Below are 61919 nucleotides of genomic sequence, written 5' to 3'. Positions count from 1 at the left end.
GCTATTCACTTTCACAGTGTTACTAAAGATAAATGCTACTTTGTACAATCTTCATATTACATTCCTGCAAAAACGACAAAAAATTACTCGCAATTGCTGTCCTACAGCAAAACACGAGGGCAGTTGCGTTTTAGTCAATATGTGTAATGGCAATTTAATGCGACCTGAACGCACTAGTAACTAATTAGCTTTTTCCAACGTTTCAGTGTGGACGAGAAACTTTTTGAAAATGCTTGTGCGGACCGTGAGCGTTTTGAAATGAAAATGTTTGGTAACACTTTATTTTACAACCCGCAAACAACTGCGTAAGTACACCGAAATTACAGTGTACGTTTCTGTAATTATAGCGTACTTCCGCGTAGGTATAAGGGAACAATATGTTAAGTTTTGGGTAATAAAGGGGTAACAAGCAGATATACAACCTGTAAATAACTTCGTAAGTAAATCAAAATTACGGTGTACGTTTCTGTAATTATAGTGTACCTCCGTGTAGGTATAAGGGAACAATATGTTAAGTTTTGGGTTGGCTAATAAAGGGGTAACAAGCATATATACAAGCAAATTATTTATAATGTAATTATTTTAAAACTAACAGGTACCTATTATGTTAATATATTCCAGGCAAAAATTGTACGTCTGTTGTATATAAAAGTTATCATCACATTTCTGGCAAAATATGTTCTTGTGCAATTTTACAGGGTAATTTTGACATCTGTGGGTTGAAAATGAAACGTGTATGGCTGTATGTAAGCACAGTATGATAAAAAATGAATTTATTGGCTTTTCTTACTAGATTAAATAATGTTAAATCAACCCACAGATGCCGAAATTAAATGTAAAATTGTACAAGAACATATTTTGCCAGAAATTTGATAACTTTTATACACAACAGACGTAAAAATTTTGCCTGGAATATATTAACATAATAGGTACCTGTTAAAATAATTACATTATAAATAATTTGCTTGCATAGCTTGTTACCCCTTTATTACCTTATACCTACACGGAGGTACACTATATTTACAGAAACGTACACCGTAATTTCAGTTTACTTACAAAGTTATTTGCAGGTTGTATACTATCTGCTTGTTACCCCTTTAATACCCCAAACTTAACATATTGTTGCCCTATACCTACACGGAAGTACCCTATAATTACAGAAACGTACACTGTATTTTCGGTTTACTTACGCTGGTGTTTGCGGGTCGTAAAATAAAGCGTTACCAAATGTTTTAATGTAGACATAGCCTAAGATGGTTCCAAAACATAGCAACCAGCTTAAGCTGGATTTTCCAGCAGGGCTTTGGTGCTTATTTAGTTTGGACAGTGACTGAGCTCTCTCTATTCATCCCCCTGATGTTCAGCAGTGCCTCAGTTCACTGGCAGGCTTGACCCTTTGCAGCGCTCCAGGCTCATGTTCCTTCTGTTAGTTCCACCACATACCTGCACCTCAGAGGTTCAGTGTTTGGTGTCGTGGACAATATGCCCAAACCGGGCAATGCTCCCCTCTGCTCATGGAGGATAATAACAAATGGCAGCCCTTCTGGCAGCTTGTTTCTTTATTATTTTTTTCTTAATTATTTTTTGTACGATCAAATCTACCTCTGGTTTGTGCAGGGAGCCGAGGGAGCCAGTTTAGACAGGATGAGGTCCAACATGTAAATGCTCCTTAGATAACGTTTATTTGGACTGATCTGGTTCAGAGGAGATTGACTCACCAGCTGTTCAGAATGAGCTGTGAGATTTTTCATTGCTCTTGTTGGTTTCATGTTAAGCATATTTGCTAGACTCTCAGACATAATTCATGCAAGAATGCATGTTCATTAATTCCCTTAAGATAGAGCATAATCTGCTATGATAGACTTCCCTTCAGTTTATGAGTTAGTTGAAGTAAAAAACTGTGCAGTAATTGTCCTGTATTAATTGTGCCAGGAAAGTAGAGTTTTTTCTGTAAGGCACAAGGGGCAAAGCAAAGTGGCATAACTGTTTAATGTATTTGTAATGTATACATAAAACACGTTTGAGCAGTTGAATTTGATCTTCCTTATCTTGTAGCATTCAGTAATGCTCTTTTTGGGCTGCAGGAAGTTTTGAGTTACTTTATCTCAAAATGTCAAGGTAAATTTGATTCCACATTTGAACTCCCTTTAACTGCCTGTTCATTATTTTATGACATTTGTTTCCTCTTTTTAATGAACTGCTCCCCACCTGGCCACAGTTACTGTAACCCATCTTTGAGCTTCTCTTGGGTTTCTCCTCAGTTCATTTCTGACAGCCACTCATCTGATATGTATCGTAGCGTTCATAGATCTCCTGTGCTTGCTGCCTTCATGTTTCACTGCTGTGGAGATACCAACCCTGGCGCTGATCCACCAGGACCGACCACTTCTGTAAATTGTACATGACTTGCACTATTAATGCATGAGAGTCTTTGTCTATGTGGACTTCAAGTCATCAGTGAGTGAATGTCTGTAGGTTTTCTGCCATATGATATATTTTTGAGACCAGTTTACAGTGGGACCTTTGAGAATTGATTGGATTGTGAAAAATAGGCATTTCTACAATGGATCCGTTTTTTTTTTTTACAATTTTATTTGAAATTGCAAGAAGCAATGAATCGTGCACAATAACATCATGGTACATGAGTTAAGAAAGTGTATTTTCATTGTGATTTCATGTTGACTGTTTGTTGGGATGGAAAGGCATGTTTTTGACAAGTTGCTCAGGAAAGATTTTACAAGTAAATCTGCCAAACCTCTCCCACCCACGGCCTTTACGTTTTGACAAAGCTGACTGAAAATCAAAATTATTTCTTGGCAGGGTTTGACCGACTGATTTTGACTCTAATGATGGAGTCTGAGGGGCCTTTCAATATTTACAATATTTAGTCTGAAAGGGCCCTGGGCTGATCCATACAAATCAGTAAAACATGACATAAAAATTTAAGTTACATTAAAAAGACATATATTACCTTGTGTTTATATGGACAAGCCTGCTATTTTGGACAGGTTGTATATAATTCATATAAAGTGTCAGGCACTGTGTCTAGCGTCATGCCATGAGTTTTCCACAAAACTCACTTTTCATTTATATCAACAAATATTGGGTATGTCAGATGTAAAATCGAATTAATACACATCTGTTATAGGAAAAAAGAATCACATGTGTATTAAAAAGTACTTTGATATGGCAAAATGTAAATACTAATTTTGTATTGTATATTATATTGTTTTGAACCAATTGTATAGAAAAAACACTGGAGAATTATTTAACAAACAAAAAAAATCTAACATGTTCATGTCTTCCTAATGTTGAAGCATAACTTTCCATTACCTTAATACTTCTGTTGGGAATATTATAAAATATCTGGCTCATTGCTGCAACAGAGACAAATGTGTTTTATTATCTGTACTAATATACCTTGAAATGGAGAATATATAACAATGTAGCAGGTATTTCTTCTGCTGTTTGTTTAGTACTGTTATGTTGAACTCAATGTATCAAGAGAGAGTTTTATACCATTTATATATCAAATATATATTTATCCCCGAAATGTCTGGATGTGAGCAGGATTCTGCAAAGAGGTATTGTTTTCTTCTTCTACACAGAATGCCAACAGAAATAAAATGTTTTTTTGTTTCTCTGGAAACGGAGATCAGATGAGTTTTTTTCCCCCTGCAAATACATAGACAGTGCTAAAATAAAAACAGACTGTTTTCTGGGCATGTGAGCTAGGTTAACAAACATGGGTTCATAATTTTGGTAAATCTCAACAGGCAAATTCAAGGTCCAGCTCACACACTCTCCAGAAGTCATTCTCTCCCATAAGACATTAAGCAGCATTACTGGCTTGAGAAGAAGTCATATATTCTTATTTGAGAGGAAATGGTATTGCCCTTGATGTGACAGACGAGTGTTCTACGCCAGAGATGGAGGATTAGAGTTATGACTTTGGCAACCCAAGGCTGCTTTTGGTTCTTCAGTTTTATAGAGCATTTGCATTGGGTCTGTTCTTCCTCCAGGATATTAGTGCAGAAGAACAGATTCACCTGCTGATATGAAAGCCTTGTGATTTTCAAATGGGGTAACACTTATAATAAAGTTCAGTAATAAGTCACTTATAAGTTATTAGTTAATGAGCTAATCATTTACAAAACATGACTGTACAACCATAAATTATTAATAAGTGATGTTAAGATTTTATGCTTTATTGATTCAGTTTTAAGTCATTTACTGTATAAATGACTGAATTAGTTAATGATGAACTAATCATTTAAAAAAAAACATGACCATATGTTAATAAATTATTAATAAGTGGTGTGGTAACATTTTATGAATGTTTTGTTAAATCAGTTATGAGTCATTTATAAATTATTAGTTGATGAACATCATTTATGAAACATGACTATATGTTAATAAATGATTAATATGTGAAAATAATGCTTTGTGAAAAATAAAGCAAAGATGGTGAACAAATGACAAGAAAGAACAAAAGATGAACAGACGCAGACAGTACACAAGACTATCAAGCAAGAGTTTGTTGTTAGTCGCCAGCAGCACACCAGCTCCAAACAAACAATGAGTGGGATTATAATGGGAATTTGGCAATACTTTGATCAAACTAATGCAATTAAGCTCAAAATCATAGTAACCATTAAACTATGTGAAACATTACAACGACAGCATATATTGGTTCTGTAAAACATTAACACGGTAATAAAGCACTTCCCTGATCATAGCTCTTCTTTTTCCAGTGATATTGCTCTGATCTTTTCTCTTTTGTAATGTCTCTCAGCCATCTCTCTTTCTACAGTCTTTCTTCCAATTTCCCTCTTGCTCACTCTCTCTCCTCCACCATCATGATTGTATACTCCCCTTCCTGCTGATTGGCTACAAGTGTGTTGTGGTGCTCGGTCTAATCCACTTTCAACAGTGTTTTTTTTAAAAAATCGCCTACTGCACCTTTAAAAAAAGAAAAAAAAAAGAAAAAAACAGTAAAGTTAGTTCACTGCAAATTTTGTTATGGAGTGGCGGGAACGTTCTGTTTTGATGAGAAAATGTTCGGGCAACTAATAAAAAAAAAAGTAATTTTTGCAATTCTGTTTTGAGATGCTAGTAGTGCACAAATTACACACTTCACCTTTACGTTCACAGACATTCATACATTTTTGTTATTGCTGCAACATCTCTAAGGAAAAACCGATATCATGGTCATTTACAGAAAGGTTACTCAAAACCCTAGAGTCATATTGTTTTGGACAATGATAAAAGACAACAAACTAAGCAGCTACAGTATAATGAATTCAAGGCCAGTGTGAGTTTTTCCATGTACTTATATTCCTCACAGCAGTAAACACGCAGGTCAGGGTCAGCAGATGAGAGAGAGTTATTGAAATACAGTTGATTTCACATTTAAAGAGAAAACGTCATCCTCTTTGTCAACCAAGGAGAAAATTAAAATCATTCCAGCGTTAGAACACAGGCCAGCTTTGCGTTCTAGACTTTAAAAAACAAAAAGAGGAATGAAATAGAAGGACTAAAGCAGGCAGAGGCTGAAAGAGTTATTGTTGTCTGAGAAACAGATGTCATCATATATGCTAAATAGATCAGATGTTGTTATACAGTCTTGTAAGATTGCTTTAAATTAAGTGACAATCATTTTGAAACTATCGGGAAATGTTCTTTTAAAAATATTCCAGTTTCTGACAGGAACACAGATAGATGAGCCAATGGCCAATGAAGTGCACTGCAATTTTTCTTTTTCGTTCTCGTTGTTTTTCAGTATAAATGATCTGAAATCAAATTTTTGCCTGAATAAACAAAACCTTTATGACTGAATTTGTTAAGATCTCATTGAGGAGGAATAAATGATGACAATATTTCCATTTTTGGGTGAAATATCTCTTCAAAAATACACAGTGTTACAATACTGACCAATTGACTTTTTCATGATTTTGGGGTAACACTTTATTTCGATAGTCCAATTTAGACATTCTACTAACTATAAGTAACTTTGCAACTACATATCAACTAACTCTCAATAGAGTATTAGTAGACTGTCTGCTTAATAATTGCTAACACTTTATTGTGTTGGTCCCCTAACAGACATTCTACTGACTATAAGTAACTTGGCAACTACAAGTCAACTTATTCTCCTAACCCAAACCTTAACACCTAACCATAACCTACCAGTCTACTACAGTCTACTAATACTCTAATGAGAGTTAGTTGACATGTAGCTGCAAAGTTACTTATAGTTAGTAGAATATCTAAAGTGGACTATCGAAATAAAGTGTGTAACCAAAAAGAGTTTTTATTTTTTATATATATATATATTTCAATTTATTTTAGGAATATTCATTTTATATGTATACATTACATTTAAAAACAAATGAGGTGATTATTTGCTGCGCAACTCTACACACATTTGCATTTATGCTGTCTTCAAATCCAGTGATCTCACCTCAATATGTCATTTTCACATGGTTTTTAATGTGGCCAATTGCGATCCGATTACACTCAGTACACAGTGTGAATGAGATCCTAACAGAGGGAAAACTCCAATTCTTCACGCTTCTGATTGTTACATGGCAGTTTAATTGTGAACATGATCCTTTCAATCTCCATGGCACATTTAATGTATTATTTAAACACTCAGGCTGGAGAGCTTTAAGACAGGATGAACACAATACAGTCTTCATGACATTTCTCTTTCATTTCTGGCTGGATTTAGTGTCTGCAAATATTATTGTTTGACTGCATTTGGATCTCTCTTTTCAAGAGCCAACCTTGTTGGCTTTGGCTAATGGTTTTCAACCTTAAAGACTAGCACTGAATGTGTGGTGTCTGTTTTAGGATGTAATGTCTAGTGTACGCTGAATCTAAATGTGCTGTTGCAATAAGCTTTGTTGTCAGATATATTTAGCGACGGTCTATAGAGCTCCTAACGGGACATGGTGAAGGGAAAAAATATGAAATGGGAGGAAAAATATGTCCATGCTTTTGCATTCTCTAGCATATATTTTGCCTTCCCCCGAGAAACTTTGCTTTCGCTGGCAAAATGTTTGCGTTCCCCCCAGGAAAATCGCATTCGCTGGCAAAACTTTTAATCCTTTCCCCACTATTGACCGAATTGTTCCGAAAGTTTCCCGGGGGTAACGCAAAACTTTTGCGTGAGAAATTAAAAGTACTGAAATATATATTTTCCTCCCTTCTCCCATTTTTTTCCATCACCATGTCCCTTTAGGAGCGCTGTAAGGGTCTAATTTAAAGCTACAGCATGTTGTTTGGTGACCTAAGGAAGATGTTGCTCTGTTCAGTTTCAAAAATAACCTACTGAAAAACATTGCACAAGATGTTCATCTTAACTGGTGTAAAATGGTATAATAATATAACTATCGGCCAACATTTTTTTAAAATAAATAAAATATGAATTACTAATATCCAAAACCATCAGAGAATTACTTGAAAGCTGACCAAAACTATCCGTGTTCCGAACTTATTCAAGCCGATGTGTTTCATAAATGCCCAAACAAATCAACCGAGATCAAAGAGTAGAAGAAAAAGTCCAGAAGTTTTAATTATTTAATCCATCATAGCCAAGTGTCCTCAAGTGCTTCATTTATGAGAAGGAAACATTTTGGTTTGGCCTATTTGCTATGTGAGGAATGCCAATGGCAGCAAACAATGGCAGTCAGTGATGTTCAGACCTCCCAAACTGAGCAACAGAATTCCTACATAGAATACAAGGTATCAGCACCAATTTTCATCCCATTCCCTTCAACATCTAAGTTATCCACTCTTTTTCAACCCCATCAATAGTTTATCAGAGCAGCACAGTATTGAAGTAAGAGAGAACTGAAGAGCTGGGCAGGAGATTAATAATAGATTTGAATTTGAATAAGACTCCATTCTTGCTTTCACTAAACCCATCAAATATAGTATGGCCAAAAGTATGTGGACACCCAAACAGCACACATATGTGATTTTAAACATTTAATATCATAACATGGCTATATGAATATATAGAGTCAGTACTCCCTAACAGCTTGTTTTCACTGGAATTAAAGGGCCATATACCCATTCAGTTGAAGATGACTCACTTTCACTAAATCATAAATCACTTCTGGCTCAAAACCAGGTCTCCAAATGTGAAAAAAAGAGAGATGTATTCATGGTAAAGGTCATTCCTCAAAAAAAAAAACATGATGATATGGCTACTACATTTGTGCTGCCTGTCATACCCTTCACCCTTTTAAACCCAGATCCAGCCTTTGGAATCTAATGTTGCATTCAGAGACAACAAACACACAGCGATCTCGACAGACTACGACTGTTTGCTTTCCTCTCCCGAGATTTGATCTAGTTTTCAGTTTTTTTAATTCTATTTCTTTATCTACAGTATTTATCTCTTGGGCTAACTTGGGAGTCTGAAAATCTGAAATATGTCCTGAAAACCTGAGCGAGCCCCTACAAGAAAGAGAGCTGTAACAGCCTCGGGTAACCCAACGTACCCAGCGCTGTCTGAGACACAGACCTGCTCTCTTCAATGTGACCCCTCCATACACCTGCTGAAGTTAGTGTTTGCTTTGGAGATGATGAGCCACTAAATAAACATACAAACCACACGGTTCACGAATGTATTTGTTTTGTTTAAAATGGATGGTTTTGTGAGAATCATTACCAATAAAGCTTCAACCAGGCATCCCTGAAGGCACTTCATCATTAGGATTCATACCAACATCTAAAAGTTCGGAGTGTATATTTACACTAAGTGCAAATAGCCTGACTTGTTGGCTGAGGTTATTTACACTAACTCCACCCACCAATGTCTGGTTGGGCCAGAAAAAAGTACAAAAAACGCCTATAACCTATCAGCATCGATGGCATAGGGAATGAGGCATATTGCAGATAGTTTTGACGCGATCGACCTGAGTTCGAATCGGCCTTTTGACGAACTCGTTCTTCTCCCTTTTCCCATTGCATATCAGATTGGAAAGGCATTTATTTTCAATAAATATGAAGAAAATATGCGAAGAGTGGAATTAAAGTGCCGAACGGTTATTTAATAATAGGGTAGGTGTAGGGAAGGCTTTATTGTCCAAATAAGGCGGCATATATTTAATAAATATAATCATTTACACTCAATATGTTATTATTGCATACTGTTTTATAATGTACTAATATACTGAGGTGCAAATAGTATCTAACTACTATTCCTTATTGCAAAGAAAATACTGCTATTTCTATATAGTGTAAATATGATCTGTTGCTATTTGCACTTAGTGTAAATAGCATATCACAAAAAAAAAAAATACTGCTATTTTCACCTAGTCTAGGATCTATATCTATTTGCAATTAGCACTTAGTGCAACAAGGCTGCATTTATTTAAAGCTGCACTCCGTGGTTTTTCCTCTTTGTTGCCATCTCTGTTCGAAATCTGCAATTGCAAGCACAGCGCTAATGAATCCAATGTTTTGAGGAGAATGTGCAGCTGTCAGTCACCGCGCCGGTGTGGATACTGTCATTCGGATTCACAGATTCTGCTTTTTGGAAGTATGACCAACATAAGAATTCTCACTGGAAAATGTCATCTGAACAAGTAAGTAACATCCACTTTTGTTCTGAAGGGAAAAAAAGCATTACAGTAAATCGCCCTGATTAAATCTAACTATCGCTTATCATATCATGTAAAACCATGCATATTATACTTTGTTCTCAAATTGTTAATGGACTTTTACACGTAAAGCCCTGTTTTAAGATCGTTTCTGATGAAATAGAACAGTTAAGATTGAAATTTGGACACATGCTGCTAGCCCGAGAATTTTCGTTTTTTGCGGTTGCCGTAACTTTTTAATCAAATTAAATTGATTCATCCTTACTGAATAAAAAAAAACGAATTTCTCAACAACAAAAAAACATAGTTAGAGCTGTCAAATTAATTAATCTCATATTACATATACAGTATATATATATATATATATATATATATATATATGTATATATATATATGTGTGTGTGTGTGTGTGTGTGTATACACTCACGTATATTAAAGCTGCAGTCCGTAACTATTGTGGGTTAAAAATTATCCAAAATAAATTTTTGACCAAGTACATAACCAGCCAGTGATCAAAACTATCTGCTTGCCTTAGCTCAATTCAAAACGGTAAGCTTGTAATAATGGTTTTTAATTTCATTTGTACTGGTGGATTTCCGCAGGAAATTCGAGCTATCTTTGCGTCATTACGTCACATCATTAGATTTAATCAGTGCGATTTACTGCAATGCTTTTTTCCCCTTAGTTGGTCAGAACAAAAGTGGATGTTACTTAATTGTTCAGATGACATTTTCCGGTGAAAATTCTTATGTTGGTCATACTTCCAAAAAGCAGAATCTGTAAATCCGAATGACAGTATCCACACCGGCACGGTGACTGACAGCTGCACATTCTTCTCAAAACATTGAATCCATCCGCGCTGTGCCGTGCCGAGGCACAACCCACATAAAGTTGATAATCCCGCAAATAACTGCAATTGCAGATTTCGAACATAGATGGCGACAAAGAGGAAAAACTACGGACTGCAGATTTAAATAAACACAAACGTTTGTTAGATGCGATTAATCACGATTGACCAATTTGCCTATATAAAATGTTCGTTTAATTTTTAACTGAAAGTAATTTTGAACTTTCTAACTAATTAGCCGCTAAGTGTTTAATGTAATAATGTAATTTCTGCAACTCTGCAAATAATGTATTTTTTTACTTTAAGGTGGAAACAGGCTTCTAAAGTCAGTCTGGGAGGCTCATGGACATGGCTGCGACAAAAACCAAGACAAACACCAAGACAGAAAAAGATCTTGACTTTATTTTACACATGGATCCCAAATTATAGTGAATTCTGCAAAAGATTGGAGCCACTATGCATTGGATTCACTGGATCGAACCTGTTTTTAAGTAAACATTGCCATCTTTTCTTTGAAAGTAATAGACTTGTGTGCTATTTCCAAATAAACCATTTTCAGGTGCAGCTCTTCATATAATCTGATCAATCATTCAGTACTTTGCCAAACCTGTTGAAAATATATGTGTTTTGCATGCTGTTCTGCCCACCAGGCTTAACCAGTCTTTTTTTACAGGAAACCCATGCTGGTTAAACAGCTCTAACCAGTCTGGACTAGCATAGAAATTCATGCTGGTATTTTCAACAGAAATTGCTATGGCAGAAAATATGAAGACTGATCAGTTTCACATATCCCTTTAACATGCATTTCTTGAGATTCTACACTGTGCCATTCCTTGTAGCCATGACACTGAGGTGAGCCTGATTTAATCTGCTCTGTAACTACATATCATTATCATTTCAACAATAATTATAGGTGGCATCTGTCAGCTCATGTGAGATCTGACGTTCCGCGTGAGACTCGACATGGAACATTAGAACAGTGTAATAAAATAAAGAGAATCTATTCTCCTCCAGAGACTGAAGGGGATTTAGCCAATGCACACATTATGAGTCAGTTCAGAAGTTATTTAACACCTCCAGAACACAGTGGATTCATATCAAATGTTTCTGAGGCAGCTGAGTTATGACAGCACACAATGTTTAGAAAATGCAACGAATGTTGATTCTGAACTCTGTAACCACAGGGATGAACTGAAATCCTGTCTAAGCAGACTCATTTCAGTAAAGAACATTCTGTATGAAATAACATTTACATCCAAAGCTAACAACTATGCAAACGGAGCTCGCTCTTCATTTTAAAATGCCTTTTCATTGAACCACACACGGTTCATTAACCTTTGGTGAATCTTCTGCATAGCAAACGGTAATATTCCCAATAACTAGGGTTGAAAGGCAAAATTAAATCAATTTATAAAAAATTTATTAAAAAAGATTAATGTCTAGAGTACATAGTGGTGAATTTACTACTGAGCCTACTGGTTTATAATGGGGGGGTGTTCAAAACCATTACCAGTAAATAAAGATCTAAAGCATTAGTTCATCTAAAAATAGAATTCTGTCATATTTACTCAAAACAAAACACCATAAAGGTGGTCCATATGACTTGTGCTATCTTTGCAGACTTCTTAAGCCACTTACAAGCTCTGTGTGAGATACAGACACATTTTCATTGAATAATGACCTAAACTTTGATCTGTTCTTTAAATAAAACTATCACATGGCCTAGGAAGACTGTGGACTACAAGCAGACTATTTTATTGTGCTTTTATGGGTTTTGGGATCCTTTTTTGAGCAAATGAGGTGTGAAGATTCTTTACCCTGTACAGAAAAAAAGGTTTGAAACAAAATGAAGATAAGTAATGACAATTTTCATGCTTGAGTGAACTATTCCTTTAAATTTCCACCTATTTCCCACAGAAAACTACTATTTGGCTTGTAACATTGCACAGAAGTTCCAGGTGTTTTTACATGTTATATATTTTGGACATTGGCTATGGATACGTTTTACTTTAGTAGAAAAGATCTCTTTACAGAGCTTTAAAATATTATAACTTTAAAACATAAAAAAAAAAATGTTTGGTCATTGCAATGGCCATAAATAAATAAATAAAACAATTAAATATATATATAATAAAATAAATAAAATAAAACAACAACGAAGACTCAAATGAAACCTTGACATAGTCTTAAAAATAAAGGTTCTTTATTGGCATCGAAGTTTCCATGAAGAACCTTTAAAATCCATGGAATCTTTCCATTCCAAAAAAGGTTTTTTAACGTAGAAAAAGGTTATTTATATTATTAAAATGTTCTTCACACTTAGAAAATAAAATGATTATTTTAAGAACTGTTCACTGAAAGGTTCACTAAAAATGTTTCTTTTGTGGCAATTGCTAAAAAACAAAAAAACCTTTCGGAACCTTTATTTTTAAGAGTGAACTTGAACCTGACAACTTCTATAACAGTATGCTTAAATTAAAAATAATAAAACTTTTACCTCATGACAAGATCTGGGTCTATGTTTCTGCAGCTAGATTGCTGTGAAATCCCATGTGTGTAAATCTGAACAACATTTTGCTAAATGAAACAGAGTTTTGCGACACTCATCCATGCCAAACACATGCACCAATCCCGAGGGTTCTGGGGTCGTGAGTTCTGGTGAGGGTCAAAAAGTGTAAGGTACAAATCTCATGGGAATGTATTATTCAGAGAACAAGGAATGTAACCTTGCGTGAAACAGATGGCCGGGCATATGCTCTCCTGAAAAACCTGCAAACACGCTGCTGCCCATATGAGACTTAACGCACTAGAACTCATCGCCTGTTTATGTGCCTGTAACACGCTGGGACACGGCCTTTTATAAAGATCACTACAATTACAATCTTATCCCACATCATAGTTGACGGACATGAAGGTCATTGAGTTTCCCTCGATCTAGACGGAGTCAGAATGTTTGTTCTGTCCTAAAAACAGGGATTTTTTGTGGTTCCCAACTGGAAAGCGAAGCATTATTTATACAGGTCTGTTAGTGACAACATTGCAGGAGCGACAGATCCATGAAGAGTTCAGTTTACAGCTGACGTCCAAACACCTCAGTGCGAAAATGAAAGGAAAGCAGAGAATCAGAGACCAAGGAGGGTGGCAGAGATGTCAGGAGAGGGGAGGCACTGCCCTTTATGCCCCAAAGCAAGCAGTAAAGATAGCGAAGAGAGTTAGTAGAGGCCAAAGACGAGACTCGAAGAGTTTGGAGGCTGAGGACCTGTTTCCTCCGAAATAAGCCACCTGAGCTGCAGAGAAGAAGGAAGAGTATAAAGTTACACAAATAATTGTATAAATTACACAAACTACACTGTTTAAAATAATTTTTTTGAAGTACATTTTACAAGAAAATACTATCTCACTCTTTCTACTTCAAAATGTCACGTGTTACTCGCCATTTCTTTGTAATCGTTTGTAAAAATGTACTAGCACTTTCTAAGTGAAAACTGTTTCAAATACATCCTATACCTATTTTAGGTGCAAACTTAAAATTAATTGCAATGAAAATAGGAAAATATTAGACAACAGTAGATGTAAAGTAAGAATATATAGTTATAAAATTAATTTGCCTCATTTGGTCTTTGAAATGTTTTGAGGTCATATTGAAATAATGCAGATTTTGATATGTGCAAATCTGAGCACAGTTTTGAGACATTATTGAGATCTCGTGGTCATGGCAAGCAAACTAACTAAGTAACTAACGAAATAAACACAACCAACCAGAGCAACAACCAAAACCTTGACATATTTCAAGTACTTGTACTTAGGAAAGTCTATAATTCATTGTAATGCATTGTTACTTGCCGTTTCTTTGTAAATATTTGTGAAGTTTACTAGCAAAATGTCATCCGATTAAATGAGTGAAAATTGTTCAAAATAAACTAAAACAACACCAACTTTTAAATGTAAAATTAATTGGGAGGACTAGAAAGATATAGCTGATGTAAAGTAAGAATATAGAGATAGAGAATACATTTGCATCACTTGGTCTTGTAAGTGAAAAATACTTTATATTGAGTTTATATTGAAATCACTGACTTGCAGACTCTGGTATCTTTGCAAATCTGAGAGTTTTGAGAGAGTATTGAGATATTTTCTGACACTGTAGAGAACACACTTTAAATGATTACTTTTAGGGCCAGATTTACTAAACAGGGCAAATTAGAGTGAGAGCGCAATTGACCCTTCGCAGGGAGCTTGATTGACAGGTGATCTGACCAATCATACTTCGCCATCCGCCATTTTGTCCGAAAAAGCAGTCAGGGAGTTAGTAGATTAACATGGGAGGATTTGAACTTGAAAAACGGAATGTACTGATGCCTTTCTGCGGTTAAAACAACATTCCTTCTTATGTTCATTCATGTTTATTTGATGCTATAAATGAACTAGAAGGAAGAGATGATTGGATCACGAGCAGCTTTAACTGATGCTCTACACAGCGATCTGTCACGACACATTAAAGAGCCACAAAACGGTATTTATTGTTTAAATTTCTTTAAAAAAAATGACCAAATTTGAAAGGTGAGACTTTATTTAATATGTTTAATATCAAAAGTAACCGAAAAGTAACCTGGTCTGTCCTGTCTCTCAGCGTGTTGTCAGTCCGCGATGTATTTTTAAATCTATTTTCTCAACTACACCCCCAGTCCCAAAGCTGAAGTGAAAGTCTACCTATGTTAAATGTGAAAACAGATTTTCTCCAGGGCTTCTTATTGCATCAACCCACCCTGATCACCTGGCTTTAGTCTCAACTCACCTACACATGCTGTCCCTTCATCATTAGGCTCGTATCCCTGGTTACACCTCTTGTTTGCACGGCACTTGAAGCTCCCGTACGTGTTCGTGCAGACGGGGCGCTCAGAGGGACAGACAGACGGGAACTGTGTGCACTCGTCTCGGTCTAGGGAGTGAAGAGGAGTGGAATAAATATGAGGTCTGATACATTATGCTATGGTGACAGCCACATTTACTTGTGAAAGTGGATGCTTCAAGTTATCATTACTGTATATGTGTCAATAGTTATCAGTATTGGAGTCGCTTCTACAAATTTAGCTTCTACTATCAAACAAATGATGGCTGACATAGCTTCTGTGCCAACACCTGCTGAGCTGTCTTCCTGTATGTTGCCTACATAGGTAGCTTCCCATTAAGACAACATCCTAACTGAAATGGAAATTCATAACTCAAGTGATTGATTTGGACTACTCTGCACCACATTATGCAAATAGGGATTTCATTGTGAATCACATAGAAGAACTGACTCACAATTTCAATAACGTTTTCCATTTTGTAAGCTAAAGACCCAATAACTTTATTTTATGTTAGGGCTTTTTTTTTTTGCCTTAATTAAAAAAAAGAAAAACATTTAAAAAGAGCTAAATTATTCAACTTCAAATCAAAAGTCAAAGTTTGCAATAATTCTATAATTTTACTTTTTGTTCACCAAGGCTGCATTTATTTGATTAAAAATATAGAAATACAGTAACATTGTGAAATATCATTACAATTTAAAATAACTATTTGAATATATTTTAAATATCATGTATTCCTTTGATGGCAAATCTGAATATTCAGCAGCCTCCAGCCAGTTTCACATGATGCTCTATAAACCATTCTAACATGCTGATTTATATATTTTGTAATTTACATTACTCTTGCTTTGTCCACCATCTTTCATTTCGTCACATTGTTGCAATCCATTATGGGATTTAGGCTTTACGGAAGGACAGAGCTCAAATACTTACCAGTGCAACGGCTGTTTTCGTTGACCTCAAATCCTGGTCCACACTGTGAAAATAAAGAGCATTTGTTGAGTACAACAATTACACTTTTCAAAGAAAGAAAGAACACATAATTGTTTTCGCCACAGCTGCTTTATAGCTGAATTGAACTCATTCCATATTGATGAACTTTGCTGAACCAAACCGAATCAACACAGAATGAACTGATCTCAACTGAATAATGATTGTTTAGTGTTGTCTTTTTAGAGCCGCATTACAGTGAATTGAATTCTGTTAAACATCATTGAATTATTTTCCTGTTTATCACTGTAAAGCTGCTTTGAAACAATCTGTATTGTATAAAGCGCTATATAAATAGAGGTGACTTGACTTGACTTGAGTGTGACAGGTATGTACCTCGATCTCCAGCGCTGGGGTCGCCTCCTCCTCATGCTCAGGGTAATAGATCTCCATCACTTTGTTCATATCACTGGGCTCCAGAGGCCTAGCCACAGAACGTCCATCTGGCCAGAAGACTTCCACACTGGTGGCCACATCTTTCCCTGTCAGGGCGGCAAAGAAGCAATCCTTTTAATACTTTACGAACAGTCTGCCTTTATAACTTCCCCTCAGGCTTAGGAGACATAATGAATGATTTATTTTCTTAATGTACAGGTCTCCATGGAAAAATACCATTCTGGAGAAAGGGCCCTCCCAAGAAGTTCTCTCGGCAAAAGCCAGGTTGGAATCGGCTCTGGTTTGGCACATACCATGTAGACTCTTAAACAAATGCACAAGAATGTGTTCAGTCTCAGCTGCGGGCAGCATCGTGAGCAGCGAGGCCTGAATACGTCTCATTTGATGTCGGCAAAACCGGTTTCTCATGACTGCCGGTGTGTGGGGTTCACAGGCCAGAGAGTTTCTGGCATAGCAGACACTGAGGCATTACAGCAATGAGGCTCTCATATGCCAGACCGATGAAATCTGTCTGTTGTTCAGTGGATGAAATAAGGAGCCATATAAATGGCACGGTGGTTGGAAAGCACTTCATTTAAGAAGGTTTACAGCAGCATCCATTTACTGACTTCAATCTGATTGTCAAAGACACTTTCTCACAGACAGCGGGACAGCAATTAACATGGCAGTTAGAGCAGACAGTCATAGTGATCATGAATGGAGAGATCATCAATTAGAAATGAATGTGGTGGAGGAGGAAGGCAGAAGTTCAAAGGAGCAGAGATGATGAGGGACAGGGTGGGCTCTAGACTTTCCTTCCATTATAGCCTTTAGTCAAGCAGGAGAGAAGCTGACCGCCTTCCCAGTTCTTAATTAAAGTGACATTTCTTAGGTAAACAGATCCACTGGGCTCCTGGCATGGCCCGGACTGGCACAGGTGTCTCTTCAAGACAAAAAGCATGACATTTCACCAGAGCTTACTGAAAGACACAGTTTAGTTGGGGAAGAAACATTGGGCATCTGTTGGGTTTTATTTAATAAAGGGGTAACACTTTGCAATAAGATCTCATTTATTAACATTATTTAATGCATTAACTAACATGAACTAACAATGCGCAACACTCTTACAGCATGTATCACCTTTACTTAATGTTAAAGGTGCAGTAAGCGATTTCTCAAAACTGTTGTTGAACACATTTTTTAAATCAACCCAAACAAACACACCCCTTCCTTCATTGCTCCGCCCCCAAAATGCAATATCTTTGTTTTATTATAGCAGATGTGAAGCAAGATAATGCTATGTATAAATAAACCAAAGATGCAAATGAATGACAAGGAATATACAAGCAAGAGTTCGTTGATATCCGCCCGCACCACACAAGCTCCAGACATGACACTCAAAACCAATGTTACTCACGTGGAGCAGAAACAACGCAAAACTTAGCATGAAGGCCGTTTTTAGGCCTTCCCACTTAGGTCTTTCCAGCACTGGAAAACTTTTCTAATATTAACATGGGTCCTAATCATAGGCCTCCTTTTGGCTATGAAATTCCTCAGACTCTTTTGTAATGTCTCTCAGCCATCACTCTTTCTAAAGTCTTTCTTCAAATTTCTCTCTAGCTCACTCTCTCTCCTCCCCCATCATGAGTGGACACGCCCCCTACTGCTGATTGGCTACAAGTTTGTTGTGGTGCTCGGTCCGACCCACTTTCAACAGTTTTTTTTTCTCAAAAATCACTTACTGCACCTTTTAATAAAAAGGCTCATGTTCATGTTTGTTCACAGTGTATTAACTAAAGTTAACAGTTACAACTTTTGATCTAAAAAATTTATTAGTAAATGCTGGGATTAACATTAACTAAGATTAATTAATGCTGTAGAAATATTGTTAATTGTTAGTTCTATCATGACCCCTCTCTTTTTACGCATGGCAGTGTGAATTTGGTCTTGGCGGAGTAAAACTGCTACACTGCTGCTGCTGATATTGCTGCCGCTGTTGATTATTTCTGTTGTTGTAGATTATTGTTGCCGCTGCAGAGCAAGTACAGGGACTTGCTACTGCCAATACAAACACTGATACGCTGCTGTGGCATGTAAGACATGCAGCTGCCACACAAATAGCATATATACAATTACTTGTAGCAGATCTATACAGGTGGAGCTGGAGAAGTTGGAAGGTTTCAGAGGGATTCTGAAGGATGCTGCAAACTGCTTTAGCAAACTCTAACCAGCTATTTAAATGTTGAGCAAAAAGCTCATTGGCTTCAGATGTGACAGGAACTAGTTTGTGCCATGTAGTAAACAATGTAAATATCATCAGGTTGCATTAAAGACCCATTAGCCTGTGCCATCTACAGTTTCATGACAGAACGTCTCAGTTACGGATGTAACCCTCGTTCCCTGAGTAGAAAACAGAGACGTTACGTTGAATGACGACGAAATGGGGTTCGCATAGAAGCCTATCATCTTCGAAAGAAATAAAACGAGCCAATAGCAAGGAAATGCAATGGGTCTGCAGAATTTGCATGGCGTAACTCCGCCCCACCGCGTGGGTATAAAAGGAAGGACGCCGCAACATGCAGAAATGTTTCTTCGCTGAGGAGCCAAGACTGAACTCGACTGTTCCAGCGGTACAGCGGAAGTGGCAGGGAGACGTAACGTTACATCCGTAACCGAGACGTTCCCTTTTGTAGTCACTTCGAGTTACGTCGAATGACGACGAAATTGGGTTCCCAGTCCATTCACTCCACCTCAGTTGTCTTCCAGCACCCTGCGTAAGTCTGAGCTCCCTGTCGTGAGACTAGCACAGACGAAGGTCTCCTACTTAACACAGGAATACCAAGGTACACTGGGAAGCATATCTCAGAGGGGGGGGGGGGGGGGCTTAGAGAATACACATATGACCCAGAGGGGCTGCACATGGAGAAACACTGAGGTGTCCAGCCCGCAGGGTGGAACATTTCAACCCCAGGGGTGGCAGAGTGGCTTGCCAAGGGAAAGACACATACTCAGAGAGGCTTACAGTGGAAATACACATGTGGGGGTCACCCAGAGGGGGAACCAAGCACATGGCAGCACCTAGCCAACCGCGAAAGCTGCCGGAGGCATAACTATGGCGTTGACGTCAACAGCGCTGGAGGAACTCAGGGCTTGTGAGGCTCATGGGAGGACACTGGCTCCACTCGGAGATTGTAGAATCTGATGTCAGATGTCTGTTAGCGAGGTGCCATGCGCTAGAGCCCAAGAGGAAGCCACACTCCGGGTGGAGAGGGCTTTCGCACCAAGGGGGCACGGTCGACCTTGCTGCTGGTATGCCAAGCAATGGCGTCCACTATCCAGTGAGACAGCCTCTGCTTGGAGAGAGCCTTTCCCTTCAGCTTCCCACCATAACAGACAAAGAGCTGGTCTGAGGTCCTGAAACACTGCGTTCTGTCTACGTAAGCACGGGGGGCGCGTACTGGACAGAGCAGTGCCAAGGCTGGGTCTGCTTCCTCCAGGGGCAGCGCTTGCAGGTTCACCACCTGATCTCAAAAGGGAGTGGTGGGAACCTTGGGCACATATCCAGGCCGGGATCTCAGGATCACGTGAGAATAGGCCGTCCCGAATTCCAGGCACGCTTCGTCAATGGAAAATGCGTGCAGGTCCCCTACCCTCTTAATGGAGGCCAATGCAACCAGGAGCGCTGTCTTAACTGACAGGAACTTAAGCTCCACTGATTGTAGAGGCTCAAGGGAGCACTCTGCATGGCAGTTAGAACCACTGAGAGGTCCCAAGAGGGAAGGAGAGGAGGGGGAGGACGATTCAGTTTCCTCGCTCCTCTCAAGAACCTGATGATCAGGTCGTGCTTTCCTACGGACTTACCCTCAACTGTGTCGTGATGTGCGGCAATAGCAGCAACATAAACTTTCAGGGTGGAGGGAGACAGCCTTCGCTCCAACCCATCTTGCAGGAAGGAAAGCACGACACTGATCGGGCATTTTCTGGGGTCTTCTCGGTGAGAAGAGCACCAGTTGACGAAGAGGTTCCACTCCAACGCGTAGGCATGTCTCGTGGACGATGCTCTAGTGGAAGTGATGGTAGCCATCATCGCTGGTGGTAGGGTACTCAAACCTGCCTTGTCCTGTCTAGGAGCCACACATGGAGGTTTCAAAGATCGGGACGAGGGTGCCATTGGGTGCCCCGTCTCTTCGAAAGGGTCCTTCCTCAGAGGAATTGGCCGGGGAGGTGCTGTCGCGAGGAGTACAAGTTCTGAGAACCAAGTCCGGCTGAACCAATGAGGCGCAACCAATATGACCTGCTCCTCGTCCTCCCTGATGTCCCTGTGCAAGAAGGCTCACTGGGGGGGAAATGCATACTTGCGGAAGCCACGCGGCTAGCTGTGCGCCAGTGCGTCCGTGCCGAGCGTGCCCTCGGTTAGGGAGTAAAACAGGTCGCAATGGGACGAGACTTGGGAGGCAACATTCTACCTGTGCATCCCCGAACTGATCCCAAATCAGCTGAACCGACTGGGGATGGAGTCGCCATTCTCCAGGAAGAGGCTGAAACCGTGAGAGCTCGTCGGCTGCATAATTCAGAGTTCCCCGAATATAACGCCTTGAAGCGACCTCAGATGCTTCTGACTCCATAAGAGGAGGTGGCGGGCGAGTTGCGACATACGGCGGGAGCGTAGACCACCTTGTTGGTTGATGTACGCTACTGTCGTGGTATTGTCTGATTGGACTAGTACGTGTTGGTTCTTGAGCAACGCATGGAAGCGCTGCAGAGTGAGACGTACTGCCAGCAACTCGAGGCAATCAAAATGCCAAAGGGTCCTTTATAGGTGCCCGCGGCTGCATGTCCATTGCACATGGCACCCCAGCCCGTGGTGGAGGCATCTGTTTAGACAACAACATGCCTGGACACTCGTTCTTAGGGCACTGCGGCCCGTAGAAAGCTGAGGTTCGTCCACGGGGTGAAGGTCTGACGGCAGGTGGGAGTAACTGGTACTCGGAGCGTGCCTTGTTGCCATGCCCACCTCGGGACTCGATCGCGAAGCCAGAGCTGAAGCAGTCTCATATGAAGCAATCCCAGCGGCGTTGCTGCAGCTGCGGATGCCATATGCCCCAGGAGCCTCTGAAATAACTTCAGTGGAACCGCACTCTTGCCCTCGAACTGTCTAAGGCAAGTCAGCAGTAACTGCGCGCGCGCTTGCTCGTAGGCTGCACGCACAAGGCGACCGAGTCGATTTCCATACCGAGAACAGAGAACCTCTGCACGGGGCAAAGTTTGCTCTTTTCCCAGTTGACCCAAAGGCCCAGACGAGCTAGGTGCCGGAGCACTAGGTCCCTGTGTTTGCAAACTGGTCTCGAGAGTAAGCTAAGATCACCCAGTCGTAGAGTTAGTTCATAATACAAACCCTGTGTTGCCGTAGTGGCACAAGAGTAGCCTCGGCGACTTTCGTGGAGGCGCGAGGAGACAGGGCTAGCCTGAATAGGAGAACCGTGTACTTGTATGTCCGCCTCTCGAAGACAAACCGAGGGAACGGTCTGTGTTGAGGAAGAAAGGAGACATGGAAGTAGGCGTCCTTCAGGTCGATCGCTGCAAACCAATCCTGTGGCAGCACATATTCGAAAATATACGTTTGGCCGTGAGCATCTTGAGCGGAAGCAATTTTACGGTTCAAGACGCGTAGATCCAGGATTGGTCGAACCCACCAGTTTTCTTGGGTACAATGAGGTTGGGTTGAAGAAGCCGGACTTCATTTCAGCTGGAGGGGTGGTCTCGATCGTACCCTTCGCCCGTAGGGTGACGACCTCCGTACGCATGACAGGGGCATTGCCACCCACCACGGTATAGCGGATTCCCCGGAAGCGGGGAGGAGACCGTGCAAACTGAATCGTATAGCCAAGCCTGATGATTCTCGTGAGCCAGCGGGACAGATAGCAAAGCTCCAAAACTGAACCAGCGGGGTCATGTGAGCCACAGACGTACCCACGATGGGGCAGCGAGGCGGAATGACCGGCCCAGACGTGGGAGGCGGAGCGTCCCGATGTGGGGGCACGGTCATATGCCGCATCCTGACAGAGGAAGGCCAGGGGAAGGACCAGCCCGTAGGGTGCCTGCTCTGTCAGGGGTCTGGCGACAGAGGGGGATGAGAGTGGCGAGGCTTCTTAAGTAGCGCGCACGGCCATCCGCACCCTCTGGGGGCTCAGAGATGGGATGTCAGTTCTTTGGAGAAGAGGTTCTCCCCCGGCCCTCCGCCGGGGGAAGGAGTGGCCCTGCAACCACTTCCTGAAAGAACTGCAACCCACCTCTCAGCTGCCTGCTGGCGTTTGGCAGGCAGCGGGACTGGTACGGGCAGGGGCGCCTTCCTGCGACCACCTCCGCGGCGCGTTGTTGCTTGGGCCGGGCGGGACGGGGCGGAAGTCGCAGGAGGGTGCGTTCGGCGGAAAGTGTACTGAGGCGTCTGAGCCGGCGGCTGGGTGGCAATGTGAAAGACGGGGTGTGGACCGATGATAGTTCGTCGGTTTTGTTTCAGACCTGCCGTCTTAGGTCACCCAGGCCACCAGCCAAAGTATTCTCTCGCGTGGAGAAAATAGATCGGGGTGTGGATGAGGGGACTCTCGCTCTATTGAGCTCATCGAGTCTCGATCGCTACATTGCGATGGTCATATTCCCGCTGGGCGAACGTGATGCTTCTACGAACGCTGTCTGAGCGTGATCGATGCCCAAAAACGTCAAAACAGCGCTCGTGCCCATAAGCTGAATCTAAAAAAATGAATCCATGCAAATTCCGCAGACCCATGGCATTTCCTTGCCATTGGCTCGTTTTATTTCTATTTGTTATTTCTAATATAGTTAACTAATGAAAGCTTATTGTAAAGGTTCACTAACAAAAAGTACCATGGTATTTAATGAATGAATGTACATTTAAAATTTTAGGATTTCTTAGACATGCATTTGTGACATATTTGTGACACCATACTGTAAAGTATGACTAATCCAAAACATAACTGGGAACTTCATTAAGAACCAAAATCCCATTGTAAGATATGAAGTCTCAAATGTGACATACAGTCGCAATCGTGATAAATAAAAATGCAATTGTAAGATATAAAGTCATAATTTGAGACAAAGTCACCATTGCAAGAAATAAAGTAAAATACTCTAAGGCAGAAAAAAAATTCTATAATCTGATACCATAAACTGTATTATGGATTTACTTTATAGTGTAGACATTTAACATCAATTTACAAACACTCTTACTGATAGAAACATTGATGAGAGGCCTGAACACGTACACACTTATTTACGAGCCCTAAGGGTGATCCTGAGACCACTGATGGCTATCGTTTTGTTTTTCACAGCACATTCAGAACAATTCGAGCTTCCAGCTGGCAGCCTATTCCTGCCACAAATCCATCCGAGAGCTCCCAGATGAAGCCATGTGCCTCGAAGCATCTGTAACACGGCCGAGCCGTGGGGAAAAGGTCCCGGTCCGCTGCCACTGGCTGCTGCACCTGCAGGCTTCTCTCTGGGCCTCCAGTCTATGACGATATTTAAGGAGCCGGCCTCCACGCGGAGGATAATGTTACTGAGACCCGAAGCCCCCCACTGAACATGACCTGGAGTTACATCATAATTGTTTCTCTGTAATGAGTCAGCAGAGCGAATTTTTGTTTTCCCGCTGCTCGGCGACCCTGAACATTTCCGAGACGGTGTATGTACTTATGAAATAGATATATTACAGGTCTGGTCATTTTCATAGCTGTTTCTTTCTTAATGTAATTTTCCCGCAAGAGATTGTTTAGGCAGACTTTTGAGGGAACGAGAGTGGAAAAGAAATACATACCTAGTCCAAAGTGAGCCACTGGCTCCATCTCACACAAGTACCCTGATCCACCGTCTATAATGCGTGTGTGAGGGCCGTTTCTCTTGGTGTAGACGATCACCTTTGCCCCACGAGCAAAAGCCCCAAACTGTGTGCGTGGAATCACACGGAGCCATTTATTAGTTGAGCCCTGCAATGAGAAATCAACAAGTTATTTACTCTTTCAGATGTTAAAATTAAACAAAAATGCTAAACAACTTCAACTAAGGCTGCATTTACACTGCAGGTCTTGATGCCCAAATCCGATTTTCTGACTATATCCGATTTTTTTGATGACCCGCTTACATAATCTTTTAAAAGGGACCAGTATCCGATTTTTGCATTTACACTATACACTGCTGAAACTACCAAATGTAGACATTCTGACCTGGAAAATTAAGTAAAACAGTACGAAATGCAATGAATGCAAATGCGAATAAAATTATCCAGTGTTTTGCTTTCCACAATATTTTGAAAAGTCAGCAAAAAAGTCAGCAAAACATTGGTCTTGTACGGCGGAGAAAAAAAGAGGAGAGCCCTTTTTGGCACTGTAGCCACGACTGCTTAAAACCGTGCCTCCCATATCTCGTGAAATGTCTTCAAACACGGATTTAGATCTGTAACAACCCTGCATTTTTGCCTGCACTGTCTCTTCGCCCCAAAAACCTCAAAAAGACATGAAACCTCTGCATTGCTCCACTGTGTGTATCCTTCGTCCTCCATCGCGCCTATAATAAGTCATGTGATCTCAGTTGGCGGTGTCCACCTGAGTTGACGTCACTTTTTTAATGACGTACGACTCGCATTTACTGGGGAATATCCGATTTGTCTGCTTACATGGCACACGCAAATGCACGTATCCGATTCATATCCGATTTATTACCACATATGAGTGAGGCCTGAATCCGATCTGAGAAAATCGGAATGCATGCGTTTTTTTCCTGCTTACACGTTCACCGGTCATATCCGATCTGTGCCACATGAGAGGAAAAAATCGGATTTGGGTCACTTGAACCATGCAGTGTAAATGGGGCCTAACTAACAAGCTACTGTAACATGATGCATGCCTATTTGGAACAAATAGACCTGGGGAAAAAAGTACAAATTACATCTCTTAAAGTCACTATGAAATCAAAATTGACAATTCTCGTTTTATGGAGTATTGCAGTATTTATTATAAATGATGTATCTGAATAACAGATTTTTTTATAAAGTAACTTCCCCTCCCTCTTGTAACAACATCTCTTCTCTTCTCTGATGAAGTGTTTACTGGTGTGAGGGCGGGACAACCTGTCACTCACAGGAGATCAACTAACTATAAACAATCCAATCAATTCCCAATGGATAAAAAAATCAAGTCCTGCCCTACATTTTTCCTTATTTAAGAAGCCATATTACTCTGACATACAAACGTCATAATAAGGAAGACAAACGCAACTTTCGTTTCATGCCGACTTTAAATATCTCAATTGTCTCACCTCAAGATCAAAAGTTAGATATTTTGTCTGAGAAATAATTCCAAGATCATTTGCCAAAAGTCAACGATTTCAAAATGAACTCAAATAGTTCCATTACATTCTTTCTAGACCATATTATCTGATCTATGCTATCATCGTTCATGTTATATTGTATCTCTATACTCTTTTATACAGTTGTCTCATTTGCAGATACTGTACTTTCACTTCTCCTAAGGAATTTTAGAAGACAAAGTTGAGAAAAAGTTGAGAAAATGTAAGTGTAAATGATTTCACTGATTTTCCGAATTAGAAGTCGCCCCCCTACACCCTCAAATAGGGCACTATTTGAGGGGCAGCCATTTGTAGTGGTGTCCGAAACCATTGTGAATGTTATCGAGTGTACTCGTTCTATCCCACATTGCACCGCAATAATGAGTGTACAACCGATGTATGCTCAACAGCTGTCCGAATTCATTCGAATGTCTCGTTTTCATTCACTCCTTCAAGTGAACTGTATTAGTAGACAAACGTAGTGTATAGTGAATGAGGGTATAGGGGGCAATTTCGGATTCAGCCATGTTCTCACCTGAGTGACTCGATACAATGAAATGGGTTGAGCTGCACTTTCCCCGTGTGTCACCAGAAGATCCAGCTGTCCATCTCCATCAAAATCAGTCACAGCTGCTCCTGAAATGACAGATCATTCTGCTCAGACACAGCTGTAACAAATGTTGTTCCAACTTCTCGGTATTAACACTGTGGTTTTCTAATAATGATGATTCAGCTGTGAGTGGTGACTGCAAATGTCAGTAAATGACCAGGGTGCAACTCATGACTACAGTCATAGAAGCCTGGATTTATTATGCCATCTAGTGGCAGAGAGAGGATAACCAAGATTATGGTTTGAAGAGACACTGACTGAACCATTCCATAACTGCACATTTTAGGTGTTTTGTTCATCTAACACAAGTACAACTCATCATCTCTTCATTACCTGAACTGAATGTGCCTAATTAATACACACTACCAGTCAAAAGCTTGGGGTCGGCATTTATTTAATTAAAATGCAGTAAAACACTAATAATTTTTGTCAAATTTTTGTCTAAAAAATGCATTTTTGTCTTAACTAATTTTTGTCTTGTCGATGGACTAAACAATTAAGGTTAAACTACCTCAACTGAATAATAATAAACCTCAGCGTGAACGGTTTCTTCAGCTTGACATGGTGACTAAACTCACAATGTCCAAATGGATGATATGGGCAGTTTTATGGTCCATGATGAAAAATAAGAAGCGGCACACTGGTGACTTTCAAAGTATTGAACTAAAGGCTGAAGAGATTGTTTTAAGCTAATTTAAAAAAAATATATATATATTTTTTTTTTGGTATGATTGACAGGGGGATGATTCACAGTGGATGATTGACAAGCGGGTAGGTCGGTGGTCCTTTGATACTGTCCAAAATGCATCAGGATGGATTAGAGTTTACACAAGAAATATGATGTGGTGATATCCAGTAAAACAACAGAAATGTGAGTTGTCTTTTTAATACATTTTTGACAGACCACGCTCCTCAATTTTTTATTAAGAAGCGAGTGTTTTTAAACAAGCTTTGGGTAAATTACTAAGTTATTTTAAGGGGGAAATCTAAAATTTACGATTTGTAAAACTCATGGAATGGATTTACAAAATAAACAGTCTTCAATTTTGATGGAATGAAAGAGCCAAACCCTTCATACCGGTTCCCCGTCCCTCTGGTTCCGCAGCCTCCCCGATGTTCAGCTCCTCGATCTGTGGATCTCCGTGTTCTCTCCGAGAAACTCTGCCATGGTAGAGATTAATTACTTACTCACTTTGCTTTTTGGCTTGAGAGAGCTCCACACAATGGAACAGTCAAAGACAAATGTACCTTGTCAGCTGCATGTTATACAACATGTCTCAAAGGAGATATTCATTTACAGGCTCATGAAACCCCGGCAATATTGATTCAGTTAAAACATCTCTGGGGCTGGTAGTTCCTACTTTGTATTTTGATGACTAATAATGCTAACGAAGAGGGTTCTTTATACAAAAAGGTTAAGTCTTTGCTTTCTGAGAACTAAGGTTCAGATTGTTTGAGTTTGGGATTAGGAACAAATTTGAAACAATGTTCTGTTTAATGCTACATCCAGTCTTCTCATTAGAAAGCACTCGCATAAAGAGGTCGGATGTAGGGGGAATTTCCCATCAGGTAAAGTTGTGGTTGGACTGGGTTGTATTTGTGGTCTGGTGGTTGGACTTTCTGGCTTGCCCTGCCGCCTGGGCTTACCACCAAATCCCCAAAATAGAGGACGAGTTTCCATAATTATTTTCTACCTTACAATGTAAATGTTAACGAAATAACTCTGTTACATAATGAAAATAATGTTTTGTGAGGTCATGTTGATCTAGCAGGCAATTGTATAGATACATGAAGAAATAAATTATTCCAGAAACACAAATGATCCCTGGGAGGTTATACTTATTGTTTAATTGATTTTTTTTTTTTTTTTTAAATGAAATCTTACTGATATCTTTTATGAACAAAAAATAAATAAATACAAGAATGATAATAATATTTTATATTTTTTTGACCAACAGTATTGTTACTGTTAACTAAAACTCGTTTCTTATTCATTTAAATTAAAGCTGAAATTAAATAGAATATAAATTAAGAGAAAATAATCAATTTTGCCCTGACAACTATTTAAAATAAAATAAATAAGTAAAAATATAATAAGTAGTAAAATTAATAAAACTAGAACTGAAATAAAAATAGCTAAATAAAATAGAAAAAAAAATCAAGAACTATTTTTTTTTAAAGTACAAAACAAAATCTCAAATTAATTAATAAATACTATAATCATTTAGAATTAATGCTAAAATACCACTGGTGACGAGATGTAAATTTCCAAAAACAACAAAAACTTGTGCACTATATTTCTAAATTCCTTATTAGATTTCAGAACTATAAACGAGGGATGTTTGTAGTGAATAACGACCAAAACTTTCTGTCTGTCCCTCAGACAAAGCTATTGAAAGACTTCTGAAGACTTTAAATATAGCACAAGAAATGTATTTTTAAGGCACTTTATTGCCATTTTTGGAGCTTGACCGTACTTAATCACCATTCACTTACACTGTATAGAAACAATCTTTATGTATATTCTGCTAAACATCTCCTTATGTGTTCTGTCCTCTAAGATCTAGCCTATGCATGCCAGTATAGTATTTTTGTACATACCTAAACAGTCTGTTGGCTGATGGTCCTCTGTAGGCAATGTTGTTGAAAAAAACCTCCAGTTCATTGTCATTATCGAAGTCAGCTACGATTACGGTGCGAACAGGAGATGGCATGGAAAACTTCTGTGTGGCAATGTCCTGTTACAAAGATCAAAAGTTGAAAGCACACTGTTTATATTCTTTACACTTGGGATCAATCAACCAAATAATGTCTCACTTACAATGAGCGTATCTGTCTCTGCAGATTAAACTGGGACAAGAGTGTGTTTTTTTCCCCCTTCTCTGATAGGAGAATGTCAGCTTTAATATTTGGAGAGTCAGATGTATGACGATGACATAAAGATCTAAGCTGCAGGTAAATCACAGTCTAAAAACTTCCGGGAGTGGGAGCAGAAAAAAAGTAACTGCTATCGTCGCGCTTCAATAGTGCAGCAACGAGTCATGGAAGAGTTATTGAGCATGCCGGCACTCTCTCAAGTATTAACCCCAATTTTAATTATAGGGCTCATAAAACCTGCAGGTGAAAGCCCATGAAGTGACCTTCTGCTGTCTGGTTGAAGGAGAGGTGATGGCCATCTCTGGACAGGACCCAGAAGAGGAGGTAAGGTTGAGCATGAGACAATACTGATCATCCCATGGATGGATAGATGGGCGGGTGGATGGACGGACGGGTCATTTTTTTCATAGAGAGATAGAATGACAGACAGAACGACACAGACAGACAGACAGACAGACAGACAGATAGATAGATAGATAGATAGATAGATAGATAGATAGATAGATAGATAGATAGATAGATAGATAGATAGATAGATAGATAGATAGATAGATAGATAGATAGATAGATAGATAGATAGATAGATAGATAGATAGATAGATAGATTTGTTCACCCTTATTATAACTAAAACATGCACTTACACTAGCTGGTGGCCTTGTTCAGCCAAAGTTTAATTACCACATGGAATAACAGAGCATCTTAAATCACAATGCAATTATACATGGCAAAGGTCACAATACCCTATGCTGATGCATAATCCTTCTGTAAGCTCTCTCCTGAGACATTAACCCAACAATTGACCCCCATAAAACAGCTTCCTGCTGACATTTATCCCTGTGCTAAAGAAGCCAATCACTGGCGCTAACACTGGGATCAAACTAAATCCAAGGAAGGCTTACACACACACCAGTCCAGTCAAACACAATTATCTGACACACTCTGGTAAAACAGAGCTCCATGACTTACTATTGCTGGAAAATAGATACAATTTTATGTTCATTCCTTTTTGTGTGTTATTTTTTTAAGGAAAAGCTTGCTTACATAGCCTAATTAAACCATTAGTTCAAGATTAGCAGACTTCCAAATTGATTGGCCTCATAGGACAAATGTTTCTCTGAGACAAAAATAAGATTAAGGAGAGCAGATTGAAATTCTGTAAGACTTCTGCAGCTCAGTCAAAAGTCTTTTCTGCTCACCAAGGCTGCATTTATTTGAAAAATAAAATTGTGAAATATATTATTAAAACTTAAAATAACTGTTTTTTTTATTTTGATATCTTTAATTTTTATATATTTCAATGTCACTTACTGCTGAATTTTCAACATTCCCTGAGGGAGGGAACGGAGACGTTATGTCGACTGACAAATGGGAATCCCTAATCGCCTCTGAGTCTTAGAAAAAAAAAGGCCAAAGGAATTGGAGAGTGGAATTGACATGCTAAGCTCCCGTTGAGTCGTAACGTACCCAGCATCCCACGTAAGCCCAGAATGATAGTCCTCCATGCTAACGGGATGGAAGGGACAGGGCTTACCATGGAGACGGTCGTAGCTGCTGTTCCTTTACATTGTTATTTCACAGGAAGATAGCTTCGATTCACAATTCCATTTTTTCAGCCCTACTACAGTCAGAGACAGAAGCAGGGCAGAGCAAAATCTGCACAGGGAAAGACACAGATTTACCGACAGGGAAACCGTGCTGTGGAAGAATACACATATGGAATTACCCAGGGGGAATCACAACACATGGGGCATCTAGCCCAGTACAGGTACTCGAGTACTGGGCCTGGCGTCGGACTACTCCGCCGCATCTGACTGCCGAAGGATGCTCGGAGGAACTCAATTCAATATCTCCACCCATAGAGGGGAATGGGGCTGCAAGCGAAACACCAAGCCAGCGTTCCCACACATTAGCTGTGTGTACCCAACACACGGGAAGAAACCGGCTCCACATGGAGATTGTAGAATCTCGCAAAGTCATTAGGTGTCGCCAAGCCCGCAGCTCTAATGCTTAGGAGAAGGCAACACTCCGAGTGGAGTGAGCCCCAACTATGAGGGGGCACGGCATGCCTTGGGATTGGTACGCCAAGGCGATGGCATCCACTTTCCAGTGGGCCAACAGCAACTATGCTTGGCAACTATGCTTGCTTTCCCTTCTGCTGACCTCCAAAGCTGACCAGACAAAGAACTGCTCAGAGCTTCTGAAGCTCTGCATGTGTTCCATGTAAACGGGACACAGCAATTCCAGGACTCGGTCTGCCTCCTCCGGGGTCAGCGTTTGCAAGTTCACCTGGTCCCGGAAGGGAGTAGTGGGAACTTTGGGCACGTATCTGGGCCCGGGGTCTCAGGAAGGTGTGAGAAGAAGCTCACCCGAACTCAAGGCAGGATTCGCTGACTGAAAATGCCTCCTTGTCCCCCACCCTCTTAATGGAAGTGAGTGCGGTCAGGACCACTGTCTTTAGAGACAAGATTTTAAGCTCATCTGACTCAAGTGACTCAAGTGGCTCAAAGGGAGCTCTCTGCAGACCAGAAAGGACCACAGAGAGAATCCAGGAGGGTATAAGGCACGGCCTGGAATGATTTAACCTCCTGGTGCCTCTCAGGAACCTGACGACCAGGTAGTACTTCCCTTGCAACTTACCGTCAACTGCAACATGATGTGCTGCAATGGCAGCAACATACACCATCAAGTTGGAGGGGACAGCCTCTGTGCCAACCCTTCTTCCAGGAAGGAAAGCATAGAACCGATCGGGCATCTTTGGGGTCTTCCTGATGGGAATAGCACCACTCAGCGAACAAACTCCACTTCAAAACATAAGCTTGTCTGATAGAGAGAGCTCTGGCTTGAGTGTTTTCTACCACTCACTGCTGGTGGTAGGCCACTTAAGTCTTCCGTGTCCCGCCCAGAAGCCACATGTGGATGTAAATTCTTCGCCCGGAATGGCGTTGTGACCTGAGCCGCAGCTGACTCCAGAGGAGGAGATGGCGGGTAAGTTGGGACATGCGACGTGAGCGTACACCGCCATTTTAATCAATTTAATGCATCCTTTCTGAGTAAAAGTATTAATTTCTTTCAAAAATAATACTGACTCCAAACTTTTGAACAGTATAGTATTCAAAAAATGAATAAATGAACAGACATTTATCACAACATTCAGACTTGATTCAGTCAAGCTCTCAGCAGATTATAAAACTTCCTGTGTGAGTCTCAGGAAAAAAAGAGGGTCTTCGATCTTACTGTGACTAATTACAATCACTGCGCTTTACCAGCTGAAATGAAGGCCAGGTTGCTGCGCAAACAATAGAACAATGATTAGAGCATAATTGAATACTCTATTCAGACAGCAGATGTTATTATTTTATCCTCTGTATTCCGTCATAAGGATTTAATTATGCAGCTTAAAATGTAGGGATCATGTTTTGTTCTGCATTACAAAGATGAAGCCTACCATTCAGATATATTCACATCTAATAAAAACAAAACTAGATTTGCATTTCCTGAAGGAAATACCAGTGCTTGCAGAGCAGCTAAAGAACAACATTAACGTCTCAGGCATCGCAAGCACTGTAATAAACTTTTAGTGTCCTCCATTACAGCTAAAGGCATAAGAAAATAGAGATTTTAAAATCTGCACCTTAAACCTTTGCTTGCGATTGTTGCTGAGCTGTAGAAACAGACGATGAGGCCCATTCCAGTTTCCATAGACGATGTCTGTCTTCCCATCTCGATTAAAATCGGCTAACGCCACTCCACGGCCATGCTGCATTGGGTCATCCACCCCTGCGACAACAAAAAAGCTAATATTTCATTTCATATTTGCTGTAAAAGGTTAACAAATTCACCATCAAAAACAAAATCATCAAGAAAAAGAAAAGTGACAGCTCTTGCTTACCCGATTGTGCCGCAACTTCTGTAAAGGTACCATCTCCGTTGTTGCGAAACAGGAAGTTAGGACTGTACTCATTGTCACAGAATATATCAGGTAGGGTCTGACTGAGGATCGGACCAACCACGACCCCCCGTCCCCCTATAACACAAAGCAGAGACGGCCATCATCACCAAAAGCACAGCAGAAATCGTTAGTGGCTTTCCAGCTCATTTCCCCAGCCCCTTGCTCACTGCTGCTTTTGCTGACACAGACTCTGACTGCCCATAATCACATTACAAGGAGTGTGAACATGTGCATTTAAAAAGCTTTCCTTCAACACATCTTGCCCGGCGATCACTATTCTACAGCTTTGACCTCTAGCTGAATTACAGCAGCAAGTCAATTTTATTTGTATAGCACTTTTCACAATGCACAATGTCTCAAAACAGCTTTAAAGAAAATCATGCCCTAATGTCTATAAGGCCAGCTCTACCAAGCTTTTCTTTATGCTAAATATGAGCATCATATTAACAGGTTTAATGGCTCTTACTCTCAAATCTTTTGAATAACATTGGAGCAGAAATGTGGGAGTTCTTTTTTTTTTTTTTTGCAAAAATTTCTGATTAAATTATTGTAACATTAGGTACTGATTAAGTACTTGTGACATTGTTGTAGATGGTTAGAAATAAAACTACTTTTAGCTTTACAAATGAAATAAAATATATTGCGGTTGAAACCATACCATGTTTTGTGTCAATTAAACGTGATATGCGAATAGTGTAAAATATGTAAAAAATGAAATATGTGAATAAAATAAAATAAAATGCATTTAAAAAAGTAATTTACTTAACTTAATGAATAATTTAAAAACATACTATGGTTAAAACCATTGATTTTTTTTTGTCTTTTAAACGACAATAATATTATGTGAATAGGCCTTGGAATAAAATGTGTAAAAGAGAAAATATGTGAATAAAATAAATAATGCATTTTTAATATAAATAAAATAAAACATATTTTTAAGCCATTCCATGTTTTGTCATTCAAACATGTGATAATATGTGAAGCTTGCCGAAGTTTTGACAGAATCCTCCATGCTGAGGTGAGAATATCTTCATTTTGTTGCTACAGTGACATTTCACTCTTGCTCATACAAGAGTGCCTCCCCCGAAACAGCTCTGAACAGTCGTCCGAAGCCCTGCTCTCCCCATAGAGATTAATGGAATGGTTGCTTCATTGAGTAAGTCAGAGCTGAAATACGGCTCACTTGTCCTTGTGCCTTCACATGACTTTCAGTGCAGTAAACAGCTGAGTGGGCCAAAACTTCCATCTCTTTATTCAGCGCTGCCTTCCAGGGCCCTGTTCTCTCTATTAATGGATGCTTTAGCTGATAAACACTGTCTATAACTCAGTGATTCAAAGCTGATATGAGCACTGAGGTCTACTGTAAATCAGCCACAAGGCAAAAAACCTGGATCCTACAGCTCATGGCCTTTAAAGAGTCCTGGGTAATATATTCACTGTCTGACATCATCATACACTTACACACTCCCACTCATGCATTCATAAATAAGCGGACATGCACCTGTGAACTTGTTGACTCCGGCCTGCTCGGCCACGTTTGATAGCGCAATGATTCCCTTGGACAGGTCACTTGAACTTTCATCCATTTCAATCAGAGCATGAGGACCTACAGTCCCGCTGGCATAATTGGCAATGTAGATGGAATAACGACCTGTTCCCTTAAAAAAAAAGAAGAAGACAAAAGCATTAAGTGTACAGAGATAACTAATAATAGTTCCCTTTCGAGGGAACTCGAACAGCGTCGATACGACACTTTGAGGAATGCCCCCAGCGTAGCGTGTATGAAGCATGAATGAAACTATTCCAATCCTGATTGGCGTTACGTCATGACGTCACATGTGACGGCATACACGGAAGCTACAAAGGGACGCCGGCATACAACGGAGTTAGCTTTTTGCTCTTCAGCAAGTGCTCTGTGTCAAACTGTCTGTCCTATTTGGTGTTGTTTGTCCCGTAAGAACTTTAAATAAAGATTCTGTGGCTGGGACCTCACGTTTGCAGAGGCAGCGTGTAGATTTAAGGTCTGCATTGCAATACAGAATCTAGTTGCTCGGATCTCGCGTTTGCCCCTCAGCTCCTGAGGGGGCTGGCTGTGTTCATTGAGAAATTTCTTGACGCGCACAGCCGTGCGTTTTCGGGTGTTTCAGCCTCACTCCTGTTGACTTTCTTCTCGAGAAGTGAAAGCCAAATATATTGTCAACAACTCGAATCTCGCGTTTGCCGAGCCAGCGCGTAGATTATGGGTCTGCAATAAAAAGGACAGACGCAATCTGTGAAATAATACTGTTTGGGTGTGAGGCATTTACTGTCAGCTCCTGAGGGTGCTGGCTGTGTTCATTGATAAATATCTTGACGCGTACAGTCGTGCCCTGTCAGGTGTTTCAGCCTCACGCCTGTTGACTTTTTTCTCGAGGGATGAAAGCCAAATATTGTAACGGCTTGAATCTCGGGTTTGCCGAGGCAGCGTGTAGATTATGAGACCATATAAATGAATATTAAAACAGTATTGTCTGATGATTATGGCTGCATTTAATCCTAAGGAATTTAAATTATGGAATAATATTATCTGAGATATGTTCTAACTTTGAGAAGTTAGATTTTAATTCAGCCTACCATTCAGACCATGTTTCACTTATCCAGTGTTTATGGCTGCATTTAATTATGAGGAATTAAAATGATTGAATATTATCTGACTTTAAGATATTCAGCCAACCATCCAGAACAGAAGGAGAGTGTCGCTTCTAGAGGTCTTGGGTTAGAGAGCTTGGGACTCTAGGTAGCGCTCTCGCCCACAGCCTACTGAGAAGACGGATCTGAGGACCGTCCTTTAGGCCTGGAAGGCGTCAGGAAAGACGTCATACTTCCTAAATCCGTTTCCGTATGATCAGGGTTACGCGCAGATGCATTCTGTCCCAAGGCCCAGTGTGGGTGCGCCATGTCGCCGTAAAACCGTTTCGACATACGCATCCCTCACTGGCTTGGGCGCGGTCATGGACGGCCGCTTTTCGAGAGGTCTGTGGCAGGACCGGCACCATTCTTGGCATATAAATTGCCTGGAAATGCTGGCGGTCTTCAGGGCTCTGAGGAGCTTCCTCCCAGACCTCAGGGGTCACCACATTCTGATACGGTCAGAAAATGTGTCGGTGGTCTCCTACTTGATTCATCAGGGGGGTCTGAGATTGCGACCTCTATCCAGATTGGCGCATCAGATCCTCCTGTGGTCCCAGGGGAAACTATTATCTCTCAGAGCAATGCACGTCCAAGGGGACCAGAATCAGAGAGCAGACATCCGGTCGAGGCAGGGGCTGAGGCCCGGGGAATGGAGACTTCACACCGAGGTGGTGAAGTCGATATGGAACAGGTTCGGCCCAGTGAAAGTGGATTTGTTCGCGTTTCGAGGGACGTTCCACTGTCCACTGTGGTTTTCTCTCACCCACCCAGCCCCACTGGAGTTTGGATAATAATAATAATTATTATTATTATTATTATTATCCCTCTGAGGAGGGACCTGCTTTCACAGGCCGGGGGCTCAATATTCACCCTCGACCAGACCTGTGGAAACTTTGGGTCTGGCCCCTGAGGGGGCTCAGTACCTAAAGGCTGGCCTGTCGGCTGGAATGGTTGAGACCATACTCAGTTCGGGAGCTCCTTCCACGAGGAGATTGTACGGCCTAAAGTGGAATGTGTTTCCACTTGGTGAAGAGAGCGTGAGGTGGACCCAATTAACTGCCTGGTTGGCTTCAGTGCTGGAGCTCCTCCAAGATCACTTCTCGGCTGGTCTAGACCCTGTCCACACTCAAGGTTTCATGGCTGCCATTACGGCTTTCCACGATCCTCTGATGGGCCTCTGGGGAGACATCAGCTGGTCGTATGTTTCCTCTGTGGGGCTTGGAGGATGAGACCTGCGGCTCGTACCAGAGTTCCCTCATGGGACTTCGCAGTGGTTCTCGGAGGGCTGGTCGAGGCCCCCTTCGAACCTCTGGAGTCGGCTGAGGCCAAGAATCATTCTCTCAAGGTAGCTTTTTTATAAGCCATTACTTCTCTGAGGAGAGTAGGAGATCTTCAGGTGCTCTCTATATCTCATGGGTGCCTGGAGTTTGTTCCAGGTGACATTAAGTCTATCTTGCATCCCAGGCTGGGCTATGTGCCTAAAGTGCCATCTAATGTGGCACGGCCTACGGTTCTGCAGGCTTTTCATCCTCCACCTCACTTGACGGCGGATGATGAAAGACTTTACTTGCTCTGCCCTGTCAGAGCTCTCAAGATTTATGTCCAGAGGTCTTCTTCATGGTGGAAGTCAGACCAATTGCTGGTGTGCTTCGGGTCACCCAAGAAGGGGCTTCCCGCATCCAAACAGACCATCAGTAACTGGATCTTTCAGGCTATCTCTATGGCCTATCAGGTGTGCAGCTTGCCTTCACCTTTGGCCATGACGGCTCATTCAACCAGAGGCATGGCGTCCTCTAGAGCCCTTCTTTCAGGGGCCCCGATACAAGAAGTGTGCGATTCAGCAGGATGGGCCACCACTCATACTTTTATCAGATTCTATAGGCATAGTGGGAACTCGTTCCCCAAAGTGTCGTATCGACGCAGTTCGAGTTCCCTCGAAAGGGAACGTCTCGGGTTACAACTGTAACCCTTGTTTCCTGAGAAGGGAACGAGACACTGCGTCCCTTCGCCACGCCTTCCCCTGCCTGGGAGCGACTTGCTTCATCGCAAAAGCTAACTCTGTTGTGTCCCTTTGTAGCTTCCATGTATGCCGTCACATGTTACATCATGACATCACGCCAATCAGGATTGGAATAGTTTAATTCATGCTTCAGATGCGCTATGCTGGGGGGATTCCCCAAAGTGTCGTATCGACGCAGTGTCTACTGTAGTTCCTTTCTCAGGGAACAAGGGTTACAGTCGTAACCCGAGACGATTTCATGAGAAATGCAATACATTAAACTTTTTGAAAATTTCTCACAATTCTACATTATGCTAACACAATATACAAATGTTTCTGGGGTGAGTTCTGGCACTGTGGACTTAACTCTTTCCCCGCCATTGATGGGCATTTCCATCATGACTCATGTGTGAGAAAACGCTTCCCCGCCTTTGAAGGAATCTTTCCGTGTTTTCATTGTTATATGGTAGGGGGTGCTATTATGTATCTTCTGAAAAAATACTGAATCTACTTATCAAAACACATGCGAAGAAGCAGAAATGAGTGAAATCATGTGTAATCATATTAGGGGTGTAACGGTTCACAAAACTCACGGTTTGGTTTGGTTCGATGCGATACAGTGGTGTCACGGTTCGGTACATTTTCGATACAGCAAAAAGAAATGCCAGAGAAATTTCCTATTTATTAAAAGAAAAAATATTTGTAAATAAGTTTGAGTTTTCCTACATCTTGAAACGTTCAGGTTTATAAATGGGGGTAATCTTTGAACGATGAACAAATAATGTTTTGGTCATCACATTAAAAATAACATTTAAATATAGGCCTATATTTATATATATAATATTTAGATAATATGTGAGTTTTGAAGTGCTGGAAAAAGATGTGTGAAGTACTTGTCACGTGTAGGAGAGAGGACCCAAAAGCAAAGGGCAGTTTGACAAAGTTTAATAGTTCAGGCAAAATAACACAGGTGGCACATAGGGCGAATAAATCCAACTGAAGATAGTCTCATCCAAAGGAAAACGGAAAGTCTTTCAGTAATAGAACAGAAATGTACGGTCAGGGCCGGCAACGGGAAATCTCCGGAGGATGAGACAGGCTGGGTCCGTAGAGAGCCGGGAACGCCAATCCTTGACCACTCACGTTAGCTGAAGAAGTAACAAAGCAGAGACGAGGTAATACGGTAGACAGATTGAGGCACGCACCAGACAGGACACGACAGGGCTTGGTTCAGCAGGCACACAGGTACGTAACATATGGCAATAATCTGACAAAGAACAAAGGACAGGGAAGACTAGAAATAGAGAGTCTAATCAGAGAAAGTGGGAACCAGCTGGGGAGGAGAAGAGGGAGAGTGATAAGGTGATGAGAGACAGCTGAGAGCGGCAGAGATAATGAATGGGAATGTGTGTGTGTAAATGGATGTAATAAAGAGTGTGACCAGGAGAGGGTGGTAGAGTGTAAGAGGAGGATACCGGGATCATGACAGTACCCCCCCCCCCCCTCAAGGAGCGCCTCCTGGCGCAACGGAGGAGGAGGACTGGCGGGAGCGGTAGAAGTCATCGATCAACGAGCGGTCCACGACGTCCCGGGAAGGAATCCAACTTCTCTCCTCAGGACCGTATCCTTCCCAATCAACCAGAAACTGATGACCCCGACCCCGGGGGCGCACGTCGAGAAGTTTGCGAACCCTGTAGATGGGAGCGCCTTCAACGCGGATAGGGGTAGTGACAGGACGGGGAGGAACACGAGTAACGGGTTTAATACATGACACGTGAAAAACCGGGTGAACGCGTCGAAGATTGGCAGACAATTTGAGTCTGACTGAGACAGGACTGAGTATCTTAAGGACGCGGAAAGGCCCGATGAATTTAGGGGCCAGTTTACGCGAAGAGGATTGGAGAGGAAGATTAAGGGTGGACAGCCAAACCCTCTGCCCAACGGAATAACGGGGGCTTTTGACACGACGTCTATTAGCGGCCCGCCGGGTGCGAGCACGAGACTTCAATAGAGCGGACCTGACCCCTCTCCAAGTACGCTTAGCACGTTGAATGAAGGCTTGTACGGACGGCATCTTAGAGTCTGTATCTTGTGACGAAAAAAGCGGAGGCTGGTAGCCGAGACAACACTGAAAAGGGGATAGACCAGTGGCAGAAGACGGGGCGGAATTAAGTGCGTACTCCGCCCAGGGGAGCTGCTCTGACCAGGAAGCCGGATTGCGGAAAGCGAGGCTACGGAGAATGCGACCGATCATCTGGTTTGCTCGTTCGGCTTGGCCACTGGTCTGTGGGTGAAAGCCGGAGGAGAGACTAGCCGACGCTCCAATAAGGCGACAAAACTCCCTCCAGAACAGGGAAGAGAACTGGGGACCCCTATCGGAAACGACGTCGGAGGGAAGACCATGAATCTTAAAGATCTTGTCGACGACAATCTGGGCGGCAATCTAGCAGACGGGAGTTAATGTAAAGGAATAAAGCGGGCGGTCTTAGAAAAACGATCAACGACAGTAAGTATCACGGTGTTCCCCTCAGAGGAGGGGAGGCCCGTGATAAAGTCCATGGCGACGTGAGACCATGGGCGAGACGGTAACGGAAGGGGGCGCAGCAACCCGGCCGGGGGAGAATTACCAGATTTAGTCTGAGCGCAAACGGCACACGAAGCGACGAAACGGCGAATGTCGCGCTCACGAGAGGGCCACCAGAATCTTTGGCGGACCGCGGCGAGCGTGCCCCTAACGCCGGGATGGGCAAACAGTTTGGATGAATGGCCCCACTGAAAGACCGCGAGACGAGCAGAAGGAGGAACGTACAAAAGACCCTTAGGACAAAGACGAGGAGTAACGGCGTGGGCCAGAGAGCGCTTGACCAAACGTTCTATTCCCCAGACAGCTGCACCCACCACCACGCCCTGAGGAAGGATCTCCTCCTTATTGGGAACAACCTCTGGGGAAGCAAACTGTCGCGAAAGAGCATCAGGCTTGAGGTTCTTAGACCCGGGGCGGAAGGAGATGGAAAAATCGAAACGCGTAAAGAAAAGTGCCCAACGAGCCTGACGAGCGCAGAGCCTCTTCGCGGAACGAATGTACTCTAAATTTCTATGGTCCGTCCAGACAACGAACGGGACTGAGGCACCCTCAAGCCAGTGACGCCACTCTCCGAGAGCTAAACGGATGGCCAATAACTCGCGATTGCCAACATCATAATTTCGTTCGGCGGGCGAAAGACGATGCGAAAAGTAGGCGCAGGGATGAACCTTCTCATCAGAAGATGAGCGTTGGGAGAGAATAGCTCCAACGCCCACCTCTGATGCATCAACTTCAACAATGAACTGTCTAGAGATATCAGGAGTTCGTAAGATCGGGGCGGAGGAAAAAAGGGACTTGAGGCGATCAAAAGCTGTCTGAGCCCCCTCCGACCAGGAAAATCGGACCCTGGCGGACGTGAGGGCAGAGAGAGGGGCGGCGATCTGACTAAAGTTACGGATAAACCGACGATAAAAATTTGCAAAACCTAAAAAATGTTGAAGAGCAACGCGCGACTCAGGCACTGGCCATTCCGTGACCGCACGGACCTTGGAGGAATCCATGCTAACGCCCTCAGTGGAAATTACCGAACCAAGAAATGAGATGGATTGCGCGTGGAAGGTACGTTTCTCGGCCTTAACAAACAGTCGGTTCTCGAGGAGACGTTGGAGAACTTGTCGAACGTGTAGAGTGTGTACTTGGAGAGAGGGAGAGAAAATTAAAATATCGTCGAGGTAGACAAAAACGAAAATGTTCAACATGTCTCTGAGCACGTCGTTAATTAACGCCTGGAACACGGCGGGAGCGTTGACCAGCCCGAAAGGAAGAACGCGATATTCAAAGTGTCCTAAGGGGGTGTTAAACGCCGTCTTCCACTCGTCCCCCTCCCTAATGCGGACAAGGTGGTAAGCATTACGAAGATCTAGTTTAGAAAAGATCTTGGCCCCCTGCAAGATTTCGAAGGCAGAAGACATGAGAGGCAAGGGATAACGGTTCTTGACCGTGATGTCATTCAAGCCTCGATAATCTATGCAGGGGCGTAATGAACCATCCTTCTTTTTAACGAAGAAAAAACCCGCACCGGCAGGGGAGGAGGAAGACACAATGGTACCAGCTTCGAGCGAGTCAGAAAGATACTTCTCTAGGGCTTCGCGTTCGGGGGCGGAGAGAGAGTAAAGTCTACCCCGGGGAGGGGTGGTGCCTGGAAGGAGGTCGATAGCGCAGTCATACGGTCGATGGGGAGGAAGAGAAGTGGCCCTGGAACGACTGAAGACCGCTCGAAGATCATGGTACTCCCGCGGGACCCCGGACAAATCACCCGGCTCCTCCTGAAAGACAGAGACAGAAGAGACAGGAGGGACAGCAGACATCAAACACTTGACATGACGAGACAAATTCCATGAAAGAATTGAACCTCTAGACCAGTTAATCTGAGGATTATGCTCGACTAACCAGGGATGTCCTAAAACAACAGGGTTAAAAGGAGAATGCAAAACTAGAAAAGAAATTGTCTCTTGATGATTGCCAGAGATGGTGAGACTCACCGGAGCAGTGGCAAAGCGCACTCTAGAGAGGATACTACCATCAAGGGCGTGGACAGGGGTGGAGTCTTTACGTTCAATGAGGGCAATCCCCTGTTCTCGAGCCCAAGTCTCATCCACAAAATTTCCCTCGGCTCCCGAATCGATCAAAACCGGACAGGAGGTGGAAAACCCTGGCCAGCGGAGAAGAGCAGAGAAAGTAGTGCGTGCGCGTGACGGAGGGTCTAGGGTTGAAGCGCTCACCAGTAACCCTCTCTCTACTGGTGAGCTCTGGCTTTTACCGGGCAGGAGGCAACACGATGGGAGGCGGAGGCGCAGTACATGCAGAGACGAGCCGTTGTACGGCGCTGGCGTTCGGCCGCGGAGATTCGTAAACCACCCAGCTGCATCGGCTCGGAGTCAGTGAAAGGCGGCGGTGTAGAAGAGCGAGCCGGGGTGGAGAAAAGTGCCCTCTCAAGGCTGCGGCTGCGGCGGCGCATGTCGAAGCGCTTCTCCACACGAATGGCCATATCAATAAGAGGATCCAGTCGAGTGGGTGATTCACGGGCGAGGATCTCATCCTTTATGTCAGCATTGAGCCCTTCGAGGAAACGGGCTACTAAGGCAGGCTCGTTCCAGTCACATGAAGCAGATAAGGTACGAAATTCAATTGAAAAATCTGCTGCTGACCTTCTCCCTTGACGAAGCGTAGACAAAAGACGGGAAGCCTCCGCTCCGAATGCAGAACGGTCAAAAACCCGCAGCATCTCCTCCTTGAAGAAGGAATAACGGCTGAGACAGTCAGCCTCCGAACTCCACACAGCTGTTCCCCACTCCCGCGCCCGGCCAGCCAGCAAGGAGATGACGAAGGCGATGCGAGAGCGATCCTCAGCGTATGTGGAAGTCTGTAGTGAAAAGACAACCTCACACTGAGTTAAAAAGGATCTACATTCCTTGGGCTCACCGGAATAGCACGGCGGGTTGTTCACTCTCGGCTCAGGCGTGTCACGGCTTCTAGAGGTGGAGGATTCCACTCGGAGGTGATGAAGCTGTTGTGAGATATCGGTCATGCGAGTTGCAAGAGAATCCATGGCATGGTGAGCGGCGGCCAGTTCATCCTCATGACGGCCCAGCATGGCTCCCTGGATCTCAAGTGCAGATTGAAGAGGACTCTCCCTTGCTGAGTCCATTTCTGGTCAGATTATTCTGTCACGTGTAGGAGAGAGGACCCAAAAGCAAAGGGCAGTTTGACAAAGTTTAATAGTTCAGGCAAAATAACACAGGTGGCACATAAGGCGAATAAATCCAACTGAAGATAGTCTCATCCAAAGGAAAACGGAAAGTCTTTCAGTAATAGAACAGAAATGTACGGTCAGGGCCGGCAACGGGAAATCCCCGGAGGATGAGACAGGCTGGGTCCGTAGAGAGCACGGGAACGCCAATCCTTGACCACTCACGTTAGCTGAAGAAGTAACAAAGCAGAGACGAGGTAATACGGTAGACAGATTGAGGCACGCACCAGACAGGACACGACACGACAGGGCTTGGTTCAGCAGGCACACAGGTACGTAACATATGGCAATAATCTGACAAAGAACAAAGGACAGGGAAGACTAGAAATAGAGAGTCTAATCAGAGAAAGTGGGAACCAGCTGGGGAGGAGAAGAGGGAGAGTGATAAGGTGATGAGAGACAGCTGAGAGCGGCAGAGATAATGAATGGGAATGTGTGTGTGTAAATGGATGTAATAAAGAGTGTGACCAGGAGAGGGTGGTAGAGTGTAAGAGGAGGATACCGGGATCATGACAGTACTTGAAAGCATTTCACTATTCCAGCCAAACTTTCATGGTTACAGTTAGTGTTACTATATTAAATCCATGGTGAATGTTGCTGATCTGTGGACTTAAAGCCTATAACTAGATCATTCACGGCACAATGTTTCTCCTGGTTTCCACGTCAGCGCTGTTTGATCTAATAGAGATCTACGGTTAATAACGGAGAAATTTGATTGCTTCTCACTAGATCTCGCAGCGATGTTATTACTTCAGTGGCGAATTCAAATGTTTTCTTCACTGGATCTCTTAGCGCTGTGTAGTTACAGTGTCGCTTGATCAAGATCGGCTCGCGCTGCACAGATGTTGCCGGTCCGAACTGATAAACGGTCCGTGAAGCACAATATAATGAGTAGCGCAGTTTTCATTACGTTTGCCATACCATTTGATGTTGCGCAACGTTGTGGTGGTCGCGCCGTCGCGGATTTTGTCAGCAGGAAAAATGGTCCAAGGAATCGTTCGGTTTGTATGCGTACCGAACCGGAAGCCTCGTACCGAAACGGTTCAATACGAATACATGTACCCTTACACCCCTAAATCATATGCATAAAATAACGCGATCATCAAAACTAAACAGCTTTTAAATCAAAACTGCCTAATGTTACTGAATGAAATGTCGAACCCATAAAGAGGAAACGACTGACAATTTGGGGGTGTTAAATCCGTGTATCATTCGTTCAGTCGTTTTTTTATTTAATATTGAAAGTAGAAAAATGAGAAAACTTTTTTTCCAATTTAGCTTGATTTTTTCTTTTTTCGTTCTGAGGTAAAAATGAATAAACAGCTTGAATATTCGATTTAAACACGTGGGCGGGAATGAAACGCCCCTTTCCTCTGATTTGTCAGTCGAAGATCAAACTGTTCCGTCATCAGTTCTTGTTCTTCCTCAGTTCCGCTCACTAGAATAATTGGGTAACACTTTATTTTAAGGTGCTTGTAATAAGCAGTAATTAACAGTTAATAAGACACTTATAAGACCTTATAAGATGCATATAAGATGCATATAAGCATTAACTACTTCATATAAGGGTTAATTAAAGGTCCTGGCCCTGAAGAGATCAGGGAAACTACTCCCTCTTGGGAAGGTCAATTTTTAAGTGACTGGGAGTTTGTGTTACCATTTATGTTTGTTCGGCTGTTCTAAAAGTGCAATGTATTGATACTTAAGAAATGTATTAATTAATTTAATTTATTTATTATCATTAGTTAATGCTTATTATGCATCGTATAAGGTCTTATAAGTGTCTTATTAACTGTTAATTACTGCTTATTACAAGCACCTTAAAATAAAGTGTTACCGAATAAGGGTCCTCCGCTGCTGCAGTTGTGCGGATTCTGAACGTGTTTATTGCAACTACATTTAATCTGTCAATATACATTTTACTGTTTCGAATGACAGAGTATTAAGCGATCGAGTATTAAGTTATTTCCCCTGCTGAGGAACAATTGATGGCGCCGGCGAATCACGCTTTAACAACATATTATCAGTTCACTTCTGGCATTGCTAACTTGACATCGCAGCCTGTTCATTATTAAAATAAAACACAGTCTACCAAACAGATAAAAAGTTATTCTGCTTAATTTAATTGGTCTGTTGAACAATATAAAGGCTGTGCCGGCAGTCACCACCTAGGCTACTTGCTGTTATTCCAAACTCATTTCCCTTGCTGTGAAGATGGTGATTTAGCCTATACGTGTATATTGGGACTCTACTGAAGTACTAAGCCTTCTTTACATTAATATAGTTAGCATCCAAATGTTACATTGCAAATATGGAAACTTTGGACCGATGGAGAGATCCGTGAACCCATCGTCGGTACAGTTTCAGTTTTGATTCAAATAATGTTTAAAATAGGCTAAATGTTGCTTAAAGGGCACAATAGGCTATTTTTATAGGCTGTGTATATTTTTATTATACGTGGCTACTTATTTTTCATCCTTGTTGTTTTCTGAATACCATTTGTGGCAGGATGTGCTATTGCTATGATGATACGTTTTTCATTGTCAGGTGAACTAACACTTTAATAAACTCGATAACTTTAACTAACCCTTTTCACACTCTCAGTATATAATTTCTTAATACCATGTCGAACAGTGAATATACATGCATCACAGCATAATTTTTTATTTTTCTCTGAATGTCATAAACATTTGCACAACAGTGCCATTTCCACCACTTCTCAAATGTTGTTATTCAATAGTGATTCATTCTGTACTGTTATGGTGAAAGTGACTTTTAATTAAATAAAATCTGATATAATGAATTAAATGATGATATACTGTATAACATTTTTTACTGTAAATAATGAAATGATTTATGTTCATGTATTAATTAATATTTTCATGATATATAAGCCAATATACTGTATATATATATATATATATATATATATACACTCACCGGCCACTTTATTAGGTACACCTGTCCAACTGCTCGTTAACACTTAATTTCTAAGCAGCCAATCACATGGCGGCAACTCAGTGCATTTAGGCATGTAGACATGGTCAAGACAATCTCCTGCAGTTCAAACCAAGCATCAGTATGGGGAAGAAAGGTGATTTGAGTGACTTTGAACGTGGCATGATTGTTGGTGCCAGAAGGGCTGGTCTGAGTATTTCAGAAACTGCTAATCTACTGGGATTTTCACGCACAACCATCTCTAGGGTTTACAGAGAATGGTCCGAAAAAGAAAAAACATCCAGTGAGCGGCAGTTCTGTGGGCGGAAATGCCTTGTTAATGCCAGAGGTCAGAGGAGAATGGCCAGACTGGTTCGAGCTGATAGAAGGGCAACAGTGACTGAAATAACCACTCGTTACAACCGAGGTATGCAGCAAAGCATTTGTGAAGCCACAACACGCACAACCTTGAGGCGGATGGGCTACAACAGCAGAAGACTCCACCGGGTACCACTCATCTCCACTACAAATAGGAAAAAGAGGCTACAATTTGCAAGAGCTCACCAAAATTGAACAGTTGAAGACTGGAAAAATGTTGCCTGGTCTGATGAGTCTCGATTTCTGTTGAGACATTCAGATGTTAGAGTCAGAATTTGGCGTAAACAGAATGAGAACATGGAACCATCATGCCTTGTTACCACTGTGCAGGCTGGTGGTGGTGGTGTAATGGTGTGGGGGATGTTTTCCTGGCACACTTTAGGCCCCTTAGTGCCAATTGGGCATCGTTTAAATGCCACGGCCTACCTGAGCATTGTTTCTGACCATGTCCATCCCTTTATGGCCACCATGTACCCATCCTCTGATGGCTACTTCCACCATGTCACAAAGCTCTAATCATTTCAAATTGGTTTCTTGAACATGACAATGAGTTCACTGTACTAAAATGGCCTCCACAGTCACCAGATCTCAACCCAATAGAGCATCTTTGGGATGTGGTGGAACGGGAGATTCGCATCATGGATGTGCAGCCGACAAATCTGCGGCAACTGTGTGATGCCATCATGTCAATATGGACCAAACTCCCTGAGGAATGCTTCCAGCACCTTGTTGAATCTATGCCACGAAGAATTGAGGCAGTTCTGAAGGCAAAAGGGGGTCCAACCCGTTACTAGCATGGGGTACCTAATAAAGTGGCCGGTGAGTGTATATATATATATATATATATATATATATATATATATATATATATATATATATATATATATATATACTGTATATTGTATACACTCACCTAAAGGATTATTAGGAACACCATACTAATACTGTGTTTAACCCCCTTTCGCCTTCAGAACTGCCTTAATTCTACGTGTCATTGATTCAACAAGGTGCTGAAAGCATTCTTTAGAAATGTTGGCCCATATTGATAGGATAGCATCTTGCAGTTGATGGAGATTTGTGGGATGCACATCCAGGGCACGAAGCTCCCGTTCCACCACATCCCAAAGATGCTCTATTGGGTTGAGATCTGGTGACTGTGGGGGCCATTTTAGTACAGTGAACTCATTGTCATGTTCAAGAAACCAATTTGAAATGATTCGAGCTTTGTGACATGGTGCATTATCCTGCTAGAAGTAGCCATCAGAGGATGGGTACATGGTGGCCATAAAGGGATGGACATGGTCAGAAACAATGCTCAGGAAGGCCGTGGCATTTAAACGATGCCCAATTGGCACTAAGGGGCCTAAAGTGTGCCAAGAAAACATCCCCCACACCATTACACCACCACCGTCAGCCTGCACAGTGGTAACAAGGCAGGATGGATCCATGTTCTCATTCTGTAGACTCATCAGACCAGGCAACATTTTTCCAGTCTTCAACTGTCCAATTTTGGTGAGCTCTTGCAAATTGTAGCCTCTTTTTCCTATTTGTAGTGGAGATGAGTGGTACCCGGTGGGGTTTTCTGCTGTTGTAGACCATACGCCTCAAGGTTGTGCGTGTTGTGGCTTCACAAATGCTTTGCTACATACCTCGGTTGTAACGAGTGGTTATTTTAGTCAAAGTTGCTCTTCTATCAACTTGAATCAGTCGGCCCATTCTCCTCTGACCTCTAGCATCAACAAGGCATTTTCGCCCACAGGACTGCCGCATACTGGATGTTTTTCCCTTTTCACACCATTCTTTGTAAACCCTAGAAATGGTTGTGCGTGAAAATCCCAGTAACTGAGCAGATTGTGAAATACTCAGACCGGCCGGCCCGTCTGGCACCAACAACCATGCCACGCTCAAAATTGCTTAAAGCACCTTTCTTTCCCATTCTGACATTCAGTTTGGAGTTCAGGAGATTGTCTTGACCAGGACCACACCCCTAAATGCATTGAAGCAACTGTCATGTGATTGGTTGATTAGATAATTGCATTAATGAGAAATTGAACAGGTGTTCCTAATAATCCTTTAGGTGAGTGTATATATAATTATATATATATATCATGAAAGTCCATCTGTCTGGGTCTGGGACAAGGTTGATAAGCAAAAGAGTTTCCAAGATATTTTTGATGTGATCTTCACAGAACATATAAGAAACAAGTTGGAGCACTCATTCATATAGCATACACACGCACACATACTCACACACCACACACATATTTCAACTGCCTCCCCTTGGATATTAATTTCACACCCCATTATCAGAAAGATTCCCTGTGGACATGAAGTCAGTGAAGTAGCCAAGCAAATGAACTTACGCACACAGTTTCAATAAAGACACCTACGATCCAACAGCATGGAAATGGTGAAATAAAGTAATATATACATAAGTGTATAAATATCAGCAGCTCGTGACCAGAATCCTAATGAGGCACAACAATGAAAATGTCAAACGCTCTCTGGTTTCTACATAACCGCCACTTCAGGTCAGAAAATACAGATTAAAGCATAATGGAGAAACGTATGCTGCCCCTGTATGTATTAGCAGTTTGAGGTTTTAATGTGATGATTTCCATGTTTTTGCTTTGGTTTAATGTTCTTGCTCTGTTTATAAAAAAAAAAAAAAATGGAGAAACTCTGCCAGTAGCAAGGGCCAGCAGAGAATTTGAAATTAATATCAATATTTTGAATTAATACTTTGTTCCAACTCATTTTGTACTATTGACTTTCCACTCCATGAACTGAAAATAATTATTTAGGTAAAGTTACCACACCACATTATTTTACCAATATTGAGTTTTAGTCTATATTTAACAGACTAATTTGTGCATAAATAAATACACACATGCATAAATGCAGGTATTGATGGGGCACCTCTGTTTTAACGCATCTGAGCCCTATTAAACCATTTTTAAACTGAGAAAACTGTTTTGTTGCAGTCTCAACTGTAAATGTTTGCCCTTTTTATGTGCTATTGGGGGAGAAAACCTCAATAAGCACATAATGCAGGTAATCACTAACCCATGCAGATAGGCGAATGAGAGGACCAATCCATCTCCCTACAGAAACAGGCCCATGTGTCTTCCATTCCACTTTGAAGTGACAAATGACTGCTTCAGTTTCAAGCAGAGAAAAACTACACATTGCATTTGAAAATTAATGTCTCGGAAGCTGAAGGGAATACACAGGGGTTATTCTACAACTGTGGTGGCAGATGCTGTCATTTGCATTTATAGAAAAAGTCCAACTTCAATGTACTTCAATGATGTATTCACAAGGGGAAAATATATGTATACAGTAGCCCATAGTATGCTTTGAGACACTGCCTAACTGTCATTTGGAGAAGTAGGCTATATAGGACAAAATTCGCATATTAGAATGATTTCTGAAGGATCATGTGACACTGAAGACTGGAGTAATGATGCTGAATGATTGTCTGAATGTGCTCGCCTGTTCCTCTTGTTCTCAGCTTCCTTTCTATGTGTTCTCTTGCCCTCATGTTTTGCCAGTTCGTTGTCATTGAGTGTGTTGTGCTACCTATTACTTATTGCTCATGGTTCCAGTTGTGGATAGTGCCTGGATACGTTGTCTTGTGTTTGTTGTGTTCCCTGTTTGTTCCAGCCCTGCAAGCTGGCTGCTTCCTCTCTACCAAGCAGCGAGACCAGTGCAGTGACTGTGAGTCCATCTGCGTGTGCTGTATTATCCTGTCTGGCTCTTGCTGCATCCGTTGTCCTTGTGCTGCACATCTACCTCAGAACACCAGTGTGTTCACACCAGTGTGTTGGGCTGGTCTTAACTGCCACCCTCTCAGCTTGCCTGTCATTGTGTTTTGTTCCCTGCCAACTCTTTGGACTGTTATCACCTCCTCACCATCTCTCATCTTGTCAACTGTCTTTCAAAAAAACCCATTAACACGCATTCTGCGCTTGAGTTCTCTCTCATAGATCCGTAACAACCTTCACTAAAAACAAATTAACATTTAATTTCAACATTTATTCTCTTTATCCAGTCCTATGCAAGGCATGCTGGCAAATAGAAATCCACTGCCTTATTTCCATGTTATCAAGATAATTTCATTAAAGGTGCTCTAAGCGATGTCACGCGTTTTTTAGGCCAAAACATTTTTTGTCACATACAGCAAACATCTCCTCACTATCCGCTGGCTGCCTGTCCCCTGAACACACTGTAAAAAGACGCTGTCTCTGCAGACACCCCAGGCTCCACAAACGGCCACAAAAACAAACTGGGCAAACCCGCACCACGAAACATAACAAACTGTTCCAGCCAATAACAGACAAGAAGGATTTGGGGGTGGGGTTTGGGGGGTTAGTGCCATAGACAGTATAAGAAATGGACAGAGCCATCTCATTGGAACTCAGTTGAGACAGTTGAAGCCCATTTTTAGCGATTTTTGAGCACTTCCGTTCCTGACGCGCAGACTCAAACCGACTCAAACTAAGCTTGATGACGTGAGCAACCTGTCTGACAGACGTGAATCTTCTAGTAGCTGTGCGTGAAAATTGCCAACGTTAATCTTGCAGAGACGGGGAACTTGAGCTAAGAGTTATTTGGCGTGAGTGAGCAGGAGTAAGTATTCCGTTGCTTTTATGGACTCATTATCTATGGGCTTCTCCCTTGACGGGACGTGCCCCCGATTGCCTGCGAGCTTCTCCTCCTGTCTGTACGGTAATTTCTGTACAGCGCGACAGAGAGTCGAGTGGTTATGACGCAATCGTTAGCTTATTTTTACTAAATCTGTTTCTACGGGGCCATAATGTAACATAGAAGGTAATGGAGCCCTTTATACATTGTCGTGTTTCTTTAGAAATAAATAATGGACAAATGGAGTCTTTAAACGCCTCAGATGTAAAGTTATTCGCTGTCAAAGTGACGCCAAAATGAATGGGATTCAATGGGAATGCTAACGCAAGCGAAGTTCTGCTACAACATGGCGGCACCCGGCGGGCTTCAACATCCGGTCGATGGATTACCCCCTTGGTTAGTGCGCGAGGGTCTAGCTAGCCTCCGTTTTGTTTGACAATACTTTAAGCATCAACAAGAAGTGACGTCACCCGACATCGCTTAGAGCACCTTTAAGTAACTACAACTAAATGTTTTTAAATAGCCAAATAATGTATGGAGAAATTTGAGTTTAAATTGCAGATGATATTAAGTTCATGTAATTATCAACATTATGTCAACAGAACTCAAAAAAATATTTGCAACTTAAAACAATAAATTAGATTTTTATTTTAACTTGCAACCATGCATTTATTTAAGTTGTGGTAACAGGACTCCTGAATTCATTTTTAGAGTACATTTGACACCTCTGTGACCTTGTATGAATGTAGTTGGGAATAAATTAGGCAAACTCAACCATCTGCATCAGCAGTTAATTTCAACTTTGCAAAGTCACTATGGGGATCGACTGCATGGCATCCAATGACAGGGCGATTTTTTTTCCCCGGCCAATTCAGTTCCATGAAGAGTAAACACATTTTGTTTTTATTTTTTCTTTCCAAACCCTATTATAAGCCTGATCCTAAATCATTTAAATCATAAAATCATTGGTGAAATACTTTTAAGCAGCATCGTCTCACTATTATCAGCCCAGTCAAATGACTGCGGGTAAAAGAAAATCCATTTCAATCCCTCGCAGCTCTTCCCCAGGATTACTGAGCATCCTTCACTGCTGACTGTTCCACACAACAGCATGGCGTCCAGAAGTAATTGCGAAAATATGCTGTTCAGCTTATTGTGTTTTGGACTAAATACAAATCATTGACATGTTTGGCCATTCATCATGCCGTCTGGGATTAGGTACCAGTGAAGCGCGGTCAGACGGTGGGAGCTCTGATAACATGCGTGCAGAGAGACAAATTAAGGCTGCACTTCCCACCTAATACGTCTCCTTACAAAAAGAAACAAATGAGGCCTTGAGTTTTCTAATTATCACAGCACACGATTTAATGTCAGAGACAAATATTGCAGATCGCTGGAAATGAACATTGGTTGGCTGAGGGGGGCAGGACTCAACGGTGATGGCGGACAGTAAATGATGGCCATAGAAGATTTTGAGTCTGTGAGGGTGAAACGATCAGTAATGAGATATAAACAGACACTCAACACCCTCAAGAGCTCACTTTCCCTCAGATTTAACATCCTGCTCTTCAGCAAGTCTGTTGATGATCAATGCATACAGTACCTCTGGCTGCAACTTACTATTCACATTTTCTTCCCATACATTTTGACCTAGGAATTTCCATGATTTTCAGTCATTTATGATTACTGGATTTCTAAAAAAAAACATTTTATGCATACTGCACTCAGGAAGAGCAATTTCTAATCTATGAAATATTTTAGAGCTGAGCATAACCATATTCATGTTTATATTCACTGCAGTAGTGGTTCTCAAACAAAAATGAGACATGTCTGACCATGTATTAACGTATAAGTAGAAACGAAAAATAAATCAGCTTATCAACTTTTAAAAGGGAGGAGAAATCCACATTTGTATTATTAATTCATCTGTCACTTGAAACTAGCCAAATTAGGAAGATGGGCAGGTTGCTTGACATCCCTCATTCAAAAAATTAATAATTATAATATTTTTGACTGCAGATTCTGGTTCATTTGTAACACAGATACACATGGTTTGTGCAGATCACAATGTGTTTTGTGTCACTACTTGATGTCCCACTTAAACCAGATAACCATGGCACTATCAATTTTCCCATGACTCTTCCATTAGAAATCAATGTAAAAATCCCTGAAAACTATAGGAATCTTGATCTGAGATGATCCACAATATTTTGTAGGAAAACATACAAATGATTCCTTTTTCCACCTGGCTGGTTTTACTTGAGGAAAACATTTTCGCGCGGGATGAAGTGGCAAAAGCTTTCATTTAACGCAAACTTTAGTAGAGGTGTTACCTTTCTGTCCACACATGCGACTGACCGGCCAGCCACACGATTTGCAACGTCTCTGTGTTCATTTATGTCATCGTTGAGGAGATCCTCAAACCGTCCATTACGAAACTTAAAGAGCTTGTCAGTGTACGTTGCTCTACCTGCATGAAATGACAAGAACAATTACATGAAACTAACATCCATTTACTTTACCATTATCTCCAGTGCCTCGTTCATGAAACCGTTTCATACCTGAGAAGGCATTATTAGTGTTGAGGACGTAAATTTCCTCCCTGCCATCACCATCTATGTCACATGCTGTCACTCCGATGGCATTGCCGTGTCGATCTCTGAGTGCATAATATGGAGAACTGCGGTTGTCAACTGCAATGTTTAAAAGCCTCTTCTTAAACTTGTCGTACTTTAACACCAGATTTGGGCCATTGTACCTAAAGAGAAAAAAGTAGAGCACACATATAAGTTAAATACTTAAAACCGACTAACAAAGAAGCCAACAATTCTTAATCAGTAGTTATGTCTTATATGTGTGTGTTTACATATTTAATACTATATAAATAGTTTAAAATTAAAATGTATTACTAAAAAACATTATATGTCATATATCATTGGCTTTTTTCCTTCTTCTTTGCTTCAAGCCTGATTGTTGTTAGATTTATGTTTAAAACAAGAAAAAATGACATTGGCCTAGGAAAAGTAAACTTAATTCGAGATACATTCTCTGAAAACTCAACTCAAAGAAAAACATGCCTTGAAGGATTACTATAAAACCATATTCCATTTATTTAGTCTCCTGTTTCCAACAAGGCACATCCTTGTTGGTGCATTTCACTGACCTGCAATCCCACAATTCAACCTCGGCTGTCATTTAATAGAAGGAAAAACAAATTCTAGTTTCCCTAGAGATACAATTCTGTCAGTTGCACTTCGTTTTAGTCTTGAGCACAATTCAAACAAAACATTGAACTCTCCAATTACATCTATTTTCATCAACACAAATCCGCTGAGATCCAAACCATTTCACAAATGGTTTACAAATAATCCCAATTAATTGCTTTGACATTTCTGTTTCTCCTAGACCTAGCAAATATTACTTTCAAGCCCCAAACTGAGGTAATGTTCTTGGCCAGTATCTGTTCTGTCAATATTCCAAAAAGTAAGTTCACTCAAACGGCACAAAAGGACCATATAACTTCTAGACACTGATTAAGTATTCTCTCTAAAGAAACGTAATGTCATAAACGCTTCACAATCACGAGAGGACCAGAACACTCACCCTGAGACAAACATCTCCAGATCTCCGTCTCCATCCACGTCAGTGACAGCCACGCCGTAGTTGAGCTGCGTGGGGTTATTCTCATAGTCCGGGGGGAAAACACTCTGAGTTACTGAGGCAAACATGGGTTCAGTCCGCTGACCCCAGGACAGTCCAGACACACCCACAGTGAGTAATAATATCCACACCGACATTGTCATCTGTGAAATTCATCAAGTTGTATAAAGAATAAATCACTCTCTAGAATGAAACTATGACAAGATCACCATCATACTTACCTGTTGATCTGTGAAAAACTCTTTCATTGGGGTTATGACTCACTCAAGAGAGAGGAACTGTAAAACATTCTGAACTGAGCCACACAGTCGGGATATTCCACTTTCATTGAGTTTTGGGAGACTGAATTGCTTTCTACAGTGTTAAGAGGCAATTACCTTCCCAGCATTACACTCACCGGACAGAGACATAAATACAGAAACTGCAGACATGTGACAGGTCAGAATGGACCAAATTAAGATCTGAGAGTAGAAGCCATTTCACTGCACATGAGACAGACATTTAGGACGGCAAAATCCATATGTGACAGAGAAGGACTTGATCTTTCTGTCTATCTATGTTCAGGGGCGTTTCCTTCAAGGAAGCAAGGGAGTGCCTCCTCAAAACATGGGATGAGAAAATTATAAATATTACAAAAATAAAACAACGCAGACAATACAAAATGTGACATTAAAAGGTGTATAAATCACTTGTTTTTCTAAAGTAACACTGTCCAACAGTGACGCCAGCAGATAAAGTTATAGTGGGAGTAAGAGGCTCTCTTGCCTCCCCTGAGCCCATTGACATTTGGGGGGTAATTGAGAATGAATGGGGAAAAGTCAAGTAAGAGGAGGCAATGCCTCCATCGTGCTTTGATTTGATATGATTGGTTCGTGCTGTAATTCCAACCTCTTGTTTTTGTGCGCGTTTGTGTTTGCGAATCGGTCTGAATGAACAAAATCATGCCATTGGGAAGACTAATTAAAAAGTAAGTAAACAACTCACCCACTTAGATATCACTGCTAATTTCACGTAAAAAAATCAAATGTGAAATGGCCTGAAAACATCAGGACCAGGGTTTTTTTTAGAGAGAAATCAGCTTGATGAAATTAAAGGTTTATCTCCGTGTTTGTGACCAGTGTTTACCGAGCTTTGATGATCCGAAAATAAGTTGATTATTAAAAAGAACAACTGAACATCAGCTCACAATTAAAATATATTGTTTAAATTGTACTGCCTTTAGTTATTATTTTTGGAATAAATGTAAAAAAAAAAGTGCTTAAAAACACTAACTCGATGAGATGTTTTACTTGGTTTTAATAATAAATAGAACATTAATTACATAGCTAATGTAAAAATACAAAATAGAATTTATTATATATTTATGTATATGAATCTTTTAAGACAATGTAAAACTGACTTGACCATTGTTCATATGTTGTTCCCAAAACTGCTCATTTGTTCACCGTTGAATACATAGCAAATTCCACGTGTGAACATAAATAAGTGAATGCAAACAAAGCCATTGACATCAAGGTCTTATAGCCAGGGGTGCACATAACTGGTGCACATGCCTGGTAAAAAAAAAAATGATATGCAGCAGAAAACGTGGAGGAAAACGCTTTTGAGTACCAACATTTTTGGGGACAGGGACTCTTTCTCAGGACAGGATTTTTCTCCATCTGGTAAGATGGCAATCATGTTGATGTGTGTTAATTATTTATTAGGGGTGCAATGGATCGCAGCGGATCTGTGTTTATCAGGCCCCACGGTTCGGCACGGCACACATGTGATTAACTGCTAAGTTTAACCATCATAGAGTGAAAGTTAATCATTTGGACTTGTTTTGTCTTGCCAATTTGCACATTCAAACGATTTTAAACGCGGAAGAAGAGACAAAAATCGGGACTCGCACGATGTAATCAGTGATGTTATCAGCCACACCCGAGAGACAGAGACAGAGACAGAGAGAGGCGCGCTCAAACACCAAATTGATTCCTCTTTTGCATTTACTTGCGCTTGAACAGACACGTAAACTTATGTCATAATTATGTCAAAATACTTGTATCTGCAAGTATTCTCTCGTTTATGTCATAAGTGAACAGTTGAGAAAGAAACCGGATGCGTGTCACACAGTATATTCGGTCAGTACATTTGATCTTAAAGTGACAGCAGCCTAATATTCCTGCAGTTGTCTGTGTCATTAAAGGGATAGTTCACCCAAAAAAATGTAATTACCCCATGATTTACTCACCCTCAAGCCATCCTAAGTGTATATGACATTCTTCTTTCAGATGAATACAATCGGAGTTATATTAACTCCTGGCTCTTCCAAGCTTTATAATGGCAGTGAATGGCCGTTTCTGTTTTGAAGTCCATAAAAGTGCATCTATGTATGATAAAAGTGATCCACACGGCCCTGGGGGGTTAATAAAAGCGATGCGTTCATGTAAGAAAAATATCCATATTTAAACCATTATCGACTAAAATAACTAGCCTCCGGCAGACGGCCTACGCAAGTTGACTTACGCCAAAAGAGTAACACTTGACAATGTATGACGTATAAGAGTAGCGTAAGCTTTGATGCCTCTCACGGTTCAAACAAATAGGGCTGGGCAACAAACTCAAGCTCCTCCGGCATTTCTCTTTAAAAATTCTCGTTTAAGACTTCTAATTCGTGACTAGAATTTTGTTTTGCTCTATCCTCTGCGCTTCTGCGTCCGTCAATGCGTCATGCGTAATGTCAAACAGTACTCTTTCGCCGTAAATCGCTGCGTACAGCTGTCTACGGGAAGCTAGTTATTTTAGTCAATAAAGTTTTAAATATGGATATTTTTCTTAAACGAACGCATGGCTCTGCTTCAGAAGGCCTTTATTAACCCCCCAGGACCGCGGGGAGCACTTTTATCATGAATGGATGCACTTTGATGGACTTCAAAACATAAACGGCCATTCACTGCCATTATAAAGCTTGGAAGAGCCAGGACATTTTTTTTTATATAGAACTCCGATTGTATTTGTCTGAAAGAAGAATGTCATATACACCTACGATGGCTTGAAGGTGAGTAAATCATGGGGTAATTTTCATTTTTGGGTGAACTATCCCTTTAATATTAATCATTTTTAAAAAACATCATCATCTTCTTTATCATCTCATGTTCAAGAGAAAAGAAAACGATGACAGCGTGTAGGATAAGTGTGCCGCGTAAAGTTTGAGTACCAAACAGCATCTCCAGGTGCTCCCTTGAGAACCAGACCAAAAAAGTTACAGTATGTGCACCCCTGCTTATAGCACTAATTGTAAAAGGGCAAGTCCGTCCAAAAGTGAAAATTCTGTAATAACTTGTAATAAAATAACTTGTAGTTTTTTACAGAATATCCAAGCTGGTTAATATCCGATTAATGAAAAATTTGCTTTTTCTTCACACAAAGCTATTATACAGAAGCACTAAAACACTCCCGGTTTCAGAAGATTTAGAATATAGAAAATGGGGCTTTAAGTCTTTTATTGGAGCTTGACAGTCCGGTTCTTTATCCAATTTCATTGTAAGAGGGCAGCTCGAACATTCTACTAAAGATCTCCTTCGGTGTTCCACGTACTGTATAGGAAAGTCAGCCATACAGGTTGAAATGACACAAGGGTGAGTAAACAATGACAATAATGTTAATTATACGCCGTAAGAAAAATATCAATAGAACAACATAAAGGTACCGGTAATGTGCTGCCAAGATATAATCCATTAATTTACGGATTTTTCCTTTTACCCTAAAACACAACACTAATAATATATCGAAATACAGGAAAAACACCTGAGAAAAATGAATATGGAAAGATCATTGATATTAACACACTACATTTGGCCATATTTGTATGCACTTCTCAGAGTATAGCGGAAGACCAAATCTGGATTCAGACAACGGCATTTCTGCAGTATATGGCAAGGAAAGAGAGATGGCATGCTCAAGCTGGTGAGAAACACAAAGAGGAGAGAGATGAGTGTATGTGTTTGCAGTAACAATTTCAAAAAATATGCATGCCCCAACTCCTCTAATCAACCCATTGAACTCTAACATCAAAGCCATGTAATTAATTTACATTACGGTTGTAATCAAAGCACCCAAATAAGTATTGTATTAGTCATATTACCGGACCAAAGGTTTGAGCACAGTGATAATTTGAGCGTTGATGACAGAATGTACAGTCAGACTGATTAAAGGCCTCAGCAGAGGTTGTCACTTTGTTCTTCTTTCCTGTCCTATATTATAGCATTATTTACCCCTTTCATATTAATAACTCAGTGCAAAACAGCCAGGGCAGAAACAGTAAAAGCAGAGTAAACATGTCATTTTATTGTAATTTATTTAGTGTTTAACACTGCGAATGGCTGGATAAGGGCAGTGGAACACCAACCAGTGCTCTGAGGGAACCTTATGTACTGTCATCTCTCATCGTAAAATGATGATGTAAAAGCTTCTCGGATGAGGTGAGAGCTGGGTGTGTTCCAAACTAAAAAAAAGTCTTCATATCTACGGGGTCATAAATCCAGAGAAAGACAGGCAGAGGAACCACAAGAAGAGGTGAATCTGTCCTTGCACCAGCTCTGCATCTCGAAGAGGCAGTTTGACTAGAAATGATGCGATCAGCTCCATCTCACTGCAGCTATCACACAATACAGTTACTGCGGTTACAGCTGAGATGTTAGATGATATGCATTGTGATCTTTATGAAAATCTCCCCCGATATGTTTCATACAACTATTGAATCAAAGTTTGTATTATTAAAATGATATAATAGAAATGCATAATGTGAAACCATAAACTGTCTTTGGAATTTTTTTTTTTTTTTTTTTTTTTTTTGTGACCTATCAATGTGGAACCATAAACTCTCTTTCTTTGCATTTTTTGCCTGTGACCTTCACCTCGTAAATTCTAGCCTATTTTACTCTCATCTTGAGTGTGTATTCATGCATTTCTGGACTCTGATCGGACTGCGACAAACACCAGCACAGTCAGACCCTCAAGCATCTTTCATCTTACGACAAGACACTGGTTTAAAGTAAACTTAGAGAAAATAGACAGCTTCTCATAGTCATCCCTGATGATAAAAAGAAAGAAAAGAAATCTGGGTCTAAATGAAAGTGATGGAGGTGCCCTTAACTACTGAATTGAATAAAGTTTCATGATGAGGTTTTGTAAAAAAAATTAAATAAAATAAATAAATAGGCCTACATTTGAAATTAAAACTAATAATACTTATTATTATCAAAGTACACATGCAAAGCAAAGCAAAAATAATGGTGATATAAACAAATGAAAAACATTCTTTTGATGTTGTTTCATATTTGTTTAAAAAGTCCGATGAGCAGCACTAGTGAAAATAGTAGTAACTTCAACAAAGCAAAATGAAAAAGCAAATCGACCAGACACTGACCATTCTCTTGCGATCTCCCGAACCTTTATCCATACAGTTATCACATCTCATCTGATCGGCTGAGAACATTTAATTAGATGCGCAGTGCAAGATCAGATCAAAGGAGCCGCTTCTAACTTCAAAGACGCTGCGGCAGATATGAAAGCACCGGTACTTACATGAATAAAAGTCCAGCGTCGCTCATAAACGACTTCCCTCCTCATAGATTAAGAGATTCCCTGTGGACCTTGAGTATGTGTCTTAGTGATTTTACACAACTTCCCAAGAATTTGCTTTCTGAAATCAGCTGGGTAAGAATCTATCCAATTACAAGCCCCTGCGGTGAATATTTAAAAGAGGCAGCCAATGACTGCGTCGGAGGGCGGAGCTATGCGTGCGGAATGACGCTTACCTGAGGCTTCCTACTTAATAATTCAAAAGCACGGGTATGACACACACAGAAGAGGAATTTGAAACGAATATGAAAATGAATATGTTTAATATATTTATATATGTATATTTGAATAACAATTGCACAAATAATCTGTTACTTTCAGAAATAACATTGTGTGCTTTCTTGCATATTATTTAAATGTGAAAGCCATTTTCTTAATTAAAGTGCTGATTGCCAGACTTATGATCATATAACCATTTTATGAGAACATTTTATGGATCCATTCCATTTATAGAAAAGTAACGGCTCATCTGCTGTCTTTAGGATGTGGGCAGAAGTCCACCATCTAAATCTTTTTTTCTTTTTTTTTTTACTGTTTAAAAAAAATTCGCCAGCATAACCTTTTACCACACGACAGAAAACTCAAGCTCACATTCAAACGTACAATCTCACAATTATGGCTAAAATACATCTTTAAGTGGGGTTAAATCAAAATCAAATGTTTCTTAATATTTTGCAATAAAATAATTTTACAATG

General features: G+C 41.1%; 1 protein-coding gene across 1 annotated transcript; it reads right to left on the bottom strand.

Moving 5' to 3' along the window:
- Window positions 1-12897: 12897 nt before the first annotated feature.
- crtac1b (cartilage acidic protein 1b) lies at window positions 12898-61256 on the bottom strand. Its single transcript, XM_056272424.1, has 15 exons — window positions 61167-61256; window positions 55542-55741; window positions 54500-54696; window positions 54272-54408; window positions 34975-35131; window positions 33414-33548; window positions 33156-33301; window positions 29248-29384; window positions 27725-27807; window positions 26572-26672; window positions 24511-24679; window positions 16641-16786; window positions 16248-16290; window positions 15260-15403; window positions 12898-13751 (listed from the first exon to the last, which is right to left on the bottom strand). The coding sequence occupies exons 1-15, from the start codon at window positions 61209-61211 to the stop codon at window positions 13639-13641; spliced, it is 1953 nt and encodes a 650-aa protein (XP_056128399.1). The 5' UTR covers window positions 61212-61256; the 3' UTR covers window positions 12898-13638.
- Window positions 61257-61919: the final 663 nt, after the last annotated feature.

Source organism: Rhinichthys klamathensis, unplaced genomic scaffold (assembly GCF_029890125.1).
Source record: "Rhinichthys klamathensis goyatoka isolate OS25496 unplaced genomic scaffold, OSU_Roscu_1.1 h1tg000338l_1, whole genome shotgun sequence".
NCBI lineage: Eukaryota > Metazoa > Chordata > Actinopteri > Cypriniformes > Leuciscidae > Rhinichthys > Rhinichthys klamathensis.
Note: the sequence above shows the minus strand (reverse complement) of the source record. Positions and strands in the feature narration are given on the sequence as shown.

Excerpts from the sequence above, each read along its gene's own strand:
- crtac1b (XM_056272424.1), bottom strand. The coding sequence starts at position 61,211 with ATGAGGAGGGAAGTCGTTTATGAGCGACGCTGGACTTTTATTCAT. Across the intron at positions 27,808-29,247 it reads TCAGCCAACAGACTGTTTAG|AGTTTCTCGGAGAGAACACG; the intron begins GTATGTACAAAA and ends CTACCATGGCAG. Across the intron at positions 15,404-16,247 it reads CGAAAACAGCCGTTGCACTG|ACCGAGACGAGTGCACACAG; the intron begins GTAAGTATTTGA and ends TTCACTCCCTAG.